Raw genomic sequence first — 72,089 nt, 5'->3', positions numbered from 1 at the left:
GCTGACACGTCTCTCTTTTTATATAGATGACATAAATGGAGAATATTTATTTTAGTTTTGAATCGGATCATTTAAAAGTACAAACTCAAATGATTTAAAAGATATATTGCTTATGGCTGGGTGAATAGTATTAGCTGAGTTGTGTTGAAGATTAGAGACGTGCTCCAGAAAAAAAGTTCACGGTTACTGAGAAGCAGATGGCACACCCTGTTTATTTTCTTTATTTTACAAAAGCACAATATTTTATTTCGATTGTATGTGGGCACATAAAAAAGTAGACATTTAACATATTATTTTCTCATATTTCTTAACTCTATATGAACAGAAATGATGGTAGTACTTTAAGTCTATTTTTCTGCTATGTGAAAAAAAACGTGCAAAACGCGCCGGCGCGTTTCTGCTCCCCAGAGGGTTAATTAACTTTATAAAGAAATGAAAATAAACTTACAGGTAACTACTTTGCCATTGAGGACAAAACATATCTGTTTTAATGACTGCAACATAGGGCAGGCTGTGTAATTATTATTATTATTTTTTTTTTTTTGGAATAAACGGGGGTTGGGTTGGACTCGGGCTGATCATTCTAATGAGCTGTCGGACACGGGCTGGGCTAGGGCCTGAGCGTCTCGGGCCAGGGCCAGGCTAGGGCCTAGATTTGAGGCCTGTGCAGGGTTCTACTCACAGGCCTTAAGCGAGGATCCCCCCAAAATGCAGTGGCCGCCGGACACAGGTGCACCTGTGTGGTGACAGTCCGCTCCCTTGTGAGAGGGATAGCCTCGCAACCCTTCACCGCTCCTCCATCAAGGGTAGTGAGGGGGAAAAGCTATTCAGGCAGTTTCTGGCAGAGAAAGGTGCCGTCCACAACCTGGTAAGCTCTCCATGCACTTCGGGAAAGAAAAGCACTGGGGCGGCGAGCTGAGAACCAGCGCGGCCCGCCCCGAGATACCAATCCTCCAACCGAGACGGTGGAGGGTTCCACTCGAGCCCGGCAGCCTGGGCGACCCGTTTCAGCATAGCTGACATTTCTGGATCTGGCTCGGGCAACGTTACACTCCTAGAGGGAGATAACACAGCCGAGTCGTCATCTCCAGAGGCCAGCTCACCCTAAGATGCTGCTATCGACCCCAATTGAAACGGCTGATCGGTCCATTACAGAGGGACCAGCACGTCTAACAGGAATTCCATTGGCTGCGGTGTGATGAAGGAGTGAGGAGCCCACAGGGAATGGTTACCGGGCGAGACATCCATCACTATCCTTCGATCACCCATCCCACACGGCACCCGGGGGTGGGGCATGGTAATGGGGACTCGTGCTTTGCGGACGAAGGCGAGTCTCAATCTCAACACTGCGACAGTCATATTCCCGCAACGGGAACATGAACCGTCCACAAAAGCTGCTTCAGCGTGCTGTAAGTCCAAACACGTGATGCAACAATTGTGACCGTCAGAGAGGAAAAGGGAACGACCGCATCCAGAAACGCACAGGTGGAATGACATCTTGAAAAAGACGCAAACGCACCTGTGTTGCTCTTTCAGGAAATAGGACCCATCACCAGTTCCGGAGCACACAGGGGAATGACCGCGGCAACACTGAACAGTGAACTGAAACAGTGAAGCACTCACTTTTCCGCCCTCTAACCAGCCGTCAACACACACAAACCTTTAGAAATTTGTTGCTGTTAAAACAGTAGTTGAAAGCTCAAAGCTCGCGATCACTGCTGCACTCGCGCTGTAGAAACCACCAGCACTGGGAGCGTCTTCCAGAAGAACACCGACACACTCGCTCGTTGAAAACAACAGCACTCTTCAGAGACATCAAACGATCGGCTCCGAAGCGAAAGGCAACTAGTGCGTGCATCCACTTCCGTATTTGGTCAATTCCCATTGGCTTGTTCAATAGTACTCGAAGATGATTGGCTCCCTGGCGTGATCCCCATTCAGACGACGTTGACTACGTCTGACGTTCTCGACTGAAAGGGAATTTAAATATTTCAAATGAAGAATGGGGGAGAAGCTGTAAAGCACAGTGGCAATCCACAAGTTCAGCCACATGGAGAGAATTTTGTTGGAAAAACGGTATTAGGTTTTTTACTAGACCATCACAGAAAAAAAATCAAGAGAAGGGTACTAGCTGCTGGACATCATGTGGGGAAATGGAAGTGAACCATTATCATATTTTTTGGGAGTGCCAGAAATTGAACCAATACTGGCAAGAGATTAACCCTCTGGGGACCAAGGTGTTTTTGGGGTCCTTGAGATGTTTTGACATGCTCTGACATTTGTGCTTTTTTCAGTTGCTTATAAACATATTAATGGCACAGGTGAAATTACACTCTATTTAGCACAAACAGGACTACCATAATGTGTGAGCAACATGTATGTACATGTTTGTATTTTTGAGAGAATATTGTTTATGCGTGGTTATTGAAAAAACTAAAAAATAAAGTTTTTGAAATAAGGACACAAAAAACATACTAAATATGAGCCCACAAGACTTTTGACTAATGTACGTTGTTGCCTAGAGTTTTTGCTTCAAAATGATCTGAAAATCATCCTTCCTAATCATTCACATAAAACAATAGATTGTTTTAAATTGTGAAAAACATTTTTTTGTTTGCCAAGGCAATATGCGGATGGGCGGAACGGCCCAACCCCTATCATGAATAATTAAGTGGTTCTCAGACAGTGACCCTGCATAATAATGAGCCTTTCATTCAGGGGTGTCACACAAGACACATATGTATATATATATATACAAACAATCAAAATATAAATGAAAGCCAAAAGCACATTTTTAGTCATACCTGGAAACAAATCCTGGTCAAATGCTATATGGGCCAGTCTACAGAATTGGTTCAAAGTTACAGTTGGAAACATCTTGAAAAGAAAATAGTCTTTTTCCCATAAATGTCTTATAAAGTATTATTTTTTAAAGCAGACCAATACAATAAAAATAAACCAGTCGCATTTCAAAGTCGCTCGAGAAATGACCGCCAGGTGGCGCAAAGGGACATTTATCAAAACGTAAGTGGGGCTAATGTCAATTAACAGTAAGGATGAAATTCTACAAGTTATGGTAATTTACAAATAAGCCTACAACAAACATTTATTTTTAAACAAATATTTTTAAATATGCAACATGCACGTTTAAACAACAAACAATACAATCTGAACCAGCGCTTCCTGTATTGAGACATGCAGCGCGTTTCAGTTACGATCCTGGTTCCAGTGGCCTTAATACATTCACGGCTTTTTAAAATGTCACAAAGCGTTTTGAGATGCTTTTGAATGAAATATTGAAGTTTATAATTAGGGTATTTTGGCACACCACGCCGAGTGGCTATGCATTATTCTAAAATCTGGCTTTATTCTGGCATGTTGAATTAGAGTTTGACAAACGCGGCGGCGCGTTCATTTGGATTTATTTTTAACAGCTAAAAGAACTTACTGCGTAATTGTTGGTCATACAGATAAGATATCATCTTTTAAAACTGTAAAAGGTCTACTTTTATTCATGTAGGCTAAAGTAGGCCTACACTCACAGGCTAACGACAAAACGTTTTCTCGCTCATGTGAGAAACAAACGTTTGGGCATTTCTCAGAGAGAAAATTCATAGCCGAGCGGTAGAACTTACGGTTCGATCATCAAGATGACACGGGTTCAAATCCCGATCAAACATGGTCTACTGCAAATTTTATATTTATTAATGCAGAGATTTGTCTAGCTCTAAAACTCTGTTACACCATACAGTTTTTTGCTTATATTTATAAAATAAAATTACCATGCATTTCCATTTTACACTAAGGAACAATAGTATCCAACAGAACGACGTTGCATCTGTACCAATCGTACGAGGCTACCAATCGTAATTTCAAAAGCAGTTCTGTAAAAAAAGTAATTTTACATATATAGCCTATATATATATATATATATTTTTTTTTTTATTAGGCCTATTATTATTATTATTTTGATTCCCTACAACCTAGAGTTTTTAAAAACATGGTTTTAAGTAAAGTGTGATTTGCCAGGGGGGACTGGGATTTCCTTCTGGTCTAAACATCCCTGCTTCTGCTGATTTATTTGAATCCCCACACCCCTCCCTCCACAGTAATCAATGCTATAGGCTACTTCACCAATAGACCATATCAAATATAAAATAGAGATATGCAACAAGCACGTTTAAACAACGACAAACAATAAAACCAGCGTTTCAGTTGTTCATTAGTTCAAGTGGCCTTAATGCATGCACGGCTTTTCAAAATTTCACAAAGCGTTTTGAGATTATTTTGAATGAAATATTGAGGTTTATAATTAAGTGTTTTGGCAGACCACGCCGAGTGGCCCTGTGCATTTTTCTAAAGTCAGGTTTTATTCGAACTTTTGCTAACGACAAAAGTTTATCTGTTGTCTCTGTCTCCGGGAACTGCGCGTCACAAAAATGAACCGAAAGCCACTTCAGCTCAGTCACTATAAGAAATCGGCTCTGTCTAAAGCCTTTAAATGTCTAAATATTCAGGCTAATAAATGTTATCTGATTATGTAATCCATATGAAAACGAGAGGTACAGAGGATGTACTCAAACATGTAGCCTGTAAGCGCTTCCCAATGAGAAAATGACAAGGGTGAAAATCTCGCTCTAATTAAATGTAGCAGGCTAAATCGCCCTGAATTAAAATGTAAAAACAGATCAAATAATGTATTTGTAGAAATGTTGCGATATTGTTTCATTTAAGTTCATAATTATTCTATACATGTTATTTAATTTAGCAGCATTACCACGAAGCACCGTGGTTCGATATTTATTTGAATAATAAAAAAAATAAAAAAAACTTAATTCACAAATTGCATGCCTGGTTGAAAGGATCCAAAGATCCCTGTAGACTTTAATATTGAGTTGAACATTTTGTTCATGACAACAAATTAACATGCGTTTTTTCAGATTAGATTTAGTTTTGCTTGGAAAAAGCTGGCCCAAACCAGTTTTATTTCATCAATTATTGAAATAATGAAATATTTAGTAATAAACTTTTATGACAGAAATATCACTAGGCTACATGTAACTTAAATCATTTAATTCCTTCATTATCAGCACTGTCTAGAATAGCGATTTAAGTGTGAATTGCGACTTCTCTTTGTGTTAAATCAGCCTCAGACTCCGATAGCCGGTGGGGGGTTGGAGGCAGTGGTTAATTTGTAAAGTGGGAGGTCCCGGAGCGTAGAGGGGGGGGGGGGTAGATCCGGCGACTCAAAACGGGGGTTGGAGGTAACGAAAAAAAAAAAACTACGTATGTCTCTCTTCGTTCTCTGACTAAAAAACCTTAACAACGATGTGTGTGTATCAGGGCAATGTTTATTTTAATTTCAGAACATGCACTACATGGGTGCAAAATGTAAAAATAAAAAAAACTTTTCACAAGCAGCAAGGGGGTCGCACAACGGACGAGAAGCGCCGCGTCGCGTCTGACAACTCGAGCAGGAGCGGCGCCAGATAATTTTAAAGCAGGTGCTGAGGGGCGCATCTTACTAATGCTGTTCAATTTTCATAATCAGCATGTAAAAAAATAACATTATAATATTTTTACAAAAATTAAACTAAATGCGCTTATTTAATGGCTACAACAACACATAGTGGGCCATATACAGACTCTCTAAATATTGACATTGACATTAACAATGCTGTAGAAGTGCAGTTTGTTACGAGCTAAATGTTAACTAATCTATAAGTGTTAGCCTACCGATTTTTTATTCACCGATTCAGAGGTCTCGAGAGTTCAGTCTTGGACAGGTCAGTTGTTTTAACTATTCAATAAAGTGAATAGTTAAAATGAGTCATTTTGCGTATCGGACGTGTCATTAGTGGACGTCCAGCCATGGCACGCTTGTGTGATTATCTCGGCAGTTTAGGACATCGCACAAGATTTGCGTCAATACAGAAAACATTTAATCACTGGATAGGTTTTTTCGGTTATTGAAATGTGGTTTATGTCAGCTGAATGGGCGGAACGCTTTTTAGAGAAAGGCAACGTGTTTTTCTGTTTTGTTTTTTTGCACAATTCACACACCGCGGTAATTCAGGAGAAAAAATCTCCAAATGCTCCACGTGAAACTACGATCTTCCGACCTTTTACTATCGTGTCAATTGATTTTGATTAATATGCGCGCGCGCGAGAGAGAGCGAAACAGCGCTCGTGTTGTTTGAAGACGTGAGAGTGCGCGCGCGCGCGCGGCCGGGGCGCTCTCTCTCTCTCTGCTCGTTATGCGCCCTGTCAAGCGCAGCAGTCATTCTATTCTACATCACTCACCGATCAAAAAAGGCTTTGGCGGGACAAAAAATTGCTTTGGTGACCGCCAAAAAAATTAAATGCTGGAAAACCCCTGTTATTATGTCGAAATAACGAGAATCTCACCTGAAAATCCGATAACATCAGCAATTTTAATTCAAGCAACTGATTTCTGTAAATGAATGTAAAACTAAATGTATATTGCATGCAGCACAGGGTGAAGTCAAACAGTATTTACATTAACAACGCCGAATGGCGCTGCCGGTGTGTGTAGAGAATAATGTGTTAGAATTTTAAAGACGTGGCGCTGCGCTTCTCGTCCGCTGTGCGACCCACTTTACCCTGAAAATTCACCTCAAAAACGCATCGAAACTGCAAACACAAGATTTTTGTGGAACTTCAATGGGGAATAAAGACTAACAAGACAGATAACAACATTGAACACTACACAAACAGTAATTATTAATTTGCCATAGTGACACAGGAGGTGCCGGATCCAATAAAAAAAGGTTCCGGATCCAACATCGGAGGTGCCGGAACATGTTCCGGCGTGTTCCGGCTCAAATTAAGCCCTGGTTGGAGGGACAGTTCAGTGTATCGTGCGCGCAGGACAATAGGCCTAGGTGTTAATGTTCCTCTTTCATATGGAGAGCGAGGGAGACTAAATAAACTTGTTAAAAAGAGATTCAGCGCGAGAGAGGCAAAGAAAAACGCATGTTTTAATTTAATTATGTTGCTTTGGACAATTTTCGTTTTGTAGGCCTACTGTTTTAATTGTTTAATATAGCTGTCATTTCTTTGGCAATACAAATTTAAAATGTTGCAAGAATAAGATTAGCCTAGTGTTTCTTATTTTGCATCGCAAAAGAAATAAACTCCAAACCCGATGCAACCCTGTTTTAAATAATAAAAAAAAACTGTCCCGACACTTTATTTAAACCTTGAAATGTTCGAACTTGGTTTCAAACTTAAGCAATTTTAGTGTTCTTTTACATTACACAATAATTTAGCAGACTAAAGACGAGCTTCTTCATTTTCATTTTCTGATGCAATCGGCTGACAATCTTCCTTCATCAGTTTTTGTTGTTTGTGCAGCGGCTGCGGTTCTGCAGGAATGTAGCAAATTTATGTTGTAATGATAATTAAACAAAACTCTTGACTTTAACCCTCTGGGGACCAGAAACGCGCCGGCGCGTTTTGCCGGGTTTTTTTTCACATAGCAGAAAAATAGACTTAAAATACTCTGTTGATTTTGATCGTACATATAAGTGTTATACATCAAGCGATCCTGTTAATTGTCTATTATTTTTCTGTATACTCACAATAAAAACAAAGTTTTGTGCTTTTTGTCAAATAAAGAAAAATAAACATGATGCGAGTTTTGCCTTCTCTCTGTCAGTGCAGTCCATTCTGAAACACGTCCGAAAAATTAACTCTAACTCTGCAAATGAAAAGTGTTCGTTTATTCTTTCTAATGCGTAATCTGCCGCCGCACCGCGGCTCATTCAGAGCGATTAAAAGCTGGTAGCAGATGAATTCAACAAGTGAAACGTAGTTAAAATAATTCATAATCACAATACTGAAATTAGGCGGTTCTACAGGAATGTAGCAAATTTATGTTATGATAATTAAAGAAAACTCTTGACTTTAAATAAGTAAACAGTTATAAACAGTTAGCTATTTAAGCATCAAGAAGGTAAAATATAAACGCTGTAGGCCAACATCGGTTAACAACATGTATGCTACATTGAGATTCGATCTCGGGTCGTTTGAAGCTCCTCGAAGCTCATGTTGTTGCGTTAACCACTGAGCTATCGTCTGTACGTCTGTGAATGTTTTTATTGCAATGTTTTATGTTTTCATTATTTATTCAATTTCATTTCAGTAGCCTAATTTCAGTATTGTGATTATGAATTATTTTAACTACGTTTCACTTGTTGAATTCATCTGCTACCAGCTTTTAATCGCTCTGAATGAGCCGCGGTGCGGCGGCAGATTACACATTAGAAAGAATTAACGAACACTTTTCAGAGTCTATGATTGTAGCGCCTGTTATGGCAGAATTATTCCCATCTCTTCCAAACCAATAAGTGCTGTTGCTGCTGATTGCTGTGAGCAGGTGACTCGGGCGGACGGAGATAGAGACGGATGGACTTTGACCCCAGAGGTCAAAGGACAGGCCGGTTTTAGAGCGAGCGAAAGAGCATTGCCAAACTCTGAAGCTCAAGTTTTCCTGACGATAGTGAACCGAGTTCTAGCCCATCTATGGGTAGAAGAACAGACCTTGAGATAAGCTGTATAAAAACCACTCTCTCCCTCCTCTCAGTGTGCCACTTGCTTCGCAGACTGTACATTGACTACCTCTGTGGGGCAACTGAACCTTTCTTGCAAGAAATAAATCATTTTTAATTCTCAAACTGTCTCTTACGCTTTGATGATTGTTTAATAGAAAATTTGCTATTACACGCCTCTTGGCGGTAAAAGGCAGCAAATACACCCCACATTTTACCGCCGCGGTGGAACGGCTGATGTGGGCATTGTCATGGCTTGCCTCAACATTTGCGTTTGAATAGCACGCGTCCTCCGTGGGGGTGTCAGATTAACGCGTAATGAAGTGTAATGAGCTGGGGGAAAAAATTCTGACAGCACTCTCTTTTCATACAGATTACATAAACTGAGAATATTTGTTTTTTATATAAATTACTTCATTGAAAAGAAGAGAATTCAAGCTTCATAAAGAAAAATCTCTCGTGCCTGTATGACAAGTATTTGCAGAGTTAGAGTTATTTTTTCGGACGTGTTTCAGAATGGACTGCACTGACAGAGAGAAGGCAAAACTCACATCATGTTTATTTTTCTTTATTTGACAAAAAGCACAAAACTTTGTTTTTATTGTGAGTATACAGAAAAATAATAGACAATTAACAGGATCGATTGATGTATAACACTTATATGTACGATCAAAATCAACAGAGTATTTTAAGTCTATTTTTCTGCTATGTGAAAAAAAAACGGCAAAACGCGCCGACGCGTTTCTGGTCCCCAGAGGGTTAAAAGAGCTCTAGAGGCTGTTTTTGGGGTAGAGATTGACTTTAACTATAAATTTATATACTTGGGTAATATCTCCTCAGAGAGCTGGAACAGAAAGGATAAGAAGTTATTGTTAATTCTCCTAGCAGCTAGTAAAAAAGTTATTACCAGAACTTGATTAAAACCAGAGTCACCCACAGTGAAGGAGTGGCTTGATATAATACATAATATACACTCACCTAAAGGATTATTAGGAAAACCATACTAATACTGTGTTTGACCCCCTTTCGCCTTCAGAACTGCCTTAATTCTACGTGGCATTGATTCAACAAGCTGCTGAAAGCATTCTTTAGAAATGTTGGCCCATATTGATAGGATAGCATCTTGCAGTTGATGGAGATTTGTGGGATGCACATCCAGGGCACGAAGCTCCCGTTCCACCACATCCCAAAGATGCTCTATTGGGTTGAGATCTGGTGACTGTGGGGGCCATTTTAGTACAGTGAACTCATTGTCATGTTCAAGAAACCAATTTAAAATGATTCGAGCTTTGTGACATGGTGCATTATCCTGCTGGAAGTAGCCATCAGAGGATGGGTACATGGTGGCCATAACCCTTTATGGCCCATTTAACCCATTACCCTTTGGACATGGTCAGAAACAATGCTCAGGTAGGCCGTGGCATTTAAACGATGCCCAATTGGCACTAAGGGGCCTAAAGTGTGCCAAGAAAACATCCCCCATACCATTACACCACCACCACCAGCCTGCACAGTGGTAACAAGGCATGATGGATCCATGTTCTCATTCTGTTTACGCCAAATTCTAACTCTACCATCTGAATGTTTTAACAGAAATCGAGACTCATCAGACCAGGCAACATTTTTCCAGTCTTCAACTCTCCAATTTTGGTGAGCTCTTGCAAATTGTAGCCTCTTTTTCCTATTTGTAGTGGAGATTAGTGGTACCCGGTGGGGTCTTCTGCTGTTGTAGCCCATCCGCCTCAAGGTTGTGCGTGTTGTGGCTTCACAAATGCTTTGCTGCATACCTCGGTTGTAATGAGTGGTTATTTCAGTCAAAGTTGCTCTTCTATCAGCTTGAATCAGTCGGCCCATTCTCCTCTGACCTCTAGCATCAACAAGGCATTTTCGCCCACAGGACTGCCGCATACTGGATGTTTTTCCCTTTTCACACCATTCTTTGTAAACCCTAGAAAGGGTTGTGCATGAAAATCCCAGTAATTGAGCAGATTGTGAAATACTCAGACCGGCCCGTCTGGCACCAACAACCATGCCACGCTCAAAATTGCTTAAATCACCTTTCTTTCCCATTCTGACATTCAGTTTGGAGTTCAGGAGATTGTCTTGACCAGGACCACACCCCTAAATGCATTGAAGCAACTGCCATGTGATTGGTTGATTAGATAATTGCATTAATGAGAAATTGAACAGATGTTCCTAATAATCCTTTAGGTGAGTGTATAGTTATAGTTATAACTGCCTAAAAACAAAAAAAGGGTTGAAAACCTTTAAAAAAATTTTCACCATGGTCAATTTATGTACATAACTGTCACGTTTCTATGTGTTTAAGTTCTGTTTTATGATCTTGTTCACCCCTGTCTTTGTGTTTTTGGTTTAGTCCTGTTGGTGTTTCCCGGTCTGTTTAATTAGTAATTCCCTTCACCTGTGTTCTGTTAATTATCCCATTAGTCCCTGTTCATTTAAGCCCTGTGTTTGTCCTCAGTGTTTGTTGGTCGTCGTCGGTGTATGGTTGTTTTCCTGAGTTCCTGTGTTTTCATGTATCCTGAGTTTGTGAATAAACCAGCTACATTGAAATTCTGTTCCCTCGTCTTCAGTATCCTGCAACAACCCTGACAATAATAAAGTCTAAAGAGTATTTATTAGCCTATGTAAAATCACATACTGGTAACATATAAGTCACCATTTGAACCTTCATTGTATTTTTTAAGTTGGCTTGGAAAAGCTAACTAATCAATCTTTCTTTCTTACTTACTAATTTATCTTCCTATCTTTCTAACTTATTTTTCTTTCTAACTAATCAATCTTTCTTTCTTTCTTTTTTTCCTACTAATTTGTCTTTCTAACTAATCTATATTCTTTTCTAACTAATCTATCTTTCTTTCTTTCTTACTAATCTTTCTTTCTTTCTAACTAATCCATCTTCCTTTCTTTCTAACTAATCTATCTATCTTTCTTTCTAACTAATCCATCTATCTTTCTTTCTAACTAATCCATCTTTCTTTCTTTCTTACTAATCTATCATTCTTTCTAACTAATCTATCTTCCTTTCTTTCTAACTAATCTATCTATCTTTCTTTCTAACTAATCCATCTTTCTTTCTTTCTAACTAATCTCCTTTCTTTCTAACTAATCTATCTATCTTTCTTTCTAACTAATCTATCTATCTTTCTTTCTAACTAATCCATCTTTCTTTCTTTCTTACTAATCTATCTTCCTTTCTTTCTTTCTAACTAATCTATCTATTTTTCTTTCTAACTAATCCATCTTTCTTTCTTTCTAACTAATCCATATTTCTTTCTTTCTTACTAATCTATCTCTTTCTTTCTAAGTAATCTATCTATCTTTCTTCCTAATCTTTCTTACTTTTTTCTTTCTGTTTTCTTTATTCTTTGCTTGAGTTCTTACTAGGTCAAGAAAATATGATCATATAACACCAATTTTATCATCTCTACACTGGTTACCTATTAAGTTCTGTATCAATTAGAGAAAAAAAAACTACTGACCTATAAAGCCCTAAATGGTTTAGCTCCTGTGTATTTAATGGACCTTCTATCGCCCTACTGTAATGGGGTAGAAGATGGACTACAAACTATATGGACTACAAATCCCATGATTTAAGACACTATAAATGGAAACCAAACTGTTTAGACTTCCTCTTTGTGGTACCATGTGTTAAGCAGGAAAAGCTGTTTGGTGTCTTTCAAGGCTGTGTAATAGCAGATGAAAAACTAAGTTGATTAACGAGCAGCATATAAATGAAAGCGTAGTGGAAGTTCTACCAGAAAGACTTCACTGCCACGTCATTAATTTATAATTCCACGCAACCAATCATAGCTTGACATCGAATACAAAAGATTGATCTTACCGTCCCATGTTGTTGCCCGCAGGTGTCCTAGCGCAAAGTTTTCCCCCATCCTCCCCACCACCACCGGAATGGCTCCCGTCCACTCGTCAGGGGGTAGGCTCCGCCCCTGCCTCTAACATCAGGCAGGACCCACAAGCTAACCTTCAGACCCGGACGGAGGACGGGGCCTACGCAAAAGAACTCTTGAGACAGAGCTTGTCGAGCATCTACTTTTATTTTTGTCTGTAAACTCCTTTCACAAATTAAATTCTATTTTATTCGAGAATCCTTCTGAGTCTCTATGGTAGAACTGAATTGGGAAGATGATGCATGATTGCCATTTACTTTATTGAAAGCATTGGTGGCTTAATGGGTGTCTGAAGAGATGACTTTAATGTTGAATTGAGTCATGTGTATGGAAGTGGCAAAGTGATTGATGTAATTTGTGAGATTGTTTTTGTTTTTTTTTGTTTTGTTTTGTTGTTTTGTTTGTTTTGGACCTACAACTGATGGTGGGGTTCCCATTTTCTTGTATATGGTTTACTCTGTTAAGGCTTGGGGAATAGATTGTAGTGGTTTGATTTACTTTACTTTTGAGTTCTCCTCATCTCTTGTGAGATGACGGGGTTACCCTACAATCCATCGCGTTCTTTAAGATCACTAAATTCGAGGCTTATGGTCATTCCTAGGATATCTAAGTCCACTAAAGGAGGGAGGGCGTTCTCACATTTAGCTCCTAAACTCTGGAATAGTCTTCCTGATCTCATTCGAGGCTCAGACTCGTTGTCCCAGTTTAAAACTAGATTAAAGACGCATCTCTTTAGTCAAGCATTTACATAATGCTTACCTTTTATAATACTGTTGAATCAGATCGAATGCATTAATATTATGAACAGCAGCTACGCTAATTATTTCCCATCTGCTTTTCTGCTGTTTAGCGTCCCGAGGTAAATAGCGTTCGTCAGCTCCAGTTTGTATCCAGCCTCTCACGGAGATTTCAGATGCCCCAAAACCTGCGATGAGACGACTAAACGCCTGTGAAGAGACGACTCAACGCCGGCGATATGTTATGCCCTAAATTAATACATGATTAACTAACTGTATTTTTCTATGTACATTTCTGAAATGCACTTTCTGTAAAGCTGCTTTGAAACAATATGTATTGTGAAAAGCGCTATACAAATAAATTTTATTTGAATTTAATACTAATCTTTCTTTCTTAATATCTTTCTTTCTAACTAACTAACTACCTTTCTTTCTTTCTTTCTTTCTACCTAATTTTTCTCTCTTTTTACCTATTTTTTCTGTCTGTCTTTCTATCTATCTATCTGACTGTATTGCCTTCACACTTTCTGGCTAGGCTTTTTCAAGCCAACTTAAAGTTAGCCAAGAAACTTTTTTATTTAGTTTATTATTATTATTCATTTTTATCATTATTAGATACATTAGATTACTCGATTCAATTGAAATCCAATCCAATTGAATCGAGTAATTTAATGTATCTAATAATGCCAGGCCATTAGATGGGGATGAAACACTATAAACTAAACACGTAATACGCATGTGCATGATGTCATCGCCTTCAGAGATTTATGTTTTTGTTGTTTACATGGAAATGGTTTTCAAAGCCTTGCACTTTGAAACTCGTTTTCAAAAGTTTGCTTTTTCAGGCACCCAAAACGCCGTTTTCGTGTAAACGAACGGCCAAAAACAAGTTTACGTTATTAGTTGAAAATGGTGTCATGTAAACAGCCCCTAAAAGTTGAGTTCATCTACCAGCAATATCCCCAGTGTTAAATTAATATTGAAGCAGTGTTGAATTATGTGATTTATTAAGTCAAGTCACCTTTATTTATACAGCACTTTTTACCATACAGATTGTTTCAAAGCAGCTTTACAGTGATAACAGGAAAATAATGTTGTAATAATATTGTGAAATATAAAATTAAATATGTCCCCAACTAAACAAGACAAAAGCCAATGGCGAGAAAGGTGAAGAAATGTGAAAAAGGCGACAGTGGAAAGGAACCAAAACTCTATCAGGTGACAGAATGGAGAAAAAAAGCTTGGGAGAACCCAGGCTCAGTCAGGGGGCCAGTTCTCCTCTGGCCAACGAACGGACAGTGTGTGATTATGATTTAGGCAGCATTATAGGTCTGGGGCCGTATTCACAAAGAATTTTATCTTACCACTAGGAGTACTCCTAAATCGCACTAAAATATTTTAGCTAGGAGTTTTCTCTTAAAAGTTATTCACAATGCCTTTCAGACCTACTCTTAGTAAGGAAAAATGACAACTCCTAAACTAAGAGTGAGTCATCGTTGCTATGGATGACGTCAATTCTCATGCACAAGCTTCCTCGCAATGATCACGGTGATTGGTTGTTAGATGACAGGGCCATCATGTTGTGGAGCATAACACAGACGCAACAAATCATGGAATTACGACATCTAAATATGTCTGTGTCTTACACAAAATAATAATAGTAATGTCATCGAAATGCATATATAATGACATGTTTGTGCAGGCCCCAGTGAAGTGTAATTCTAAAAAGGCAGAGAGAGAGAGAAAAGTCGTGAATTAAATTAAATTAAATCAAGGTAGCCTAATACCCCAATGAAAACCGCCACTTGCCTAATAATGAAAAAACGACACTTGCATTAACACTTCCTTGGTTAATTGACATCCTATTAGCCTAAATAGACTACTTCAAGCAAGGAAATGTTGCTCCTATTGAAGTAATGTATAGTTGAATGACGATGGATTATGAACTGGCCAAAACGGAAAAGAAAGCCCAACTGGACGCAGGATACAGTTAGGCCTACTGCCCAGTTGGTGCAAAAAAAAAAAAAAAAAAAATTAATAAAAGTGAAATTCGGCACTGGGATATCAGGCAAAACTAAGCGTGAGACATGGGAGAGGATTTGTTTGCAGATCAATGCAGCGTTCCCGCTTGTGTCGCGGACCCAGGGCGACTGCAAGAGGCGGTGGTATGCGCTACAATCCTTTGTGAATAGGTCTTAATGAGTTAGGAGTCCTCTCGACTTCTTTTAAGCTGTCCCAGACTTAGGTGCTACTTTTAGGGCTAAAATGCTTTGTGAATTACTCTTAGTGAAAAAAATTAGGAGTCCTAAAGTTAAGAGTGACACGCCCATTATTTCTAGGAGTTGCTCCTAAATTCGCCAGTTAGGAGCTACTTTTAGCCTTAAAATTCTTTGTGAATACGGCCCCAGATTGGATCAGAACTTTCACAATATTTATCCAGTTCCATCTGGTTGGAGGTCGGAGTCATCATGCCGGTATGGAGACGAGTTTGTTGAGGTGTCCATGAGGCCTTCACAGAGCTGATGATGCTGGCACTTCAGGGATGTGTTCTCGTTGTGTCCAGGTGCAGGTCCTTCATCAGATCTGGATAAGGCCTGGATCCAGCGGACTGCGGTAAACCTCGGGATAAATAGAGAGACTAATATTAGCATAGACGCCATCCTTCTTATGATGTACCAAGTACATCAGGATTTATGGTAAGTGTTCCCGGTTCCGGCTGATCCAAACTATGCAGCCTAACATTGAATTATAGAAGACTCTCTCTATCTCTCTGTCCTAGCGTGTATCCCATATTTATATAGGGTCCGCTTGCTTGCATGCTTTCCGCCACTTGGCTCGATCCAGGGCATCTTCAGTGGTGATATTTACTGCGCGCATATCCTCCGCCAGACGATCAAGCCACCGCTTCTTTGGCCGGCCACGCGGTCGTCGTCCGGGTGGTGATAGATTGTAGGCCATTTTCACCGTTGTCTCATCTCCACTTCTGATGACATGGCCATACCAGCGGAGTCGACCTTCACGCATCTTTTGGACTATGGGTACCACCCCAATGCGCCTTCTGACATCTTCATTCATGACGCGATCGAATCGTGTGAGGCCGAGGGACCAGCGGAGCATCTTCATCTCCATAACATGGAGGGACTGCTCATGTTTGATGGTGGCTGGCCAACACTCGGAACCGTACAACGTGACCGGGCGTACAACGGTTTTATAAATCTTGCCCTCGAGTGATATGGGCATTCGGCGATCACAGAGAATGCTTGTGACTTGTCTCCATTTAAGCCATGCTGTGTTGACTCGGGCTCGGGCATCAGGAAGAGAGTCACCAGCACTCCGGATTAGAGAACCAAGATATTTAAATTCGGTGACTTTATTTAATGGCTGCCCTCCAACTCTGATTGTCCCGTCGGTCTGGGGTCCGCACTCCATATACTCGGTCTTTTTGATGTTAAGGCGCAGTCCGTGCGCGTCTAACCGTTTATTCCAGTCTTGCACTTGACGTTCAAGCCCCCAACGGGTTTTGTCAGCTTGGAAGATGTCGTCGGCGAATAGAAGTGACCATGGCTGAGACACCTGGATATCCCCCGTGGCAGTATCCATGCAAAGGATAAAAAGAAGTGGGGTGAGGGAGGATCCCTGATGCACGCCCACGGTAGTCGGAAATGTTTCGGACAGACCTGCAGGGCATCGGACGACGCTGGTGGTATTGGTATAGAGAAGCTGGATCCATCGTACGTACTCTTCGGGGGCACCGTGAGAGTGGAGGGAATGCCAGATAAGATCTCGGGGCACACGGTCAAATGCCTTCTCGAGATCGAGGAAGGCCATGTGTACTTGCCGGTTCTTCTCCCGATGTCTCTCTAGCAGCAGCCTGACGCCGTGGATCGCATCAGTAGTGCCGCTTCCTCTAACAAATCCGCACTGATTTGGACTAATGGAAACGATCTTCCGGAGGCGGGTGTCGATTACGCGCTATTCGCTGATGTCGCCTTTGCCTTTCCAGATCGGGACCGTTACGCTGGCAGCCCATGTTGAGGGGATGGTACCCTCATCAATGATCTTATTAAACAGTCGGGTAAGGACTTCAGTGCCTTGGTGTCCGAGTATCTTCCACGCCTCAGCGGGAATGTTGTCAGGTCCTGGGGCCTTTCCTTTCTTCGTCTTTTTTACTGCAAACTCGACCTCGACATGGCTGATCTGCGGTACCGGCCCGGGGATGGGTGCGCTGCTTGCGAGTTTGTAGATTCGGTTGGCTCCTTCAGGCGTGTCGAGCTGTGCGTAAAGCACGGCATAGTGTCGGGCCTTTGCGGTAGCCACCGCCTTCTTCGCTATCGACTTCTGTCGTCTATACTCATGCTAATCGTCGGCCACCCGCGAGACACACCATAACTTGAATGCGGCCTTCTTTGCCTTCGTAGCTTCCTGTAGAAGACTTCATTATAGAAGACTATAATGTGTTATGTGTATGCTAAGCCAAAGATATGTGTTTTTAGTCTAGATTTGAACTAACAGACCCTGCGTCGAAAACATGTTGTGGTACAGCAGCGGAAGTGTTTGCATTGCTTTGAATAAAATGGCAACTTCTTTCTTTGTTGATGACAAACACAAACTTTCTTGTAAAAGCAACAGAGTCGCACGATAACTACGTCAATGCGATGGCATGTGTGTCATCACTACGACACACCCCTTCCTGGCTTTTGTTCACACAGGGCGCGTTCCGAGACTGATCCTGGCAATGTTACTAGGTCCCCATCCCGTCATCGATTCCGGGACATGTTTGCGTTCACACAGAAGGCACTCTAGCAATTTTTATGGCAATTTCCCGGGAAGCCACACTGACAGAGTTCCTGAGTTTATGGTGTTGACTGCCCCTCTTGTGGATTTTGGCACAGTTCTGATGAAGTCATCAGTGCCTGACACTATCATTCTTCTGAAATCAATACAAATAATTCTGAAAGTTTTGTCTGTTTTCATTATTGGTGCAAATGCCTCCATACTAATGCACTTGCAAAATGAGAAACATTTGCTAAAGGATGGACAGCGAGAGGAGATGGAGGGATATTCAGACACTTCAAAATGATGAAATGTGGGAAAACATGTGAGTCAATCCATTTTAGCAAGAAAAGCATTAACCCTAACATTGAAATTATTTAATATTTCATGATACACAAAGTAAAAGTAATTAGGAGTATTAGTGCACCTTTTAAGGCTGTTGATTTTCGTGATCTTTCTGAGACTTGTTTAGTGGATGTTTTATTTTCTGTGACCTTTAGATTTGCAGACTTTAGTCTTTTACACACAGGAAACAGGAATCGCTTGAGTTCAGAGTAATAGAAACCTGTTTTGCACACGTCAATCAAACACAGAACCAGGAAACAAGAAACGGTTTCAGTTCACGGAAAGAGAAAGAGAAACTGAACTCTAGTTGAGCTGTTGTGTGTTTGTGTCTCTGTATTTATGCAGTAAAATGGCAGAAGCAAGGTTTTCTCAGGATGAGTTTCTGTGTCCAGTGTGTCTGGATATTCTGAAGGATCCAGTGACCATTCCCTGTGGACACAGTTATTGTAAGATCTGTATTACAGGCTGCTGGGATCAGGAGAATCAGATGAGAGTCTACAGATGCCCTCAGTGCAGACAGACCTTCAGAAGAAGACCTGCTTTAGCTAAAAACACCATGCTGACTGAAGTGGTGGAGAAACTGAAGCGTAAACTTCCTGCTGACTGTTACGCTGGAGCTGGAGATGTTCAGTGTGACGTCTGCACTGGAAGAAAACACAAAGCCATCAAGTCCTGTCTGGGGTGTCTGAACTCTTACTGTCAGAGTCACCTTGAACAACATGAGAGTTTCTTTAAAAGAAAGAAACACAATCTGACTGACGCCACTGGACGACTGCAGGAGATGATCTGCCAGAAACACGACAAGCTCCTCGAGGTTTTCTGCCGCACCGATCAGAAGTGTATATGTGTGCTGTGTATGATGGATGAACATAAAAACCACAACACTGTATCAGCTGCAGCTCAGAGGACAGAGAAACAGGTATGAACTTTGTACTGGCCTCGTATTTTAGTAGAAGTGTTTATCTTGCTCGGAACAAGTCTTGATACCAGTGTAGCGCCCCCTATGCTTTGAGTGTAACCCTAGCGACGCTTCGGATTCTTTAAATGTGTCTCTCGACTTGCAACTATGCAATAATGTTATTCTTTCCCTTTCAAGTCTAAGAATATATCCCTCCTAATTGACTGTAAGCAACACAATTTGGTAAGTGTAACCAAAACAATAAGATTTATTCACAAACATAATAAAGGAAATATTAAATTAAAAGAAAACACTTGTATTAAATCTTAAAGGATCAACAAACTTCAAATGTAAATCGACACTTGTCACTTATTACTTATTCTATCTTTCAGAAAATAACTAAAACTCAATAAAATTTCACTCTGTAACTTTAAGTGAATTAAATCACTATATATTATCCCAATAGAATGCAAAAGATCAATAACAGAATAACCTTTTCAGTTATCTCACATAAATCAGCAATAACACTTCTTAATACTCATTTTATCTGTTTGTAAAAATGAAAATCTTTAAGGTACCTTTTGAGTGATCACTATATATATGTGTGTGCGCGCACACCCCCACACTGTAAAAGTCACTATCCAACCCCTTTGTTGCAGGCCCGTACCGTTGCTAGAGTTCGCTGTGGCCTAGAAACACAAATTACCTCTTCACTCTTTACTCTAGTCAACAAACCACAGTTCAGCAGATCTTCATTCTCCGCAAGCACATGCGAACACGCTCACCATCTTCTTCTCCGACAGCAGCAAACAAAATCCAGATCTCACCCGATCTAGAACGCTCTGATCAGAGTCCAGCGAATCGGTGTCCTCTTCACACGGATAAGATACCCAACGTGCACGTCCACAGCATCTAAATGTCCGTCAGTCCAACGTATTTACACATACTAAAGTATCTTTCATCACTAGGAAATAAACACCTGCACGAACTCCTGTCTGGAGTAAATAGTAAACTCTTATTTTTGAAAGTCCTAAATGAATGAATGCACAAATTGAACACTTATAGAGCACTTAGATTACATTTTTTCACTTCAGCGATCAGAACACTCTCTTCGCCTTTTTTCCTCGGGCCTCGTTTTTTTTGTGGATACGTCATCGGTTCGGTCTGAGTGTCGCTTCCGGATGAAGGGGGTTTGAAACTCGCGCCACCTTCTGGGTGTTGCAGGAGTAGAAGCAGCTGTAGTAGTTTGTTAGAGAGTCAGAGAATTAGAGAACTCTTATTGTCATTATTGTGTCATATGTGTTAGGGCTGTATAGGCTATTGTTACATTATATCAGGTTAGAATAGTTATTAATAATAATTAATAATTGTTATTATTAATTATAGTAGCTATATTATAGTCTTTGTACAGTAATTAGATAAGATTATTTGGATTTTTGGTAGCTTAGATTTTTGGATCTGGACTGGACTGCTTTTTAATTTGGATTGCCCTTTTGGATTTGTTTGCTTTTTATGACATCTTTCTTTTTCATGGTAATGGAGCCAGCAAGAAAGAGGAAATCCTCCCCTGTCTGGGTTTAACAGAAGCATCAGTATCTTCATTTATACCCGCTGGCACTGACATCCTCTGTTCCTTGTGAAAGGATATTTTTCCAAGGCTGGAGAGGTTTTGTTCAAGAAGAGGAATTGTCTAAACCCCAACACACTTCAAAAAATTCATTTTCTCAATAAAAATATATTGTAATCCTTCCTGTATCCACCCCAAACTGCAGTGTTTACTGCAGTTTACTTTATTACACTTCCTCGAGTCCCTCCACCATAAGCACTGCACTCAACACAGTCACTTTTGTTGTTCATACTGTCACTATCCAATTTTGTTTTGAATAATTAATTAACTGTGTGTGTGACAGTTGTCTCTGTACAAGTAAATGCAGACAGAGAAAGATACACGTTTTATTTCATTCCCAGGCAATGGACACATGTCTGCACAGATCTCTTTATTATTGCAAATGAAAGGTTACAGAGATATTAACAGTGAGAAGAAGATAAATAAATAAAACAGAGCGGGAGGTGGGCGGGTCATTGGTTCAGAATGAATTAATTTGCCTGCTTTTTCTTTGCACAGTAGCAAGGTGTCACTAGTGAGCAATGCTGAATGAAGCTTCGAGTAATGAACCTTTTGGGTGAAGCAATGGCCTGCGAGGTCTCAGTGGTTCAGGAAGCCTCATCTTGCCATCACTACTTAAGAGTTAAATGCTTAATAAGAGCTTAAGCAGTACAAATATATTATAATATAAAGAAGAACTATGAGGTTCACTATTTTTGTTTTATGAAAATTATTATTTCTACCTGTAATACGGATATTTGTTTCTCTAAATACTCGGCTATGTGTAAATGTGGCCAAAGACTGACTGAACAGAAGGGAACTTAATACAAACACAGACGAACATTGATTAACAGAACACAGGTGAAACATGATGATGAGTAACTAAACACAGGTGATGCAGATGAACGTCCCGGGTTACGTATGTAACCCTAGTTCCCCGAAGGGACGGACGCTGCGTGTAATCGCAGTGGGAACGCCCCAGCGTGACGCGTCTGAAGCATGAATGAAATCAGTCAATGGAGAGAATGAGCGTACGGCGAGTGACGTCATAGACCAGGAAGCTATAAATATCCCCTGAGCACACAACACGCCAGCTTAAAAGTCACTGAAGCAGCGACCCAAGGGGATGCCGAGAGTATGGCAGGACACGCAGCGTCCGTCCCTTCGGGGAACTAGGGTTACATACGTAACCCGGGACGTTCCCCTTCAGGGACTACCGCTGCGTGTAATCGCAGTGGGAACGCAATACCCACATCCCCATACGACCAAATCCCCGTCGTGTGTCATTAGGAGACACAAGCCGACGAGAGAACCTGAGCCCCGGGAGTGGAGCTAAGGTCAAGGGAATAAAATCTGACGAAAGTGTGCGGTGAGGACCAGCCTGCCGCATCACAAACGAACGTCCTGAAGAGAAGCTCCTGAAAGAAGAGCTGTAGAGGCAGCCATACTCCTGGTGGAATGCGCCCTTACAGCCAAAGGTGAAGGCTGATGGGCCGAACCGTAAGCAAGCGAGATGGCCTCGACCACCCACTTGCTCAACCTTTGCTTAGATGCAGGACACCCTCTCTTAGGTGACCCAAAACAGACAAACAGTTGTTCCGATCTCCTCCACAGAGCAGCTCTGTGGACATACGCATCTAAAGCCCTAACAGGGCACAGCAAATTAAGTTTCCTCTGGTCTGACGTCAGAAAAGGCGGAGGACAGAAAGCCTGCAGAACTATAGGTCTAACCAAAGTGGTCGGCACCTTAGGAACATAACCTGGTCTCGGACAGAGAAAGGCCTTAACCATACCAGGAGCAAATTCCAGGCACGAGGGAGCCACCGAAAGTGCTTGAATATCACCAATCCTTTTTAGAGATGAAATAGCAAGAAGAAGGATAGTCTTAAGAGTAAGAAACTTTTCCGAAACTTCCTCGATGGGCTCAAAAGGAGCAAGGGAGAGACCTTCTAAGACGATGGCCAGATCCCAAGCTGGTACCCTTGTGCGAACTGCAGGCCTCAGCCTCAGGGTGCCACGAAGGAAGCGAGATATAAGTGGGTGTTTCCCGAGGGAACCTCCACTTGAAGGGGCGTGGTAAGCAGCTAAGGCCGCCACATACACCTTCAGTGTGGAGTGGGATAACCCTGTGGAGAGACGGTCCTGCAGGAAATCCAGCACTGTACCAACCGGGCAGTTAACTGGGTCCTGCTGGCGCTCTCCACACCAAGAGGTGAAAAGTTTCCACCTCGCGGCATATAACTTCCTCGTGGAGGGAGCTCTGGATTGGAGGATGGTCTCAACGACCTCAGCCGAGAGACCAGAATCTATGAGCTGGGCCCCCTCAGAGGCCAAGCCCACAGCCTCCATAGCTCTGGACGGGGGTGAAGGATCGACCCACTCGCCTGAGAGAGCAGATCTCTCCTGATCGGTATCTCTAGGGGAGAACCGTCGAGGAGAGACACTAGGTCCGAAAACCATACTCGGGCCGGCCAGAACGGGGCTATAAGCAGGAGACTGAGCCCGTCCCGGCGAACCCTCTCCAGAACTCCTGGGAGCAGAGCGATCGGGGGAAAAGCGTACAGGCGTGACCTCGGCCACGGATGTACCATAGCATCCAACCCCAGTGGGGCTGGCTGGCTGAGAGAGAACCACAGTGGACAGTGTGATGTCTCTCGGGACGCAAATAGGTCTACCTCGGCACGACCGAAATGTCCCCATAGGAGCTCCACCACCTCGGGGTGAAGACTCCACTCCCCGGGCCTCGGCCCCTGCCTCGACAGGATGTCTGCCCCCTGATTCAAATACCCCGGGAGATAAATAGCTCTGAGAGAGAGAATTTTCCCCTGGGACCATAGAAGGATCTGACGTGCCAGTTTGTAAAGCGGGCGAGAACGCAGACCCCCCTGATGGTTGATGTAAGAGACCACCGATGTGTTGTCTGTCCGGACAAGAACATGGTGGCCTCTTAGGTCTGGGAGGAAATGTTTCAGGGCCTGAAACACTGCCAACATCTCTAGACAATTTATGTGCCATAGACGGTGATGGTCCCCCCACAGACCCTGAGCCGGGCGACCACTCATGATCGCCCCCCAACCCGTGAGAGAGGCATCTGTCGTTAGCATAACGCGACGACAAGGAGCTCCCAACACAGGGCCTTGGGACAGAAACCAAGGATCTTTCCACATAACCAGGGCGCGATGACACCGTCGCGAACTCATGATCATGCGAAGCGGATTTCCCCTCGGGGAGAATCCCTTGGTTCTGAGCCACCACTGTAACGGTCTCATGTGCAGGAGGCCAAAAGGTATCACGTTGGACGCAGCTGCCATGAGACCTAACAGTCTCTGGAACTGTTTTACAGTGGATGACCGGCCTAGCTTGACTTGATCTACTGTGGCAAGAATCGAAGCAACACGAGCAGGTGACAATTGTGCCTGCATCGTCATCGAATCCCACACTACACCGAGAAAAGTGGTTCTCTGTAATGGAGAAAGAACACTCTTCTTGGCGTTGAGTCTCAACCCCAACCTCTTGATGTGAGCCAGAACGACATCTCGATGCCGAACCGCCTGTTGTTCCGATTGAGCTAGGATTAACCAATCGTCTATATAGTTCAGAATACGGATGCCCTGCAGCCTGAGCGGAGCTATAGCTGCATCCATACACTTCGTGAACGTGCGGGGTGACAGTGCTAGGCCGAACGGAAGAACCCGATATTGGTACGCTTCGCCCCCGAAAGCGAACCTCAGGAACTTTCTGTGTTGAGGGAGGATAGATACATGGAAGTAAGCGTCCTTTAGATCTATCGTGACAAACCAGTCCTCGGATCTGATTTGTGACACGATCTGTTTGAGAGTGAGCATCTTGAATTTGAGCTTTCCTACAGTGCGATTTAAGACACGCAGATCTAGAATGGGACGCAGCCCTCCATCTTTTTTCGGAACGATGAAGTACCGGCTGTAGTATCCTAACTCCCTGCTGGGTGGAGGAACCCGTTCTATAGCCCCTTTTTGCAGCAGAGTTTTTACCTCCTGTTCTAATACCAGAGCCTGCTCGGGGCCCACCACCGTGGGCAGAACCCCTCTGAACTGAGGTGGACGCGTTCTGAACTGAATAGCGTACCCCTTCTTTATAATATTCAGGACCCACTGAGAAACATTGGGAAGCATTTCCCATTCCGCCAGGAACTCTACTAAGGGAACCAGCCTCTCGAGGCTGGCCTCTGGATGAACATCCCGAGTGACAGACACAGCGCCCTGTAACATACTGGCAGGAAACAGCTGGTCTGAACACTCCACAACCCTCCTCGGAGGGGGCGAGCGTCCCTCGGGAAATCGCTCGCCGAGTCTCTCTACGCCCTGTGTAGGCAGGGTTAGTAGAACAGACCCCTGAGGGCATCGGGAAAGACAGGGCACCGTGTTCTTGTGCGGTGAACTCAAGTCTCTCCCGATGGGGACCACCCTCAGAGTCCTGACGTTCAGCCCGTCAGGACTTTTTCGACGCGGCCTTCCTGGCGACAATGACTGTCCTCAGATCAGTCCTGCCCCTAGACGGCCGCGCCGGAGAGCGCCCCGCCTCGTCCCTCCAGTTTCCCTGCGGGGGGGCACGAGACGCGACACTCCGCTTCTGCTGTGCTCTTCTTGAAGAGGAAGAACTCGACGGCTGGGACTGCCCTTTTCGCTCAGCAGCCCCAGTGACACGTATCTTGAGAGGGATGAATTTAGAAAAAGCAGCCGCCTGTTTTTTCTCTTCCTGGAACCTCTCCGTGACCGAGTGAAGAGCGTCACCGAAGAGGCCCACAGGCGAAACAGGAGCATTTAAAAGGAGAGACTTATCTTTTTCCTTCATCGATGTCTGACTCAACCATAAGTGCCTTTCTGTGGCCACCATGGCTGCCATAGATCGACCAATAGATTTAGCGGACTCTCTGGTGGCACGCAGAGTGAGATCAGCAGTTTGCCTAAGTTCGCTAATCATATCAGCCGAAATTTCACCCCCCTCAGAAACATCTTTGAGCAGGTCGGCCTGATAAGCCTGCATAATAGCCATCGTATGCAAACACGCAGCCGCCTGCCCAGCCGCCGAGTAAGCCTTCCCCACCAGCACAGAGGTATTCTTTAGTGGTCTAGATGGAAGAGCCGGCGCTTTAAGTGAAACCGAAGAAGCAGGAGAGAGATAGCTCGCGAGCGTCTCCTCCGCCTTCGGCATCGCCACATAACCAGCAGATTTAGCACCAAAAATGTTACCATAAGCATTTGACTGATTCGTGTAAATTCTGCTAGAAACCGGTCTAACCCAGGTCTTTGAAACCTCAGCATGAAGGTCTGGGAAGAACGGTAAGCACCGGCGAGACGGTTGAGGACGTGCAGACAGAAATCTATCATCTAGTTTGCTTTTAATTTTAGAATCCTGTCTATCAGCTGGCCACTCGATACTGAGCCTTTCAACAGCCCGAGATAACACATCCATCAAACCTTCTTCATTTGCAGTATAATGTGTGACACTAGAACCCTCTGATGCAAAACTTTCGACATCCAGATCCTCAGAACTGGATAATCTTAATTCAACATCATCATATGCCTCCACCTGGGCAGAAGTAACCGCCGCAGCGCGTGCTTCCGAAGCCGGGTGAGAGGCACCGGATCCCGCCGGAGAAAGCTGAGATAGGGCGGGGCCCGTCTCAACATCGCCGGTGAGATCCATCTGCGAACCCCAAGTCAAGCGCCGCCGCTCTGCCTCAACAGAAGCGGGACCCGAGCCTTGGGGAGCTCGCAGCAAACCACTCTCCTCAAAGAGCGATCGCCGCGAGCGCAGAGTTCTAAGAGGAAAGCGTTCGCAATGCTGACAGTCGACTCCCTCGAGAGCCGACTGAGCATGCTGAACACCCAAACAAGCCACACATAACTCGTGTGAATCCCCACCCGTGATGTATCGAGTACAGGGGGGAACACACTTTCTATACTGCTCGCTCATATTGGTTTTTTTATATATATATATATATATAGTGATAAACTCCTGACAGAACAGACAAACACAATCGACAGATTCAGACACACGCACAGAGCTGCTGAAGTGACAAAAGCTGGCGTGTTGTGTGCTCAGGGGATATTTATAGCTTCCTGGTCTATGACGTCACTCGCCGTACGCTCATTCTCTCCATTGACTGATTTCATTCATGCTTCAGACGCGTCACGCTGGGGCGTTCCCACTGCGATTACACGCAGCGGTAGTCCCTGAAGGGGAACTAAATGGAAACCATGGAAACAGATGAGTAGTGGGAAAACAGAACAAAGGAAGACATGTGACTAGTGACAACAAGACAGAAACATAACTGTGACAGCATTGTTCTCCAAAACTTAACCCCAGAAACTGAATAAAATAAATTTAAGTGGTAGGATATAAAATGACCAGGGGTGCTTCTCAATATCCCTCCTCGTCTCCTCGCTCCTCCGTCCTCCATCCTATGACCTGGAAACCGATCGAGCTCAGCCATCTTGAAGGACATCTCAATTCTCTAATTGCACCGCGAGGGGGCGAGGATCGAGGAGTGAGGAGGCTTCCAGAGGAGCTATGAGCGAGGATACACAGGTGTACCCTTTGCGGAAGAGTTTTATCGACTAAACATGACGCACGTATCAATTCTCCTCCCCCTTCACATCAGTCACAATCATTTGAATTTATACTTTACTTTTGTAGTTTACATAAACCACACAACTCACATATTTCAACAAGGTATCTTGCTTTATTATTATTTATTATGAATGTCTTAAATAAACTAACTTTAACAACATAAGGGCAGATCCTTTGAGCACTGCCGATGACGCAGTGAAGTGACGCTCGAGTGATCAAGTATTCCAATGTATTAAAAAAGCTTTCATTCAATTCCTCCGTCCTCGTTTTTTTCCCTTGCAGCCTTCCCTCGCGTCCTACAGGGGGTGGAGCGAGACGCGAGGAAAGGAAGCGAGGAAAGGAAACGAGGATGCACAAATAAGAAATGAGAAGCACCCCAGAAATGCTAAAACAGGTAGAGCCACAACTAACTTAAAAGGTTAACCAATCACAACAGTGATGTGGGAGTCCCGCCTCTGAAAAACATACTGCTGCCAGTGGTCCCTACATCATTCTAAGTCAAGTCAAGTCAAGTCATCCTCATTTATATAGCGCTTTTAACAATGGATTGTTTCAAAGCAGCTTTACAGAGACAAACATATAATTTAAGGTAACATAGATTGTTTTGGCTTTATAGCGGTTCTCGAATAATGTTATTTCCAGCTAAAGTTAGTTTTTATTGATTCACCTCCGTCAAAATGATCATTTGTTATTAAATTAGGGGCCGCTAAGACGACGCCGTTCTCTCTAAATAGACTTTAAACGTGAACCTTTGATAAACGCTGGTGGCGTTCACATGCGCATTAAGAATTTATTCTATAGTTATGTGCTTTTGAATATATGTGCGCAGGTTTGTAATTCCCTACAAACCATGCCTAAACAAACTACTTCTCTTGCCTATAATTGATACAGAATTTTCTTTTCTTTTATCACTTCGGGGTGGGTACGCAAACCGGAATCACAACGCTTTATCTGTAGAGTGGGAAAGGGATCCTCCATAGGGAGAGGCTACTTGGCACTTCAGCACTGCATTGTCATTGGGTCCAGGCGAAGGTCCTAGTCCGATCTGGATACGACCTGGATCCGGCAGGCTGCGGGAAAACCTCTGGATAAACAAAGACACTAAAATTAGCGTAGATGCCATTCTTCCTATGATGTAACGAGTACATCAGGATGTCAGGGAAGTGTTCCCAGTTCCGGCTGACCTAATCTATGCAGCCTAACATTGAATTATAGAGGTCTATAATGTATATGTGTATGCTAGGTCAAAGAGATGTGTTTTTAGTCTAGCTTTGAACTGACAGAGTGTGTCTGCTTCCCGGACAATGGTAGGAAGACTATTCCAAAGTTTTGGTGCTAAATAGGAAAAGGATCTACCGCCAGCAGTCGATTTTGATATTCTAGGTATTATCAACTGATCTACCGCCAGCAGTCGATTTTGATATTCTAGGTATTATCAACTGGCCCGAATTTTACACAAGACACACAGAAACGTGATTGTCAAGAAGGGCTAGAGACGTGGATGCCAATAATACAAAAGCTTTATTTAACCCTCTGGGGTCTGAGGTATTTTTGGGGCCATTGGGATGTTCTGGCATGCTCTTACATTTGTGCTTTTTTCAGTTATTTATAAACATGTTAATGGCAAAGGTGTAAATTCAATCTATATAGCACAAACGGGGTTACCATAATATCTGAGCAACATGTATGTACAAGTTTGTATTTTTAAGAGAATAATGTTTATGCGTGGTTATTGAAAAAAAATAAAAATGAAAGCTGCTGAAATAAGACCACAAAACAAATACTAAATATGTGTCCACAAGACTTTTGACTAATGGATGTTGTCGCTTCGAGTTCTGGCTTCAAAATGATGTGAAAATCATCCCTCCTAATCGTTCACATAAAACAAAACATTAATTTATACTTTGTATGACAGTTTTTTTGTCAGAAGAGGTTTATGCGTGGGAGTGGTAATGGCCTATCAATATTAATGAGATTCAGACCAGGGGTGTGACAGACACTCCCCCAATGGCCCATTAGGGTGAGGCAGCCTGAACAAAGAATGAGAGGAGATTCAAAGGTTTTGTTTTTCAATCTGTTTTATTGTAATTCCTCTGTGTGGAGAAACTAAATGTTCTAAATTTGCTCTAAGCAAATCAAATGTGAGTAAAATAAATAAATAATCAGTCTGCTATAAACAAAGCAATTGTGAGCGATAAACAAACAAAAGTAAAGGCAGGTATCTCACAGTAAATGCTTATGCCCCGTTGATGCGGGCTCTAAGCAAATCAAATGTGAGTAAAATAAATAAATAATCAGTCTGCTATAAACAAAGCAATTGTGAGCGATAAACAAACAAAAGTAAAGGCAGGTATCTCACAGTAAATGCTTATGCCCCGTTGATGCGGGCTCTAAGCAAATCAAATGTGAGTAAAATAAATAAATAATCAGTCTGCGATAAACAAAGCAATTGTGAGCGATAAACAAACAAAAGTAAAGGCAGGTATCTCACAGTAAATGCTTATGCCCCGTTGATGCGGGCTCTAAGCAAATCAAATGTGAGTAAAATAAATAATCAGTCGGCTATAAACAAAGCAATTGTGAGCGATAAATAAACAATCAGAATGATTTCTGAAGGCTGATGGTTAGTGAAAGTTAGTTAGCAGCAGAGCACACAGTCACACATCGTTATGCCACTCTTGAAAACAGTTCCTGTTCAACTGAAGACATAAGTGAACATTGCATGCCTGGCATTTCCATGGTGTCAATTGCCTTTTACCACGCACTGTTGTGCAATGCACACAATTGCGGCGACCAACTGTGGCAACATCCCTGCCTTCTGATGTCAGCTCAGCTCCTGGAACCGGTACATGGTCACTATTGGTCCGTTTTGGTGCCATTGTCTGTGACACACCACAGAGCTCTGTGATAAGTTGCTCCATAAACTCTTTATGGGACAAGTTACCATGTAGCTCTTTGTGCACAATGAAAGAGTTGGTGGAAGCAATGTCCAAGAAGTGTAGAAAAATCTTTCTGTACCACTTCATTGTTTTGTGTTGTGCAGTGTAGTACTGTAACAGCTGATCAGACAGGTCAACACCACCCATGTGTTTGTTGTATTCAGTCACAGGTGTAGGACATGGAAATGTCTTTGTCCTCCATGTATCTTGTGTCTTCACTCTCCTCTGTGCAGTGTCTCCCGTATAAGCAGGATGGATGGTAGAACAGACAGATACCTCTCGTGTGTCCATCCACTTCACAAATACAAGAGGTCCATCCCGAATCCACCTGATGGATCCCCTGGCAGATTTTTTAGAGAGTGAATTAGCTGCATTCCGAGGACAGTCCTTCCTGTTGTCCCTGTAAGTCCCACATGCACCAAACCTCATTGCAAACAAGTCTTTTAGGAGCTTTGGACTTGTATAAAAATTGTCCATGTACACATGGTACCCAGAACCCAAAAATGTGTGGTCTAAAAGAGATGTTACAGCATCATATGACAGTCCATGGCCTGTGGGGAAATTGTTCTTTCCTGTGTACACAGAAAAGTCAGGGTTCCTGCACACTTTTGAAAGTCAAATTTAAGGCTTTTTAAGACCTTTTTAAGACCTTAAGAAATTAAAATTAATACCGTACATTAGGGCTGTGCAGTATTGACAAATATATCTTGATATTTTCAACGTTTTGTTGATAATAATTAGATGATATTTTACTGATTGTGTTTTTGTGCTGGTGCCTTGCTGACTCACGAAGATATTCATATTTTTCATATTCTATGCAGTGGTCGATTCACAGCAGTGACAGAAATTAATATTTTGATTAAGGGGCAATATTTGCCACCTTAAATTGATTTTTTCAGGGGCATTTTCACCTATATATGGACATTTTTTCTAAACTTATTTAGAGTTATGCATCACCTTTAATGTCAAATACTATCATTCAAATTAAATTATACAGTAATTATACAATAATACTTAATTATATAATAATCATACAGTACCACTGTTACCAGTCAAATTAAATCAAAATCCATCTTTGCAGTGCAGAGGTGACAGAAGCGGCATCAGAAGTGGCATTAATATATTTACACTCCATTTACAACTGCATAAATAAAGCTATGAGATATATATTTTTAAATCAATATTCAATATTTAAATATGAAATGATTTCTAATTTTAACATTTTATTTAAAGGGTACTTTAAATATGAAACCGCAGCGGCAAATCACTGTCTTAATAAATGAGTTGAGGGAGTCATTCATTCAACCGATTCGTTCAAACGGCTGATTCGGGAAAGAAGCAAGTGATTCGTTCAAAACGCGGATTTCAGTCAAGAAATCATCGCTGTCGGTTGCATTGAGACTCTGCTACGGTTTCATTTTGAAATTATAGTCGGCGAAATAAAGGGAAAACAAACAATATTAACAATATTGTGCCTAAAAAGTAGTTTCAATGTTAACTTATTGTTAATTTAACAGTTGTATAACATAAATATCACACTTGGAATCGTGCACGGGAAAGCGGCACTCTTTCTGATGAGATATTCTAATATAAGAACATAATATAAATATAAGACAAAAACTAATTTGGGGACATAACAGTTACACTGCACACATCACGCAGTGAAAGCACGAGAGAAATGCGATGTCAGCTCGCAGTGCCTCGTACATTATTAAAACAATGATTACAATATCATAATAGACAATACACATCGCACACCATACGCACATAAAGAATGAACTTACAACTGAACTGACATTTACGACCTTTCTTCTCCTTCTCTCCTCTCGCGTGCCTCTCGCGACTCGTGAGTGACGCGAAATGTCACGTGAACTAGCAAATCCACAAAGATAGAATAATAAATAAATAAAAATACGTACGCTAAATAGATAGTTTTAATTTGGAAAGCTTTTAGATATATCTAAGTCAAAGTGTCATCTAAAATTTAAGACCTTTCATAAGTAAAAATAAGACTTTATAAGACTTTTTATGGTCTTAAATTTTAAAAATCTAATTTAAGACTTTTTAAGGATCCGCGGGAACCCTGAAAGTCCACAGTGAATCCATTCGATGAGTCTGCAAGAACAAACAGCTTGAAACCCCACCTGGTTGGCTTGGCTTTCATGTACTGCGTCATACCGGTGTGTGCTTTGCATGCCACCATTCTTTCATCCACAGCTAAGTTTCTTTTAGGATGATAGATGGCTTTACAAGCATGACGGATAGTGTCCATGAGAGGTTTGACCCTGAAAAGACGGTCATGTTCAGGTGTGCCCCTCTTTCTGTCATTCTCCTTATCTGCATCTGGGTGACTCATGTGTACATTCCATGAAATGGTGCGGTATCTGTCCCTAGACATTACTGTAGCAGGAAAGGGTACGGAGAAAACACTGCTTTGCCGCCAGTAGTCTCTGATGGAACTGACCTTCACCATGGCCATGTAAAACAGCAGCCCAATGTAGCGGTACATCTCACTGATGCTGACATCTGTCCATTTGTATTTGCAGCCCTTTGCAGTTGCCTTGGCAGCCTGAGCATTGGTGTTGTGGCACAGAGTTGACACAGCACTTTCTGAAAAAAATTGTTTGAATAGACTCATGGGCGAATGCGAGTCTACAGAGCTCAGTTGCGGTCCAGTTTCCCGTGCAGGAAGGAATCGCAGTGTCTGTGGAACCATGTCAACATCGGTCTCTGTTTTCCATGACAGAGTGGTCTGCCTGTTGCTTGCCTGCTTGTTTGCCTTGGCTCTCTTTGGGACAGGTGCTTGGACATGTTCATTGTCACATCTGTTAAAAAAAAAAAAAAAAAAGGTGAGAATGCTGATAACACAATCAAAGAAACTGTATCATCTGTATGTATTTTATAATTTCTGCCAAAAATGGCATTCGACAATCAAGGAGCAAACGTCGAATATCGTTATAAAAACTAAATTTTTATTTTATTTTTATTAATCAACTGTTTTCTGTGTGTCAGTGTCTGCAAAGATGTCATGATTACATTGTAAATCTGTAAAATATTACATCAATGCACTTACTCAGTTTGATTCTCAATCGCACTGAGAACTGAACGACGCCTGCGTTCCCCTCTGCGAGCTGCTGGAGAAGGAGAGCGTGCATCACTACATTTCAAACATTTACACCTGTAGGCTATTCACATCTGTGCATAAGGCAGTAAGCGTGATACGTAGTGTCATAGGCTAACCAAAACTGAACATAATATAAATATATTGCATAGACAATAGGCCTATCACATATTTTACCGGAAATATATTTGCACTAAATCACATTATATAACCTAAGCCTAGAAACGCACTTTTATGAGATCGTGTTGCCTAAGCAGATATTCGCAAACAAGATACATTATGCATAAGGCAGTATTTTAGCATGATAATCAGTGTCATAAGCTAATCAAAACCGAGTGAAATATATTTAATATACAAATATGTTTAGAGTGTATAATATCACATTTTAAAAGTTTAGCTACACTTGAGCATACACGAATGTTAGGGATGTCATAAGCTAGCCAAAACTAGGCAAAATATAGTCTGAAAATTCATGAGTTCTATATATGATCAGAAAAGGAATTATATAACACTAAACAACTTACTCCGAACTTGTATCCTCGGCGGGATCAATTCGTTCTTCAAAATGCAGCCGTTCGTCGTCCGAGTTGCAATCTTCCTCTGAGGAAAAGGTGAATTCTTCCTCGCTGTCCAGAATCATCTGAAGGGCTTCATCACCGGAGTAGCGTGCCATCCTCAAAACGCGATGATCTATCAGTGAATCTCATAAAGAAACTTCGGGTTTTTATGGCATTGATCGGGGGGCGTGTCCGCGTGTGCGACGCATAGATCACCTATTTACCATGTGAACAGCGCCGGGGGTGTGCCGGCCTCAGCTCATTAAAAATAATGAGGGGGGAGAGAAAAAAACTGTACCTCTCCTTGGTTTCACGGATTACATAAACTGAGAATATTTGTTTTTTATATAAATTACTTCATTTAAAAGAAGAGAATTCAAGCTTCATAAAGAAAAATCTCTCGTGCCTGTGTGACAAGTATTCGCGGAGTTCCAGTTAATCTTAGGACGCGTTTCAGAATGGACTTCACAGACAGAGAGAACGCAGAACTCGCATCATGTTTGTTTTTCTTTATTTGGCGAAAAGCACAACACTTTGTTTTTATTGTGAGTATCCACAAAAAAAATACAAACTTAACAGGATCTAATGATGTACAACACTTATTTGTAAGATTAAAATCAACCGAGTATTTTGAGTCTCTTTTGCACTGATAAGAAAAAAAGCGAGACAATCGCGCCGGCGCGATAGCCGACCCCAGGGGGTTAAATACTAAATTTTAAAAGATATCAAAACTGGGTCATCAACATTCACAATACAAAAGAGACCATGAGACAAAGGAGGCCGAGGCAACTCAGTAAGCACAAGGCTTCTATATCACTCTCCGCACCCCGTGTATCAGCACACACACCGCAATAAAGTCAAGAAATAATCACACAGCACTCTATGACGAGCCCTCCACCACCGCGTAAGGGCCTACTAGTGGCCTGCCCTGAAGCCTCGGCTCCTGGAACAGATTACTACAGGTCTCAATATACAATAATGACACTCACTCCAATCATACACAAATAATAAACATTTAAATTAGTAAGCTAGAAAACAATAATACAAAAAAAATGAAAATATGAAAGTCAAGGTTTAGTGCCAACGCTGGGTATTACCCTCACTGACCTTCTAGCAGCACCTTGACGTAAATCACAAATCAACCAAATACAACACTGCAAACACTCAAAGTAGATCAGAACAGTCAGTAGCACCAACAATGATAAATGAAGATACTTAAAAAAATAAGAAAAATAAATACCAAAAACAAAACAAATACAAACACTTGGAAAGTATAGTGTGGAAGACACCCAGCGATCACGGTGGCACGTGCTGGAGAACGAGCAGGCGTCACACCAGACGCTTAGACTGTGCACACGCACGTGTGTTGGGAAGAGTTTGTTATCGAGATAATCTTTATGTATAAAACAGCAGCGTCAAATCAGCGTTGCCCACCAGTTGTCGCAACACATCTATTCCTCCTAAAAAAAAATACAAACATGAGCATACTTGCAATATATAAAAGAATGAGCGCTGTACAAAGTGGACATTTCACGTACCTTTAATTTATAAACCCGTCGCCCATCCACGCCACGCATACACAGGACACGGGATACAACATCTCCCGAAGCACGGAAATGCGAGAGGGCATACAAAGGGAGAGCTGCCGCTCAAAGCTCACTCCGCGAGCTATCTCCGCAGCTATAAGTCACACAGTCATTACGACAGATCACATACCTGTGTACTAACTAATCAGCCAACGCACACACATAAGGTTACCTCAAAGCATCATAAGACACGGGACTGCAAGAGAGGCATGTAACGTGAGCGCCGGAGCTGCCAACAGCGGCAAACCCTCCCGAAGCTATGAACAAAACAATTGTTTACACAAAATCCCACATCCGTGTTCACTACCCAGCTCAAACAGACCTACCTCAAAGTGGAAGCACTACAGGAACGAGGGGCGGTCCCACGGGCAATGACGCGACACTCGACCGGCAAGCACACTCCAGAAGTGACTACATGTTCTTTTTATACCGTCCCACCCTGTTCATGATTGGACCGCACTACCCCAAGCACATTAATTTAATTACAGGGCCACAATACGTCCCACTACATCAGCATATCTCTTTTCAGTGCAACTGGAAGTGCGGTAAGATACCTCGCTCATGTTATCAGAGAACCAAACATTCCCTTTCAAACATTTGCTCAGTATATCACTATGGGATATAGACAACTCCAGTATTTCTGGTTGGGTACCGAAACCCGGTGCTAATATAACCGGTCATATAAAAGGGCGCAGATTAGTAGTATTGCGCTGCCTTCTGTGCGTGGACAACGCTCTCTCACCACGCACAGAAGGCAGCGCAATACTGCTAATCTGTGCCCTTTTCTCTCATCCTCACACTCACCTCTCACTCTTTCTATGGGTCAATGGAATTGTCAATCAGCAGTCAATAAAGCTGACTTCATTCCAGCCTTTGCATCTCATTCTACTCTTAATATCTTGGGCTTGACTGAGACCTGGATCCGCCCAGAAGACTCAGCAACCCCTGCTGCTCTCTCTAACAACTTCTCTTTCTCTCACACCCCTCGCCAGTCGGGGAGGGGTGGGGGTACTGGTCTTCTCATTTCTAACAATTGGAAATATTCAACTCTCTCTTCTCTATGCAATAACAACTGGACTTCCATCATGTGCAACTAAACCTCTACAAATGATCCAGAATGCTGCAGCTCGTCTTGTCTTCAACGAGCCCAAAAGGGCCCACGTCACTCCTCTGTTCATCGCTCTGCACTGGGTACCACTCGCTGCTCGCATCAAGTTCAAGGCTTTGATGCTTGCTTACAGATTGACCACAGGTTCAGCTCCCTCCTACTTCCACTCACTACTACAAGTCTACATCCCTACCAGAAGCCTACAATCGGTCAATGAGCGACGGCTCGTGGTACCATCACAGCGGGGCACAAAATCACTCTCCAGAACATTCTCATTCACGGTTCCATGCTGGTGGAATGATCTCCCCACCAGCATCCGGAATGCAGAATCCCTGACAGCATTCAAAAGACAACTTAAAACGTATCTCTTCCGGGAGCACTTAACAAAAAAAAAAAAAAATCCTTTCCTCTAAATCCTCGCTTGCCTGGCTTATGCTACTCCGAGCTATGTCTGAACTTTGTATTTTGAGCACTTCTTGCGTTGTTTTTGCCTCTTCACGATGACTCGCTTGGTTTAACCCTCAGTTGTAAGTTGCTTTGGATAAAAGCGTCTGCTAAATGACTAAATGTAAATGTTACCGTTGTGTACCGGAGCCGAATCAGAATGCAGATTTCAGTGCCATTTAACCCTTTGACAGGTACAACAATACATACATAGTTTGTAAAAGTCAAACTGATGTCTATGGAAACTGCAATAATCCTCTCAATTATAAATTGATGACATGTTTTTCAGATATAATTAAGGAAAAAAATTAAATAAAAGCCATGATGCGTCGCCATAGAAATGATAAGGTGATACGTTATCAAGTAATGATAAATAGCTCACGCTAAACACAGAAAGTTAAAAAACATGGTGCCTCATCAACACCACCTGAAAGGAAAAATCTAATTGTTATTAAAACAGAAAATCTCGCTATTAGTGAACGAAAACATTTTCTCGCTATTAGTGAACGAAAACATTTTCTCGCTATTAGTGAACAAAAACAATTTCTAAAGCTAGGTCTTCTAAACATTAGATCGCTCACACCTAAGGCAGTTATTGTAAATGAAATAATCACAGATAATAGCATCGATGTACTTTGCCTTACTGAAACCTGGCTTAAACCAAATTATCATTTCGGTCTAAATGAGTCTACTCCACCAGGATACTGTTATAAGCATGAGCCTCATCTAATCGGCCGTGGCGGCGGTGTTGCAACAATCTATAGGGATATTCTTAATGTTACTCAGAAAACAGGCGACAAGTTTAATTCGTTTGAAGTACTTGTGCTAAATGTTACGCTCTCAGGTATAAGACAAAAATCCCTGTTATCTCTAGCCTTGGCTACTGTATATAGACCTCCAGGGCCTTACGCTGATTTCCTAAAAGAGTTTGCAGACTTTCTCTCAGATCTATTGGTTAACGTCAATAAAGCAATAATTGTTGGAGATTTTAACATACATGTAGATAATCCAAATGATGTGTTAGGGGCTGCGTTTACAGATTTATTAAACTCCTTTGGGGTTAAGCAAAACGTCACCGGACCAACTCATCGTCTTAATCATACACTCGATTTATTTATATCATATGGAACCGATCCAACCCATATAGATATTATACCGCAAAGTGATGGTATCAGTGACCACTACATGGTAACTTCTATATTACGCACTCCTGTAATATGTCATGCTGCGCCGCGTTACCGACCAGGCAGAACAATCCTTCCATCCACCATAGATAATTTCTCAAATTGCTTATCTGAACTGTCTCAGCTACTGCCTGAACCCAAACAAACAGATGAACTAGAGGAACTAACTAGCACTATGAGCTCCATTCTCTCTAAAAAATTGGATATTGTTCCACCCATTAGATTAAAAAAGGTCAGAGAGAAAAGTAAAGCACCATGGTACAACAATACTACGCATGTTCTAAAGAGAGAAACACGTAAATTAGAGCGTAAATGGAAACAAACTAATTTAGAGGTCTTTAGAATCGCGTGGAAAGACAGTATGTCACGTTATAAAAAGGCCCTAAAAGTAGCCAGGGCTGAGCACCTCCGCAAACTAACAGTGTTGGGGGTAACGAGTTACAAAGTAACGGATTACAGTAACGATATTACTTTTTTGGGTAACGAAGTAAAGTAACGCATTACACTAAAAATATCGGTAACTACACTACTTTACTATACTATAGGAACGCGCTTTCCTGCGTTACCCAAGCCGTGTTTGCTTGTGTGTAAAGTTCTGTCTAGTGGTGCGTGCGCACCGTTGCCATAGAGATCGATTTGAGTGACATAGCTGCCGGTGCGAAGGAGAGAGGGAAATGGAGACGGAGACGGAGACAGGGGGTCTCTGCAGCGCGAGTCTCCGCTGACTGCACGCGCACCTCCCCAAACGGACGAGGCGTTTATACTCGACGCGCTCGCCATTGTACTATTCTGTGAAACGACGGGGCGACTCGAGTAATTGTCCTCTTAACCATCAGGAATCAACGGTGAGAAGAAGAAAGGTCCACACGTGACGATGTTTATTTTAGTAGGCTACATCACCACCAATAACACTACAAAAAGAATCGTGTACGTAAAATCCAGTAAACCCTGAGATTATTACTTGTGACATTAGAACAAAATGTGGATATAAAAACATGTATGTAGACTATAGAACTAAATCAACGATCTCTTAAATGGTTTCTAATTTCACTAAACATTTCATTAAGTTTCGTGGACATTTGATAAAACATGGATCTTTCTATTAAAAATGCTTATTATGCTATTGTAGGCTCATTTTGTAAACATAAGCAACTGATTTAGACACGCAAACTGTGTGCCGATGCGGTCACGGTGAGACGTAGGCTACATGCTCGGGCAGATTCGGCTTCTTGAAGTCGTTCATCCTCGGATTCGGCGCCGCGCACGCTGTTACAAAAACTCTTCTCAAGTCTTGGAGCACAGCAGGTAACACAAAACAAAATGAACAGGCTTGTTGCAGGGTTCATTGTAGAGGAATGCTTCCCCTGCCGACTATTGAATCGCCAAGAAAAATGCATTTTAAATTAAGATCAAAAATGTAAAAGTGACCTTTATTTTATTATTTTTCATTGACCACTTCATTTTTTATTTTTATTGCCATGAGTCGAATAAAAAGCTTGTTTTGTTCTCAGGAGAAGAGTTTATTCTCATGTTTCCCAAAGCCTGTGTTTTAAAACTTGTGTGTTGACCCCATTTTAAAATGACCGCACCATAGCCTCCTTTATCCTGTTGTTTGTGGATTTTACAGTGAGATATATTTCCTTGTGCAAACAGGGATATTGTTCTTTCATATGGTTTTACATGCCATTTTGTATATATTTATACAATAAACACTATGTAGACAGGCAAAGTGATGATAGGGCTATGATATTTGTCCATAAATTAAGAAACGGGAAAGTAAAGTAATAAGTAGTGAAGTTACTTTTCAAACGCAGTAACTAGTAAAGTAATCTCATTACAATTTACAGAAGTAACTAGTAACTAGTAACTAATTACCTTTTTTGAGTAACTACCCCAACACTGCAAACTAATAGAAAACAACCAAAACATTCCAAGGTTTTTATTTAACACCGTGGCTAGATTAACGAATAAACAGACGTCACCTGAACAAAATATCCCGTTACAGTTTAGCAGTAATGATTTCATGAACTTCTTCACTAAGAAAATAGAAAGCATCAGAACCACAATTGAAAACGTTTAATCTTCAATGGCGCCTTATAACTCAGCCTCAATTATCACCCCGCAAGAACAATTACAGTGCTTTACAACCATAGAACAAAAGAGTTAAATAAACTTATCACTTCATCTAAAACAACAACATGTTTATTAGATCCTATACCAACTAAACTATTGAAAGAAGTGTTACCTGTAGTGGAAGAGCCTCTCCTCAATATCATTAACTCGTCTTTATCCTTAGGTCATGTTCCAAGAACATTTAAACTGGCAGTTATAAAACCTCTCATTAAGAAACCACAACTTGACCCACATAATTTAGCAAATTATAGACCCATTTCAAATCTTCCATTTATGTCGAAAATATTCGAAAAATTTGTGTCCGCTCAACTGGGCTCTTTTTTGCAAGAAAACGACATCTATGAAAAGTTTCAGTCTGGATTCAGGCCGCACCATAGCACTGAAACTGCGCTCGTTAAAATCACAAATGATTTACTTTTAGCTTCGGACCAAGGCTGTATCTCGGTACTAGTTTTACTTGATCTTAGTGCTGCGTTCGATACTATAGATCACACAATACTCTTAGATCGACTACAAAACTACACTGGTGTTCAAGGACAAGCATTAAGCTGGTTCAGGTCATACTTATCTGACCGCTACCATTTTGTCTATTTAAATGGAGAAAAATCGATCATGACTTCAGTAAACTATGGAGTGCCACAGGGATCTGTGTTAGGCCCTCTATTATTCTCAATATATATGCTGCCACTTGGAAATATTATAAGGAAACATGGAATTAGTTTCCATTGTTATGCTGATGACACTCAAATATATATTTCATCACGGCCAGATGAATACGCTAAATTATCCAAATTGACAGAGTGTGTTAAAAACATAAAAGATTGGATAACGCGTAATTTTCTTTTATTAAATCCAGACAAGACAGAGGTAATACTTATCGGTTCAAAAAAACGCCCACAAAACCTCTCACAATACAACTTTGACATAGTAGGATGTCCTGCTACTTTATCCTCTACAGTAAAAGACCTGATGTCATACTAGACTGCAACCTGTCTTTTGAAAATCATATTTCTTATGTTACAAAAACAGCCTTTTTCCACCTTAGAAACATTGCTAAGCTACGTAATATGCTATCAGTTTCTGATGCAGAAAAGTTAGTTCATGCATTCATGACCTCGAGACTACATTACTGTAATGCGTTATTAGCTGGTTGTCCTGCATCCTCAATAAACAAGCTAAAGTTAGTGCAAAATGCAGCCGCTAGAGTTCTTACTAGATCAAGAAAATATGGTCATATAACACCGATTTTATCATCACTACATTGGTTACCTATAAAGTTCCGTATTAATTATAAGGTATTGCTACTGACCTATAAAGCCCTAAATGGTTTAGCTCCAGTCTATTTAACGGATCTTCTATCGCCCTATAATCCATCGCGTTCTTTAAGATCACTAAATTCAAGGCTTTTGGTTATACCTAGGATATCCAGATCCACCAAAGGAGGGAGAGCATTTTCACATTTAGCTCCTAAACTCTGGAATAGCCTTCCTGATACTGTCCGTTGCTCAGACTCGCTCTCCCAGTTCAAAACTAGATTAAAGACGCATCCCTTTAGCCAGGCATTCATATAATATTTTTAATCTTACAGTTAAATCCGGCCTCTAGTTCATAATCGCCAGAGGAGAACTGGCCCCCGACTGAGCCTGGGTTCTCCCAAGGTTTTTTTTTCTCCATTAGGTCATCTGATGGAGTTTTTCGGTTCCTTGCCACTGTTGCCATTGGCTTGCTCAGTTGGGGATATTCAATTTAATTTAATCAATTAATAATACTATTGATTGTTTATTATTATTTTAACTTAATACTGTGAAGCTGCTTTGATACAATCTGTATTGTGAAAAGCGCTATACAAATATACTTGACTTGACTTAGGTGGCTTAGGTTTTATAGTGAATTTGTTATGTAAATTTGTTGTTTTGCATTTACTTATATTTATATATTGAAGTATAAAAAAAAATCTATTAAAAAAGCTGTTCTTAATGTTATCCACCGTCTCTTTTTTTAAAGTATCAGTTCAGGCACTGTTTAGACACCGGTACCGTTTTAAAAGTATCCATTTGGCAACTGATCATCAGATAACTTTTTTCTGAGGGGTCTGTTTTGTCTCCTCCACGAGCGGCAGAGAAAGGCAGGGGTCTCCTTTGTTAGTAGCCGTGACCCGCACTCTTCTCTCTAGCATTCTTGATGTGTCTCACCCCCAGGCATGAGAGATGCACAAAGGATGAGGATCCTTGTCGGGGAAAGTGTTGGGGAAGTTACTTTTAAAAAGTAGTGTAACTCGTTACTTCTTTAAAAAAGTAATCCGTTACTTTACTTAGTTACCCCATATGGAAAGTAACTTTTTACGTTACTCGTTGCTTTTACGTTACTTTTATGTTGCTTGACTTTGGGCAGAACCCAATATCTGTTCCTAAATGTGTAGGCCTACATAAAGTTCTACAATGCATAATGCCATAGGCCTATATAATGCCATAACTGCATAATGCATTTATCAAAATGTTGAATATTTATGAAGAAATGCCCGTTAATGGATAGGCATATGCATGGGCGGCGCTAGGGAGGGGCTAGAAAGAAAGACCAAAGCACCCCGTTAGCACCCCCAAAAATAATTTCTGGAAGTAATTATATTCAAGCTGTATTCTATGGAAGTCCTGAACCGCATGGTGAAGAAAAAAAAAGAAAACTTATCTTGTTATTTCGACATAATCTGCATTAAGCCAAATTAAGCGTTCTTATAGTGGTTTTCTATGGGAGGAAAATGCTTAACGTGTAAGTAAACACGTTGCGTTCATATTCTGGGCTCATCTGATTTTTTGTACATAGTACAGCCTACTTTATTATGATTTTAGTATCATAATGATTAATAAATGCACGCACAATTATCCGTGAACTTGATAAATGTTGCAGATATGTTTTGCACGTAAACAAATGCCTTTCAACTTATGTGTGCAAAATTCAGAATTAAATGAATGTGCAGCAATATACAAATAGAGAGTCTGTAGGCCTACTATAGCCTACGTGTTGTAGCCATTAAATAAGCGCATTTAGTTTCATATTTGTTAAAATATTATAATGCTATTTTTTTTTCCATCTATGCTGATTATGAAAAGTGAACAGCGCGAGTAAGATGGATGCGCAATATATCGGGAGACATTGAGTCAATCAGACATGATTTTGACCACTTCATTAAGTTTTGTTTTGAAGAAAGCCTTTCTTTAAAGCGAATTTCGTTTTGTATAAATTGTATCTTAATTTTAATCAATTTTTTATCAACCAATTGCCTGGATTTAATAAATAAGAAGCAAATATTGCAGACAATATAATCATGGAAGCGCCGGCGCGGTCACTTGCGTTGCACGTGAACTGGAGCATCTCATCATAAATTAACCGAAACTCAGCGTATTGAATTTAAGCTTGAAATGTCTTTAAACGAAACAATTCAAAACGAAAAGAAATAGGCTACTCTCTGATTATGTAATCCAGTGCATTTCTCTCTGGGGCGTTCACTACGGAGATGGCGATCGCGGTCAAATCTGTCAAATGACGGAGATCGCTGTCAAATCCCAGGGACAGATAATCTGTCCCTGGGAAAAGTAACGTTGCGCCGAATTGAAAAAGGAACTACGTTTCGTTACCAAATTATCAGTAGTAGCGCGTTACACTACTTTTTACCCGAAAAAAGTAGTTACGTTACTGTAACGCGTTACAAAGTACACAACACTGGTCGGGGATCAATGACCCGCACACACACGGATGCAAAGTTTCTGCTTTCGGTCCACCGCTTGCAGAACTAGCAGTTGCCATCATAAAGATAATATATAAGCTCACCACTTCGGAAGGACTATCTAAGAGAATTAGCTGTAAAATGTTAATTCTCTTAGTATACACAAAGCAAATAAATCACAGTTAAAGTGAAAAGTCCCGCTAGCAAAACAGCTGCGTTCAGTGACATACCTTGACGGCTCGTCTCAGAACAGTTAAACAACTATTTCAGAAACGGGCCCTGCTGAAGGATAGCTTCGATTTGATCTTCACAGGAAAGATATCGTGAATGAAGGTAGGGACCACCGTCCGCAGTATGCAGTATGAAAGATGTGGAGTTATTGGTCCTTCCAGGATCTGTCACACCAGAGGAGTTCCCATAGTGAGATACCGAGCAAATGTTTGAAAGAGACCAGAACACAATCAATATATTTAGGTTTTTTTTATTAATTTGGTGCACTGCAGAGTAAATGACACTTGGGTTTACTGTATGTGTGTCGCATGAAGGAGGCTTTCTGCCATTGCAAACGGAATCTTTTGAGGAGATTTATTTGTTTGCATTTATTTGCATTCGCTGTGTGCGTTTACACTGTAGGCTCTCGCTCATATCCAAGAAAAAATCATCAGCACTATCATTTCTTACATATTTTATTGAGCTAAATAGATAGTTATAGTTAGATACCGATATTGGATTCATATCTGTTTACCTGATGATTTATGTGAATTTTCTCCTGTCATTGGTTTGTCCTTTAGCACCAGCTGAAGGAGACGCAGAGGTCGTTCCAGCAGAGGATCCAGCAGAGAGAGAAAGATCTTCAGCAGCTGAGAGAGGCTGTGGCGTCTCATAAGGCGAGTCTGGAGAAGAAGAGAAGTTTGAGACGTCTCAGTCAGGACTCACTGAAGCTCACTGTGTGATTGTGATGTGTGTGTAACAGCGCTCTGCACAGACAGCAGTGGGGGACAGTGAGAGGATCTTCACTGAGCTCATCCGCTCCATTGAGAGAAGCCGCTCTGAGGCGACACAGCGGATCAGAGATCAGGAAAAGACTGCAGTGAGTCGAGCTGAAGGACGACTGAAGGAACTGGAGCAGGAGATCAATGATCTGAGGAGGAGAGACGCTGAGCTGGAGCAGCTTTCACACACACAGGATCACATCCATTTCCTGCAGGTAACAGAGATCTAGAAGAACAGGATCATAGTGGACTTGAGCAAGATACTCACAGAGAAACATTTCATGAGAGCAGAATGAGCCGTTGACTGAAGTGTTGTCGGGAATTCTGTGTGTTGTGTTATATAATTATAAGATGGATTTTCATCTGATCATCTTGCTTTAAAAATAGATGACTCTTATAAATGCATTTAAGTCAAGTCAAGTCACCTTTATTTATATTGCGCTTTTAGCAATGTAGATTGTTTCAAAGCAGCTTTACAGTGATAATAGGAAATGACAGTAACAGAGATTGTTTTGGCTTTAGAGCAGCTCTAGAATAAAGTTATTGTCCAGCTAAAGTTAGTTTTGATTGATTGATTCACTTCCGTTGCAAAGACCATTAGTTATTAACTTAGGGGCCGCTAACAAGACACCGTTCTAACAGAAAACCCTCAACACAATCTGGCCCGCTCATCTGCACAAAACAGTGCCTGGTTGCTCGAGAACGCAAACTCTGAAATGGGTTCAAGGTGCAAGCCTTGAAAAAAAAAGAAAAAGGTTATCTTTGTGCAGACCTCAAAAACACAAACCCCCGAAAATGTTCACATTTTCGTGCATCACGTGTTTATTCCATAGGTATGCGCATTTGAATATATATGTGCACAGGCGTGTAGTCCTTCTTTACAAACCAACCCTCAACAAACTACTTCTCTGGCCTTAAAAATGTATAATACAGAATTATTTATCGCTTCCGCATAACCACATGAACCGGAATTATCCCGACAACGTTTTATCTGTTTTATCGTTGTATCTACAAAGAGAAGGAGGCCTTCACAGAGCAGAGAGACTAGTTGACACTTCAGGACTGCGTTGTCGTCGTGTCCAGTTGCAGGTCCTTCATCAGATCCGGATACTGCCTGGATCCGGCGGACCTAGGGATAAACAGAGAGACTAATATTAGCGTAGACGCCATCCTTTTTATGATGTAACAAGTACATCAGGATTTATGATAAGTGTTCACGGTTCCGGCTGACCTAATCTATGCAGCCTAACATTGAATTATAGAAGTCTGTAATGTGTTATGTGTATGCTAGGCCAAAGAGATGTGTTTTTAGTGTAGATTTAAACTGACAGAGTGTGTCTGCTTCCTGGACAATGGTAGGAAGACTGTTCCAAAGTTTTGGTGCTAAATAGGAAAAGGATCTACCGCCAGCAGTCGATTTTGATATTCTAGGTATTATCATCTGGCCGGAATTGTGAGATGGCAATAGACGTGAAGGACTATAATGCGTTAAGAGCTCGCTCAAGTACTGGGGAGCTAAACCATTTAGTGCTTTGTAAGTAATCAGCAATATTTAAAAATGTATGCGCTGTTTAATAGAGAGCCAATGCAGTGTTGACAGAACCGGGTTTATATGGTCATACTTCCTGGTTCTGGTAAGAACTCGAGCTGCTGCGTTTTGGACCAGCTGTAGTTTGTTTATTAAGCGTGCAGGGCAACCACCCAGTAGAGCATTACAATAATCTAGTCTTGATGTCATGAACGCATGAACTAATTGTTCCGCATTTGTCACTGAGAGCATATGACGTAATTTAGATGAATTTTTAAGATGGAAAAATGCCGTTTTACAGATACTAGACAAGTGACTTTCAAATGAAAGATTGGTATCAAAAAGCACACCCAGGTTCCTAACCGATGACGAAGATTTGACAGAGCAGCCATCAAGTGTTAGACAGTATTCTAGGTTATTACATGATTAAGTTTTTTTTATTTAAAAGAATGTTGTGGTCAATGGTATCAAATGCAGCACTTAAGATCGAGTAACACTAATAGAGAGATACAACCACGATCTGATGATAAGAGCAAATCATTTGTGACTCTAATGAGAGCTGTCTCAGTACTATCGTACGGTCTAAATCCTGACTTAAAATCCTCGCAGATACCATTTCTTTCTAAAAAGAAAACGCAATTGTGCTCTCTCTCCATGAAATGCGAAAAACGTATAGTTTTGTTTTCTTCCAGTTGTGCTCCATTTTTCTGGCTGCTCTCTTAAGGGCCTGAATGTGCTCATTGTACCATGGCGTTGGACTATTTTCTTTAATCTTCTTTAAGCGCAAAGGAGCAACTGTGTCTAAAGTGCTGGAAAAGAGAGAGTCAAAAGTTTCTGTCGCAATATCGAGTTCTTCTAAGCTATCTCGGATGCTGAAGAGATTAAACTGATCAGGAATATTATTAATAAAGCAATCTTTAGTGGCAGAAGTAATAGGTCTAACATATTTGTAACACGGAGTCGACTTCGCAGACTTGGCTAAATTAAGTATACACATTGATTAGGTCGTGACATGTGTTCTCTAACTCCAATAGAGTTCAGAATGTATTTTAATGCCAATCCCAATACATCTTTTTCGTTATCTACATGTAAATTAAAATCACCAACAATTAGGACTTTATCTGCAGTCAGTAGATACTCTAATAGAAAATCAGCAAATTCTTTGATAACGTCTTTATGGTGCCCTGGTGGCCTGTATACAGTAGCCAGTACAAATGTCAGGTGGGATGTATCATTTACATTAGATAGTGTTACATTAAGCACTAACACTTCAAAATAATTATATTTAAAACAAATAAAAAATTTCAGCTCTGGAAATCTCTTAGGAAACATGTTCTTAGCTCTTTCCTCTGGGAGATACAGTATATTTAGCTGCCAAACTCCACTAGGTGCAAGAACAGTTCAAAACGTCCAGAAAATATTAACTTTTTATTAACCAAATGTCCTTCTGATTTCTTACATCATGGTGTAATTGATTATACCGATTTTGAGTAATGTTCACCAAAGTTGCTTCATGTGATCTTCAAACATGATAAAATGGATTTGCATTTTCATTATTGTTTGATTGTTCACCTGAGGATAACACCCATGAGTATCTCCGTCTAGATCGCATGGTGCACTGCCCAGATGAGTCCCTGTGTGCCTTATATCACCCTGGCCTCAAAGAGCAGACAGAGGCGTGCCTGGGGATGGCCCTCAAGAGATATTCTGTGAATATGTGGAGTTGGTACTCTCCAGCTGTTGTTCCCTGTAATGGAAATTGTTTTTTATTCATTATTTTATTCATTTTTATGATCTTTCCCTATAATAAATCATGTACTTTCCTAATAAGGCAGAGAGAGGTTCAATTGGCTAAGAGCCTGAGCTATGGCCCTATGTTATCTATGAGACTCACAGAGAAACATTTCATGAGAGCAGAATGAGCTGTTGACTGAAGTGTTGATCTGTGTGTTCGGTTATTATATAATCATTAAACAGACTCTCTTCTGATCATCGTCTTTTGAAAGAGACGCACTTACAAATGCAGTTCAGCTCAGGAAATCTAATCTCTTAGGAAACATTTTTCTAAAAGATATATTGGATTCCAGACAGCAACAGATCAAAACTTCACTAATATTTAAACTTTGTTTTACAACAATGTGAAATCAATTAACTTGACGGTGCCAGTTTCACCCAGCTAGATTTCCCATCATCTCTTTACTTATCGTTTTACAATCTTTTACTTACAAAAAATGTAGTAATGTTTACCAAAATCAAATAATCTTCAAGCTGAAAACCTTTTATAATAATTTTCATTAACATATTCATGAATTTGACAGTGAATCAAACAGGAAGTAAGTCTGTATATTAGCGATGCTTCAGTGTATTTAAACCTGAAAGGCCCAAACCTGACCTTGGGATCATGTCCTTGTGAATTTTAGAGCCACCAACTGCTCAAATATTATAAATAATTTGATCTGTTTTTCCTGATCAAATCCTAGTCCTAGTTATTAAACCCTCATGTTTGCCCTGTGTCTTTGTTGAGTATTGAATGTTTCTTGTCAAGCTTTCCTGTCGTTGTTCTTGTTTCGGTTTCATGGCTTGCCATGCCATGCCTTTGTTTTATGTTTGATTAAGTGTTTATAATTAAAGATTGCGTTTGGGTTCTCAACCAGCTTGTTCCAGTGCAGGGGTTTTCAAAGTGTGGGGCGCGCCTCCCCAGGGGGGCGCCAGAGCATACCAGGGAAGGCATAAAAATGGTAAAAATTATAGCCTAATAATTAGTTTAAATTAATACATTTAAAAAGTTAAATTGTTCTGAAAATAAGGCACACTGCAGGTCTTGATGCCCAATTCTGATTTGTTACCTGATTTTTTGACCCTCCGTTTACACGTTCTTTCAACTGTATCTGATTCATGCGTTTACACTTGCCATATATCTGAAACATTGCGCATACTTAAAGGGTTAAATTCTCTTGCACAGATGGACGAACGCGAAATATGCTTGACGCTAGCTCTCCGATATATGCAAAGTTCGCCAAACATCACCATGATTTTGAGGCGGAGGAGGACGAAAAGTGCCATCATTGCAGGCTGCGCATAGGCTATGCTTATGCTTCAGTTATTGTGTGTGAGAAAGATCTCAGGACTGGTGGGAGCATATTGTGTTTAAAGGGGTCATATAATGGTACATGCACTTTTACAAGTTGATTGTACTGAAATGTGTGTTGGCAGTGCCTGTGATGTGATTTAAATGATTATTGCAGTAAGCTCCACTAGGAGGCGCTACTGGCTTTTGTATTGTTTAGCTCTGCTTGTTTTACGGCAGTTGTAAAATTGTTGATAAACGCTTGATGCCACCGTTCTCTGCTCTTGACAAATCCTGTTAATAAATCGTTGTAAGACTACTTTAAGCAATCCGTGAATTCATGACAGTGCCTGTACACAACCATCATATAATGATAAAAATCCATCCAGTGTTTTTGTTTTAATCTCTTTATATGTTTTCCCCTGCCTCAAATTGAGCCGTTCGATCTTGTGACGTCAATAAATCGAACGCCCCTCCCACGATTGATAATTGACAGCAGCGTTTCCACACATCCCCGCCCTGAGCGAGCTGTCATCATAGTCCGTCATTGTTGATACGCTGGAGCAGAATGGCGTCTAAGCGATTGTGGTGTTCTGTTCTTGGGTGTAATAACGAACACAGCAGTCATTTTAATGTTCCTAAATTCGAACCTGGAAGGGAATATTCCCAATGATCAACATCAATGCTTTCATGTTTGCGCGAATCACTTCTCACAGACTGCTTTATAAAAGAGGGTCAGTGTAAATCTGGTTTTGCTAAGAAGCTGCTCCTGTAAAAAGAATCGGTACCAACTATTCGTGTTCCTGCTGCACCTCCTCCAGACGAAGTGAGTGTTAAGTTTTATTAACCTTTAAATATTAATCTTTGCAAATTGCTTAACGATGAATGCGGCTAATGTTTACACTCAGGGAATATTACGGCATGTTTTCTATGTAACGTTACAACGTTCTCAATATAATTTATAATCCCACGTTTATAATGAACAACGCGTTATGGTTAATGTGTTATTAAAAACTGTGTACGCAGGAGTTAAAATTAACATGGTACTTGTCTGTTACTGATTAAGAAGTAATGTTATAACTGCATGAAGATGAATGGTAACACAATACCGGCAAAATACTGTTTACATCCTGCAAATGCATGATTCAAGACTATTAATACTCTAATTGATGTTTTTCAATATTACGCCGGAATAAGTTATGTTATCTATGTGCGTTGTGTTTAAACACCCCAAAGAACAGAGGGGCGGGGTGAGCAAAGCTCATGATCATTTAAAGTCATATGCACTGAAACGGCGTGCTGAAAACAGAGCTGTTTTTGACCAGGTAAAATAAGTGTTTTCTTACAATACTAATGAGAATTTTTAATTAAAGTATATTACAAAGTTTTCATTTAGACCCTAAAGATTCATATTAACTTGTACAAAAATGCCATTATATGACCCCTTTAAATATTGGCTTTATCGAGGAGCAGTGGGTCTGAAATTTTAGGATGAGCAAGCCAACCTTTGATATGTTGTGTCAACGTTTGTCCACATTCCTCTCCTACGACGACACGTTTCGTCCCTTTGCAGATGCGCATCAGGGTTGCTCTCGTCATTAAACCGCGGAGATAGCCTAATGCCTCAGTATATCCGATCTGCCTGTTTACATGACAGTCGCATTGGCACATATCTGATTTATATCTGATTTATTTCCACATATGAATGAGGCCTGAAACCGATCTCGAAATATCCGAATGCATGCGTTTTTATTCCTGTTTACACGGTCATAGAACACATCCGATCTGTGTCACATATGAGCAAAAAATCGGCATTGGGTCACATTTTACTGACAGTGTAAACGAGACCTTGCACTTTTCATGTTAACACAAACAATTATAAAAGTGAGAAGTTAAGAGTCTGACATTGCTATGTGTGTGTGGTTTTTTGGGGGGGGGGGGGGGGGGGCGCATTGGGTAAGTTGTGTCAAAAGGGAGGCCCACTGTCTTAGACTTTGAAAACTCCTGCTCCAGTGGATTCATTCATACCATGTGACGCCATTGATGAACTTGATCTGTTACATTTGTTTTTGCCAGATATTGATCATCTAAGTGTTTTCCTAGAAAGTTTACATATAGTGTTAGTGTCAAACGCTCGAACTTATTGCACTAGCATGATATAATGAATATGAGAAGAATGAAGCTGATGCTGTGAAAGTGCTGGATTGAGGAGAGTTATTAATGATCAACAAGAGCCACAAATCTGACAGTAGTGCAGGTTATTGATGAAGTGTGGAGGTGATGAGCTTTGATTTCTGTTTTCTGTAGAGTTTCCAGTCTCTCTCAGCTCCTCCTGAATCTACAGACGTAAATGACAATCCCTTCAGTTCTCTCTCCTCTTTTGATGGCGTGAGAGAATCTGTCCTTCGGCTGAGAGACAAACTGGAGGATTTCTGCAAAGAGGAGCTCAAGAAGATCATCTCTGACAGAGGTAAAGTCCTGGAGATTCTGCTCTCAGAAATCATCCTCCATCATATCATATAATTTAGAAGATCATCTCTGACAGAGGTAAAGTCCTGGGGCCTCATTTATAAAACTTTGCGTAGGATTTGTGTCAGAAGTGGCGTACGGATGAAACATAGGACGTGCGTACGCACAGAAATATTCGGATTTATAAAACCGTGCGCACGCACATCCTACGCATTTTTCCCTTAATAAATCACAATCAATTCTTAAAGTAGCGCAGCTTTTGCGCTTCATGTCACGCCCATAGTTGCCCATAAATAGTCCGTGAAACGCCCACAAGTTAATATTCATTGATTGCGAAATCATGGCAAACATAGAGAGGAAATCAATAAAACGTAACTTCACTCAATGTGAAGTAGAAGTTATCGTTGGCGAGGTGGAAAAGAGGAGAAAATGTTGTTTGGAGGGCACAGTGTGGGCATTAGCTACTAATGCCAAAAAGGCACTTGAGTGGCAAAAGGTTGCAGACGCCGTATGCTGTAGCCTCACAACCTCGGACTGTGGCCGAAATAAAAAAGAAATGACAAGCTACAGATCTCGGCTATAATCTACTTGGAAATGGGAAATAGTTCAGCGCAAATGTCATTTCTTGCAGCTTTCTGAATGATTGAGACATAGGTCTACGTCATACGTTATTTTATCAAAAATAAAACAAACTAAAGGCATATGCATGAATACCATGATTCCGTAGCTAATGAAGACATTTTTACTATGAAAACTATCTATCTATCTATCTATCTATCTATCTATCTATCTATCTAATTGCATAAAATAAAACAAACTAAAGGCATATGCATGAATACCATGATTCCGTAGCTAATGAAGACATTTTTACTATGAAAACTATCTATCTATCTATCTATCTATCTATCTATCTATCTATCTATCTATCTATCTATCTATCTATCTATCTATCTAATTGCATCTATATCTGCTCCACCTGACGGACACATTGGCGAGAATATCAGTTTTGTACATTATTTCGTTCTGTTTACCATCTTATTTATGAGGATGAATTGTATAACATGCCAATATTATTGCAGAACATATTTCACTTTTCTTTTTGCAAATATGTGTTAATTTTGCATTTCTGTTGCAGGTCGATCAAACGGGTGTTCGTGTAGGCTGTTAATCGTAAGACTTGCTTTGTGAAGTCTTCGTGTTATTTATGAGAGGCAGAATTGCCATTTATTTTACACAACGGTCTACAGTTTCACACACTTTCACGTGTTTCTTCCATCTGCCGACGGTGTCGCCATTTCTCATTGCACCCGTTTTTGTGCGTACGCCTGGGTCAGAGCTTCCGTGAAGGACCCCACATTTTACCGTCAAGTTTGCTTTTTATAAATACCAATTATTGCGTAGAGAGCGGCGTACGCCTTCTTTTGTCCGTACGCAACGTTTATAAATAAGGCCCCTGGAGATTCTGCTCTCAGAAATGATCCTCCATCATCTCATATCATGTAGAAGATCATATTAGAAATGTCTTAGGAACGGATGCAGGGATCATTTTCTCTTGACATGATAATCACACTCTTCATGTCTGTTGATTTCCACAGTCAATGTCATCAACATTGTTCCCAGAACCAGGAACGACTTCATACAATGTAAGTCACTAATAAAACAAGCAGAAAAAATCATTGAGTGTGTTCATGTTCTTCCTGGAAAAGGAGAAAGAAAACATGACAGAAGAGTTTTAGAGTGAAAACAGGTTTAGAGTTGATCATGTAATAATTATTTGCACAGTATATCTGCTAAACTGTACTGAGACACTGACTGCTGATATATTGAACATGAAGAGTTCAGATAATTCCTGATTCTGATGTGTTTTCTCTCCATCAGATTCCCATCGGCTCACTCTAGATCTGAACACAGTGAATAAACGCCTCCTTCTGTCTGAGAGGAACAGAGTGATTACTAACACTGACACAGAGGTTCAGTCGTATCCTGATCATCCAGACAGATTTGATGATGATCCTCAGGTGTTGTGTAGAGAGAGTGTGTGTGGACGCTGTTACTGGGAGATTGAGTGGAGTGGGAGAAGTGTGTTTATATCAGTGTCATATAAGAGCATCAGCAGGAAGGGAGTGGGTTATGAGTGTGTGTTTGGATATAATGATCAGTCCTGGAGTTTGTTCTGCTCTCCCTCCAGTTACTCAATCATACACAATAACATAAAGACTGAACTCCCTGTAAAGCCCATCAGCAGGAGAATAGGAGTGTATGTGGATCACAGTGCAGGAACTCTGTCCTTCTACAGCGTCTCTGACACAACGAGCCTCATACACACAGTCCAGACCACATTCACACACACACTCTATCCTGGGTTTAGGCTTTATTATCCTGGATCATCAGTGAAACTGTGTTGATGAGTGAGAACAGACTGTAGAGAGATTCTACTCATAATGATTTGAGCTGCATGATAAATCAGTAACAGTGAGATGTTATATCTCTTATTTTCTCTTTATTAATTCAATTCACATTTATTTGTGTAGTGCTTTTCACAATAAACATCGTTTCAAAGCAGCTTTACAGAAAATCAATGAGTCCACATTACAATTTAGAGTCTTTTATCAGAGATAACAAAGTTATGAATTTCAGAAATGTACATTATACAAAATCACAGTAACGTAGCTAAAGATGTATTCAATTAAACAATGTAATAATTTAAGGAAGAAAAATCATTACATTAATACTTTAGCTGAACTTCTGTCAGTGAAATAACGTCAGAATAAATTAGCACAATTATTCTAATCTAATCCATTTCACTTTGAATTAATACTTAATCACATTGTAGGAGCCAAATGTAACTTGTTCAACCACTAGATGGTGGTGTACACCTGTTCAAACACATGGTTTTTAACTTCTAAACTGGGTTGAATCAGGAAGGGACAGGTGGCGGAAATATATGGTTCTTACCATAGTGCGAAATACGGGGGGGTCCCCCCCCCCCGATTAACCCATGAGACCCCCTGAAAGCCTCAAAAGCAAAATTTGAAGGGGGTCTCAAATTTTGTCAAATAAATAAATAAATAAATAATTTGTCACTAATGGTCACTAAAATGTTTTTAAGCTCCCCACATGTCCAATATTCAGAATTAAAAACATTTATTCACAATCACAATCACAAATATGTTTCTTTTTTGCCAAGCGGAGCCAGCCAGTCCTGTGCACGTATGCAAATTAGCCATATGCGCCCCCCAAGAAACTAGCAAGCGAAAATTAAACCAGAGTGTATCACTCACACACTTTGGGTTCACATCCAAAAAGATGGCACTCAGAGATGAAGAGGCACCGAAAGACGATACTGGTGCAGGACTCACTACCAGAACAGAGGATCCTCTCCCACTCAGCGACTCCCCAGAAGAACAACGATTAGTTGAGGCCGAGTGCTCCGAAGACGCAGCAGGTGCTGAGGTAACGATAGCTGCTAGTGCAACAAGTACAAGTAGGGTTGTGTACCGACTTTCCCATATAAGCCGGGACGTCCCGTATATTGGGCCTATCTATTATTTGTCCCGTTTATTGACTGCATGCCGATCTAACCACTGACTAATACAACAGCAACACGACACTTGAGCATTATCACGACACCGGTCATCATCCAATCACAGCCCATACTCACGCGCATCAGACCGATACGAATAACAAACTCTAAATTGAGAATGAATCATTCTTTTGGGACAAATCATGGTTTGATTTGCGAACAGAATACTCTGCTGTCTGGTCGATCCGGACTCGGGCTAACGGCTATCCCTTTCACTGTCCGGGTTTTGATTTCAAACAACGTGAATATTGTTCATGATTCCAACAACATCCATCCAGCCACGCAAGAAAACATGAAATCTACCTGAGGGAATAATATGCTCATGTGAATTTACTGCTCAAAAACATTTCTGATTTTATTAATATTAAAAATAAATGTCAGGATTCTTTGATGAATAGAAAGTTCAAGGAGATTTATCTGAAATAAAAAAGCTTTTGTAACACTATACATGTCTACTGTCACTTTTGATTATTTTAATGTGTCTTTGCTGAATAAAAGTATTACAAGGCTCGAAATTCCGACCATTTTGGTCACATGATATGCTTCTGAAATTGAATCTGTGCGACCTAAAAATATATTTGGGAGCATTTGTGCGAGTGCAAATAATGGTTGTTGTGGTGCGACCTGTTTTCATTTCTCTAAAAAACGTTTGCAAATTACTGCACAGAGAGAGAGAGAGAGAGGGAGAGGGGTAGGGGGGCGCACAGAGAGAGAGAGAGAGAGAGCCCCGGCCGCGCGCGCGCACTCTCACCGTCTTCAAACAACACGAGCGCTGTCTTGCTCTCTCCCTCGCACATATTAATAAAATTCAATTTACACTACAGTAAATCAATTGTAAAGTAAATCTCCTGAATTACCGCGGGTTGTGAACACATTCAGCTGACATAAACCACAATTTCAATAAACGAAAAAACTATCCAGTGATGGAATGTTTTCTGTGTTGACACAAATCTTGTGTGATGTTGTCACGGATGGGTGTGTAGATAGGAAGCACAAGGAGACGAGGAAATAACTATGAACAGGAATTTAATGAACAAGGCACTCAGGAGATGCACACATACCATAAGAACGTAACATATACAATAACCGACCAGGAGTGAGGGAGAACACTGGGTTTACATACACAGGGAATGGGTCATGGCAACAAGACACAGCTGGGGCAAATTAACTAGACACAGGTGGAGGAACTGAACACAAACGAGGAGCGGGAAAACTGAGACACAGGACTAAACCAAAACACAGAGACGGGGAAAACTAAGAAACACAGGTCATACTTGTGACATTACCCCCCCCTCCAAAAAAGGCGCGTCCTCGCGCTGTACAAAATCCAAAGGGGTGGGAGGGTGGGCGCCCTGGAGGCTGACGAGGGTATAGTTCCACGGGAATAGAAAGCCTCCAGGGCGGACTAGGCTGTGGATCTTGCCAAGGGGGAGCTGGACATGGACGTGGGCGTGGCCAAGGCGGAGCTGGATGTGGGCGTGGCCAAGGCGGAGCTCTCGGGTAACCGGGAGTCCAAGGTGGAGATGGACGAGGGCGTGACCACGGCGGAGCTTTCGGAACCTCTGGAGTCCAAGGCGGAGCTGGACGAGGGCGTGACCACGGCGGAGCTTTCGGAACCTCTGGAGTCCAAGGCGGAGCTGGACGAGGGCGTGACCACGGGGAAGCTTTCGGAACCTCTGGAATGCAAGGCGGAGCTTGACGTGGCCAAGGTGGAGCTTGATGTGGCTGTGACCACGGCGGAGCTTTTGGGACCTCGGGAGTCCAGGGTGGATCTATCCCTTCAGGTGACCATGGCAGTGCTGCCCCTTCGGGTGGCCATGGTGAAGGCGTATAGCCCCCCCCCAAAATTTTCTTGGGGAGAAGAACGGGTTTCAGCTCAGGCTCAGGAACAGTCTCTGGCTGGATGGCGGTCTCTGGCTGGACGGCGGTCTCTGGCTGGACGGCGGTCTCTGGCTGGACGGCGGTCTCTGGCTGGACGGCGGTCTCTGGCTGGACGGCGGTCTCTGGCTGGACATCGACGGGACGAGGTTTACTTGACTCGGCGGGACGAGACTCTGGAGGGCTGGTCTCGGCGGGACGAGACTCTGGAGGGCTGGTCTCGGCGGGACGAGACTCTGGAGGGCTGGTCTCGGCGGGACGAGACTCTGGAGGGCTGGTCTCGGCGGGACGAGACTCTGGAGGGCTGGTCTCGGCGGGACGAGACTCTGGAGGGCTGGTCTCGGCGGGACGAGACTCTGGAGGGCTGGTCTCGGCGGGACGAGACTCTGGAGGGCTGGTCTCGGCGGGACGAGACTCTGGAGGGCTGGTCTCGGCGGGACGAGACTCTGGAGGGCTGGTCTCGGCGGGACGAGACTCTGGAGGGCTGGTCTCGGCGGGATGAGACTCTGGTTGTACAGTCACGGCGGGGCGTGACTCTGGGATGATGGCCCACTTGGCAGCACGTATAGACATCAGCGGGGGTTCGGACACGCTGGAAATCATCCCTGGATGGCCATAAACGGATCCGGTGTCTGACCTGACAGTTGACACAAGTGCGGCGTTCAGATTCTCAGGCTGGGCGGGCGAGATGTGCACTGGCTCTGGATGGGTGGTTTCCTCTCCGTGAGTGTCGCAGGGCCCGACGGTAAATGGCGACCCATTATGGAGAAGCACCCACTCGACGAAAGTCTCAAAGTTCTCTCGAGGTCCCAAACCGGGTAGGTGTGCCTTAGTCTCTGCATTGAGGCCAGTGTGGAAGAAAACACTCAATGAGCGATCGGGGAAAGAGCTAAGGCATGCCAGGTCGAGATAAGCCGTGGTGTGAGCCTCGAGAGATTGCTGGCCTTGTTCCAGCAACATCAGCTGCATCGAAGCATTCATCGTTGATTTTGGGTCGGTTATTCTGTCACGGATGGGTGTGTAGATAGGAAGCACAAGGAGACGAGGAAATAACTATGAACAGGAATTTAATGAACAAGGCACTCAGGAGATGCACACATACCATAAGAACGTAACATATACAATAACCGACCAGGAGTGAGGGAGAACACTGGGTTTACATACACAGGGAATGGGTCATGGCAACAAGACACAGCTGGGGCAAATTAACTAGACACAGGTGGAGGAACTGAACACAAACGAGGAGCGGGAAAACTGAGACACAGGACTAAACCAAAACACAGAGACGGGGAAAACTAAGAAACACAGGTCATACTTGTGACAGATGTCCTATGATCATATGGTTTGTGTGTAATGTGACTTTTTTTGTATGACCTTAAAATTTGTTTTAGAATTAAATTATACATAAATAGGTTAAGCAAAACAAATGTGTTTATGTCTGAGAACCTTTTAAACACATACAAACCTGAAATGACACATAGCCTACTGTGTGATACAGTACAGATATGTTGAGTGTCCCTTATTTTCCTGTAAAGAACCACGATTGTCCCGCATTTTTTTTTCTAAGTTGGCAACCCTAAGCAGAGACTTGCCGGCTGGTTGGACAGCAAAGCAGGTGGGCGAATGGAAAGACCGCAACCCTTGGCTTGACATTAAGGCAGGAAAATTGGGGTGTTTAGTGTGTAGAAAAGCAAAAACGTTGCTACTCTCAGAAAAGGGACCAGGTTTACACCTCGCAGAAGAATGGATCAACGGTGATGTTACTAGCTCTGAAGCAAAGAGGCTGCGAAAGAAGATATACAAACACAGGGACAGCCAGGCCCACGCAAGGTCAGTGGACATAGCCCAGATGAAAGAGAAAGACACCCTCCCGCACTTTTTTATTGATATACAGTCTGATTTACTCAAGAAAACCACAGTTTCGTTCAGAACAGCATACACCGTCGCAAAGGAAAGGCTATCGTACAAAAAGCTCAACCCACTCATGACGATGCAGGAGCTTAATGGAGCTGAAGTTGGTAATATCCACAAATCTGACCATGCATGCGCAGAAATAATCAGTCACATTGCCAAGGAAATGCGCCGCAAATTTGTCTGCAATGTGAAAGAAAAGGATTCACGGGTGTCAATCACAATTGATGAAAGCACCATTCATGGCAGTCCCTATCTAATAATCTACGTAAGATGTGATGTCAGCGGTAAGGGGGATGTAGACAATGTTTTCCTGGATCTAGTGGAACTTACAAATGGGGTCGATGCTGAATCCATTTATAACTCAATGATGGCGAGTCTACATAAAGCTAGAATGGATGATGACTTTTTGAAGACGCACCTGATCAGCATTGCCACCGATGGAGCTGCGGTGCTCACAGGAAAAGCCAGTGGGCTTGTAGTTAGACTAAAAGAAAGGTTTCCGAACGTGCAGTCTGTTCACTGCCTGGCGCATAGATTAGAACTGGCTGTCAAAGATGCTCTTAAAGAAGTGGCTGGCACTAATCAGTTTGAGTTCTTTATTTCAAAATTATACTCACTCTACAATCAGTCAACCAGGAACGCCAGATTGCTTAGAGAAGCAGCGGCCGAGCTCAACGTGGAAATACTGAAAATAGGTCAAATCTTCACCATCAGATGGGTTGCCAGCAGCTTTAAAACCGTAAAAGCAGTATGGAAAGATTTCCCCGCACTAGCACTCCATTTCAAAACAGCCAGTGAGGACACATCACGCAATGATCTTGAGAGGCAAAAATACAAGGGACTTCTGAAGCACCTTGTTAACTCAGGATTTGTGGAAGATTTGGCTGTCATGAAAGACATCCTGCGTGAACTCCAGAGCCTGTCTCTCAAGCTGCAGAAAAGAGAAATGTCACTCGTGGATTCAAGTCTCGCCATCCAACAAACGATCAATGTTTTGGCGGCCATGAAGACGACTGGTGGGGGGAAATCAACCAAGAAGGCTGAAAAGTCCGTCTCATCTGGCCTTTTTAAGGGTGTAGAGCTGAATGAAGGCAGGGCGAAAATAAACAGGTCTCGGTTTCATGAATCAGTGATTGCGTCTCTAACTAAGCGATTACCGGAGTCAAATTTGGTCCTGATGCTCAAAGCTCTTGACAAGCGTTTTTGGCCAGGAGAGCAGGAGGACCTGATTTTGCATGGCGAACCAGAAGTACACAGCCTTGCAAAAGCACTTGGAGAACCAACCAGGGAGGCTGTGGAGCAGTTTCGAGACTGGAAACTACAGGGCACTGCACCGGGGAAAACATTGGAAAGACTGTGCATAGCAAGTCGCACGTATCTCCCCACATCAGCTGAGTGCGAACGAGGCTTTTCCGCAGTTAACAACACGAGCAACCAGACGCGCAACAGGTTGCGCGAAGACAGCCTCTCTTCACTCCTGTTTGTTGACCTCAACGGATCTCCGCTGGACAAATTCGACCCAGTTCCATTCGTCAGAAGCTGGATTAAAGCAGGACATCGCCTCTCTTCTTCCTGGAAACCAGGACGACAACCACAAGAAGTCGAGCCAAGGCATCTTTGGTCTATTTTAACTTAACCCTTGAGCATTCTCAATATGCAATATAACTGTTCATATCTGTTCTGTTACAGTTAGTAACTGAAGTGTAGATTACTTGTACAATTATGTAAAAAAAGAAGAAGACTGAAATAAATGATAAACTCTAAAAACTCAACTTTTCTCTTTGTAAACATCTTTTTCTGGTTTGATTGACAAAAAATGCTAAACTTTGACAGTCATTTTTATTGTTATAATTGTGATTTCATAATATTTAGATATGAATCCAACTAAAACTTGTGAAAAGGTACAGTTTCTTTCAGTTAGTCAAATAGCATAGTGGAGCTCTATAGCCATCTATTAAAACTGCATTTTCCAAAAGATGGGCAAATATTTGACACCAAACCATGTCAAATTATCCATGTTATCCCCATAAATTAAATTTAGAAATTTGGGTTAAATAAAAATTTTACATAAAAAAAGCTGTTTTTGTATAATTATTTTTTTACTTTATTTATATAAATTTAAAATATATCATAAATCCTCCAAAAATTTCACAAATGTAGAGTAAAAACATTAATAAACAGTAACATTACATTTGTTTAAATAAAAACTTATTTTGTTACACAATTACATTTTGTTATCAAAAATTGTTAAGCGTGTGTGTGTTGTCATGTAGGCTATAGACTGATTGTCTTGGCTTGCATCCATGAAATATTGAAATGTTATAGGTACTGCATAGAGAAAATTTAGATCGGTATTGCACAACAATCGGGAGATGGGGACCCCCCCGAATTTTGACGGGTATTTCGCACTACCATAGAACCAATGCCTTTTAAACTGTAACATACATCCCATTAAATGGACAACAAACTGTTCAAATGCATACAGCTGTGTGGACATTGTTTTAACTATGCGTGAAGAACACCCTACCACATTCCCTGGGCTTATAGGAAAGCCAATACACACATCATTACTGTAAATGTCCAGAATTGGAGTTTCTTTGATCAGTGTTTTATGCTAATTGTCCTGATCTATCAAGTAGGGTTTTGTAAGAGTGTTGTGGTTAATGATGTCAGTGTTTTCTTTCTATATCTGTCATCTGTCTCGATGCTGCTTGTTGTAATGAACACAAATAGTTTAATATACTTCACTTTCATCAGAGCAAAGAGAGTAAATGATGAACTGTAATGTTTCAACAGAGGATGTCAAACACTCTTATTAGCTTCTTCTGCATCTGGCAGCACGTTCACAGATGAGCGACCCATGTGATCTATACGATGACCTTTGACCTTTCTGAAAGATGAGCCAATCCAGCTGGATTATGATCTCTGACAGTATTTCTACATGTTAAGAAACCATAGATACACTAGATGTCGCCTTGGCTACGGCAGTTCATTGGAACGAATGCGTCAATAGAGACGCCATCTTGGAACAGAGGAGCCCCTCCTCTATAATGCATAAGCGTCAATGTAGGCAAAGGTCTAACGGAAATAAAATCACCATAAATCGTCATGAATGCGATTTTCTAGTTTTTTGGTTCATTCCAATGGTCAGACATGTATTTATCATTGAGTCCAGAGAAAATGTAAAACATTTATTTTTTATTTTTACATTCTTCCTAGTTCAGATTTTGTTCGTGTACGCAGGACCATCCATACGCAGCACAAAAGTCCGAAAATCCATGAATTCGAAGTACAGGCAGAGATAGCAGCGTTACCTAGCTACTTCCTATGACAAGACCCCTGTTCCAAGATGGCGGCGGTTTTGAAGCATGCTTAGAACCCCAAGGTGACATCCAGTGGCGGCTCCAGACAATTTTGATTGGGGGGGCAATGGGGGGTCCTGGTCATTTCAAGGGGGGGCTCATGAAAACCAACAAAAAATACAGTGGACACGGCTAATAACTGCATATTACTGCTACTTAACAAAAACAACAAAGCATATCAACTACTTTGTTCTTATTTAATTAATCAATTGCAGTTTGCAAACAATATGCTCAAACTTTAATTGCCATATATAGCCATACTCATGACAGAAAACATATTTACAAAATAGTATCTATTCTCATACTCTCATACCCTATTGATTGCCCTACTTCTGTCCAGTTTCCCCTTGGCATCTTCTCTCCTCTCTTCAGTCTCCACAGGTGTGATTTACTGCAACATATGAGTTTATAGTACACATGAATAGGTTAGTATTTATGCTAAATACAGTAATACAATAGCAATAGGCTCACTTCACTCACCAATATTGACAGCTCTTTTGTCCAGTCTCCTCCTGTCTTCTTCTCTGCTCCTCTTACTCTCCAGTCTCCTCCTGTCTTCTTCTCTGCTCCTCTTACTCTCCAGTCTCCTCCTGTCTTCTTCTCTGCTCCTCTTACTCTCCAGTCTCCTCCTGTCTTCTTCTCTGCTCCTCTTACTCTCCAGTCTCCTCCTGTCTTCTTCTCTGCTCCTCTTACTCTCCAGTCTCCTCCTTTCTTCTTCTCTGCTCCTCCTACTCTCCAGTCTCCTCCTGTCTTCTTCTCTGCTCCTCTTACTCTCCAGTCTCCTCCTTTCTTCTTCTCTGCTCCTCTTACTCTCCAGTCTCCTCCTTTCTTCTTCTCTGCTCCTCTTAACTCTCCAGTCTCCTCCTGTCTTCTTCTCTGCTCCTCTTACTCTCCAGTCTCCTCCTGTCTTCTTCTCTGCTCCTCTTACTCTCCAGTCTCCTCCTGTCTTCTTCTCTGCTCCTCTTACTCTCCAGTCTCCTCCTTTCTTCTTCTCTGCTCCTCTTACTCTCCAGTCTCCTCCTGTCTTCTTCTCTGCTCCTCTTACTCTCCAGTCTCCTCCTGTCTTCTTCTCTGCTCCTCTTACTCTCCAGTCTCCTCCTGTCTTCTTCTCTGCTCCTCTTACTCTCCAGTCTCCTCCTTTCTTCTTCTCTGCTCCTCTTACTCTCCAGTCTCCTCCTTTCTTCTTCTCTGCTCCTCTTAACTCTCCAGTCTCCTCCTGTCTTCTTCTCTGCTCCTCTTACTCTCCAGTCTCCTCCTTTCTTCTTCTCTGCTCCTCTTACTCTCCAGTCTCCTCCTTTCTTCTTCTCTGCTCTTCTTACTCTCCAGTCTCCTCCTGTCTTCTTCTCTGCTCCTCTTACTCTCCAGTCTCCTCCTGTCTTCTTCTCTGCTCCTCTTACTCTCCAGTCTCCTCCTGTCTTCTTCTCTGCTCCTCTCACTCTCCAGTCTCCTCCTTTCTTCTTCTCTGCTCCTCTTACTCTCCAGTCTCCTCCTTTCTTCTTCTCTGCTCCTCTTAACTCTCCAGTCTCCTCCTGTCTTCTTCTCTGCTCCTCTTACTCTCCAGTCTCCTCCTGTCTTCTTCTCTGCTCCTCTTACTCTCCAGTCTCCTCCTTTCTTCTTCTCTGCTCCTCTTACTCTCCAGTCTCCTCCTGTCTTCTTCTCTGCTCCTCTTACTCTCCAGTCTCCTCCTGTCTTCTTCTCTGCTCCTCTTACTCTCCAGTCTCCTCCTGTCTTCTTCTCTGCTCCTCTTACTCTCCAGTCTCCTCCTTTCTTCTTCTCTGCTCCTCTTACTCTCCAGTCTCCTCCTTTCTTCTTCTCTGCTCCTCTTAACTCTCCAGTCTCCTCCTGTCTTCTTCTCTGCTCCTCTTACTCTCCAGTCTCCTCCTTTCTTCTTCTCCGCTCCTCTTACTCTCCAGTCTCCTCCTTTCTTCTTCTCTGCTCTTCTTACTCTCCAGTCTCCTCCTGTCTTCTTCTCTGCTCCTCTTACTCTCCAGTCTCCTCCTGTCTTCTTCTCTGCTCCTCTTACTCTCCAGTCTCCTCCTGTCTTCTTCTCTGCTCCTCTTACTCTCCAGTCTCCTCCTTTCTTCTTCTCTGCTCCTCTTACTCTCCAGTCTCCTCCTTTCTTCTTCTCTGCTCCTCTTACTCTCCAGTCTCCTCCTTTCTTCTTCTCTGCTCCTCTTAACTCTCCAGTCTCCTCCTGTCTTCTTCTCTGCTCCTCTTACTCTCCAGTCTCCTCCTTTCTTCTTCTCCGCTCCTCTTACTCTCCAGTCTCCTCCTTTCTTCTTCTCTGCTCTTCTTACTCTCCAGTCTCCTCCTGTCTTCTTCTCTGCTCCTCTTACTCTCCAGTCTCCTCCTGTCTTCTTCTCTGCTCCTCTTACTCTCCAGTCTCCTCCTGTCTTCTTCTCTGCTCCTCTTACTCTCCAGTCTCCTCCTTTCTTCTTCTCTGCTCCTCTTACTCTCCAGTCTCCTCCTTTCTTCTTCTCTGCTCCTCTTAACTCTCCAGTCTCCTCCTGTCTTCTTCTCTGCTCCTCTTACTCTCCAGTCTCCTCCTGTCTTCTTCTCTGCTCCTCTTACTCTCCAGTCTCCTCCTTTCTTCTTCTCTGCTCCTCTTACTCTCCAGTCTCCTCCTTTCTTCTTCTCTGCTCCTCTTACTCTCCAGTCTCCTCCTGTCTTCTTCTCTGCTCCTCTTACTCTCCAGTCTCCTCCTGTCTTCTCCCCTCTCTCCACAGGTGTGATTTCCTGCAACAATTGTGTTTATAGCACATTAAATACAGTACAATTTAAACCTTTTAAAATGTAATGTAAGGAGTGTACTCACCACTTAAAAGAGAACAATTCGCCTGTTGTTATGATTGGCTGCAAAGCGATCAATAACAACATCTACATCCATCTCTTTAGTTCTTCTTGAGCTGATTGCCAGCACAGCAAGATTGCTGGTTCGGACATCGCCACTTTTGTTTCTGAGGTAGGTTTTTAAATGCCGTAAGCAGGAAAAGCTCCTCTCACAAGCAGCTGTTGATACAGGCAGTGTCATGGAGATGCACACAAGTTTGTATAAATCAATGAAAGCCTCCTTGTATGGCCTCAATAGAATCAGCAAGTCATGGGTGCTGTTGAGAGAGACCCCATTTTGTTTTTTTCTGTCAATGAGGCGTTTCAGTTGATGTAGTTCTGCTGAAAGGTTGTCATCTAATATGCCATAGTGCCTAGCCATGGGTTGAAGGGCATCTTGGTGCAGGAAGGTCTTGTGTTTGGGATTAATAGCTGCAACTCCTTTCATAACGCGGCAACTGTCAGCAGAGAAGCGCCTATTCAATTCACTGATTAAACGGTCAAGTACTGGGAAAAAACAGTGGATTTTGTAGTCTTCTGGTGTTTGCAGTATCTTTTTTCTTGTGAGGCTATTGCTGACATGAAACTGCTGCAGGTGGGAGGGCTGTATTATTTTTCTTTTCGCCTGTTGGCGCTGCATGTCAATGCCCACTCTCTCACACATGTCACTTGCGCCCTGCCACAGATGGGTCCAAGTTTCACCATTGCGTTCTTCTTTGAGTGTGTCAACCAGTGCAAAGACCAGATCAATGGCGGATGCCAAATCTAAATCTGTGGCCTGTAATTGGTCAGATAAAGTTTTTGTGAGCCCAAATATGTTCTCCAGCATGTAGATTTGCAAAACAAACTGTGCATCAATCAAGCCATTTAGTGATCTAGCCTCAATAGCTCTATGGCTATTTGTTTGGTTGCTGATTTCCTCAAGTGTGGCTAAGATGCTAGGGAGGGTTTGCTTTATTGCCCAAAGACTATAGTACTGACATGCCCATCTGGTATCTGACAGACGTTTTAATTCCACAGCTCTTTTAGTGGGCTCAAGTTCTGTTTGTTTCTCCATGAACACTTTGTGAGTTACTGAACCAGAAAAAAAGTTGTAAAGTAGCTGAACTGTGGTAAAGCAGTCAGCAACTGGTTTTACATTATGGACACAGTCAACTAAAACCAGGTTTAATCTGTGTGCATGGCAGTGAATGTACACTGCATGTGGGACTTCTCTGCGAAATTTTTCCTGAACACCGTTGTTGCAGCCAGACATTACAGATGCCCCGTCGTAACATTGTCCAACGCATGCATTTTTGTCTATATTGAATTTAGCCAATGCCCCTTTCACTGTCACAAGTAAAGACTCTGCATCCAAACCATCAGCTGGAACAAAATCAAGAAACTCTTCATGAATGTCATCATTGTGTATGTAGCGCAGAACAATAGATATCTGCTCTTTTTTGCTCACATCTTTTGTTTCATCAACCATTAAAGTAAAGTGCTCTCCTAGTTTAACTTCGTTACTAACCTGTTCTCTCAAAATGCAGGCCATTATATCAATTAACTCGTTCTGAATGTCATGATGGACATATTTTGCATTACCTGGCCCACTAGATAATTTTTTGGATACAGTGCTATCAAACTTCCCCAGCAGATGTAACATTTCAAGGAAATTACCTCTGTTGGTGGACTGTTCATTCTCTAGGTGGCCTCTCTGACTAATGGTTTGACAAGCTGTAAAGCGCAGTGACTCAACAACTGCCCGCATGTAGATCCTGTTTTCTTTAACAATTTTCTTATGTCCATCGTCATGGAGGTGCGTCAAAATCCTCGATCCATTTTTCTCTCTCTCCTTAAATTCACACCACCCTTCCATTGCCACTTTGTGAGAAGCGCTGGCGTTATGTTGCGCCAGTTTCTCTCCTCCTTTTCTCCAGTTTTTAAACCCTTCCTGGGTGAAGCACTTTTCTGAGTGACCACCAGATCCATGCACACTGTGAAAAAAATGACGACAGGCAAAACAAAAAGCCGCGTCTTTTGACACGGAATATTCAAGCCACTGGTACTGTTTGAACCACGAGCAACTAAAACCCCTGGATGCTAGCTGCCCATGCGATCCAAAAGAACGACGCGGGTATGTTTTTAGTTGAGGCTGTCTTGGTTTCTCGGCTGGGCCATGACTTAAATCCCCCGTTAAATCCACTCCGCCGTCAGGATTCCCACCATCCGTGCCCGCTGTAGCGCTCGATGAGGCGCGAAAGAAATCCATCTGCTCACCTGTCTCCTCCTCCGCCTCGGGGACTGCGAGTTGATCCGGTCGCACCTCCTCATCCTCCAATTCCTCGGTGTCCTCTGTTTCTAAGATCAAGCAGGGCTCGCCCTCCACTGCAACGGGTATATTTTCACTCCTATTGTTATTTCCATCTGCTCTCACTTTTTTTTTAGGTATGACAAAGCGATCCATTTTTAGCTTCAAGCTATAGCTGTAGCGTAGCAGCTCTTGCGGGCTCGCGACAGCGCCTTGAACGCAATGACGCAATGCGCAGTGACGTTCATGGGGCGTCGCAGTGATTATGTTTATATTTTTTTATATGTTGAATAAATTATTAATTATTATTGTTCTGCGTAGTTTGAAAAGAAACATTTTTAAATCTTTATCCCGGATATATTTTTTAATTAGGAAGGGCGGGGGTGGGGGGTCAAATGGGGGGTCGAAGCGTTTTTTGGGAGGGTCTTGAGACCCCCCAAGACCCCCCCTGGCGCCGCCACTGGTGACATCTAGTGTATATATCTATGTTAAGAAACTTGCTGTACCTGAAAAAAAGGTACAGCAAGTTTTCTTTGTTTCTTTGGGTTTCAAAGGTTTCTTTGTTCTGTTGTATCTGTCCTATTGTGTGTAATTTGCAAAAATTAAATAACCGAAATATCTATATTGTGCTTTATTGTTATTGTTATCCAGGGCTGCCAAATTCCTATCTTGATTCAGTTATGATTCAATTAACTAAATATCAGGTATAGTAGCTACATGTTAATTTTTCTCCAGGAAACAAATCTCTCTCAACTAATGCTGTAAACATACAGGGAAACGCCTTGGTTACGACTGTTACCACGGTTCCCTGAAAAGGGAACGAGACGCTGCGTCAAAATTGACGCTATGGTAAGGCTCTGAATGATTGCGTCGTGAAGCCCCTTGTGAAATCAGTCCAATGGCGTATAGGCAGGTGACGTCATGGCAGGAAGCTATAAAGCGCACCCAGAACAAACATTATCAACTTCTGATAGGCCAAAGAAAGTTGATCACAGGCATGCTGGAAGTATGGCAGGGCGACGCAGCGTCTCGATCCCTTTTCAAGGAAGGGTACACACAGCGAGCGACTCACTTTCCTCACACAGCGTTCGACTCACTTTCCTCACACAGCGAGCAACTCACTCTCATTACACAGCGAGCAACTCACTCAGCGAGCGACCCACTCTCCTCACTCAGCGAGCGACTCACACAGCGAACGACTCACTTTCCTCACACAGCGAGCGACTCACTTTCCTCACACAGCGAGCAACTCACTTTCCTCACACAGCGAGCGACTCACTTTCTTCACACAGCAAGCGACTCACTTTCCTCACACAGCGAGCAACTCACTCTCATCACACAGCGAGCGACTCACTTTCCTCACTCAGCGAGCGACTCACTTTCCTCACTCAGCGAGCGACTCACTTTCCTCACACAGCGAGCAACTCACTTTCCTCACACAGCGAGCGACTCACTTTCCTCACTCAGCGAGCGACTCACTTTCCTCACACAGCGAGCGACTCACTTTCCTCACACACCGAGCAACTCACTCTCATCACACAGCGAGCAACTCACTCAGCGAGCGACCCACTCTCCTCACTCAGCGAGCGACTCACACAGCGAACGACTCACTTTCCTCACACAGCGAGCGACTCATTCTCATCACACAGCGAGCAACTCACTCAGCGAGCGACTCACTCTCCTCACGCATCGAGCGACTCACTCAGCGAGCGACTCACTCTCCTCACACAGCGAGCGACTCATTCTCCTCACACAGCGAGCGACTCACTTTCCTCACACAGCGAGCGACTCACTTTCCTCACACAGCGAGCGACTCACTCTCATCACACAGCGAGCAACTCACTCAGCGAGCGACTCACACAGCGATCGACTCACTTTCCTCACACAGCGAGTGACTCATTCTCATCACACAGCGAGCGACTCACTCAGCGAGCGACTCACTTTCCTCACACAGCGAGTGACTCATTCTCCTCACACAGCGAGCGACTCACTCAGCGAGCGACTCACTTTCCTCACACAGCGAGCGACTCACTTTTCTCAAACAGCGAGCGACTCACTTTCCTCACACAGCGAGCAACTCACTCAGCGAGTGACTCACTCTCCTCACACAGCGATTGACTCACTCAGCGAGCGACTCACTTTCCTCACACAGCGAGCGACTCACTTTCCTCACACAGCGAGCGACTCACTTTCCTCACACAGCGAGCAACTCACTCAGCGAGCGACTCACTTTCCTCACACAGCGAGCGACTCACTTTCCTCACACAGCGAGCGACTGACTCAGCGAGCGACTCACTTTCCTCACACAGCGAGCGACTTACAATCCTCACACAGCGAGCAACTCACTCAGCGAGCGACTCACTCTCCTCACACAGCGAGCGACTCACTCTCCTCACACAGCGAGCGACTCACTTTCCTCACACAGCGAGCGACTCACTTTCCTCACACAGCGAGCGACTCACTCTCATCACACAGCGAGCAACTCACTCAGCGAGCGACTCACTCTCCTCACACAGCGAGCGACTCACTCAGCGAGCGACTCACTCTCCTCACACAGCGAGCAACTCATTTTTCTCACACAGCGAGCGACTCACTTTCCTTACACAGCAAGCGACTCACTTTCCTCACACAGCGAGTGACTTACTCAGCGAGCGACTCACTTACCTCACACAGCGAGCGACTCACTTTCCTCACACAGCGAGCGACTCACTTTCCTCACACAGCGAGCGACTCACTTTCCTCACACAGCGAGCGACTCACTTTCCTCACACAGCGAGCGACTCACTCTCATCACACAGCGAGCGACTCACTCTCATCACACAGCGAGCAACTCACTCAGCGAGCGACTCACACAGCGAGCGACTCACTTTCCTCACACAGCGAGTGACTCATTCTCATCACACAGCGAGCGACCCACTCTCCTCACACAGCGAGCGACTCACTCAGCGAGCGACTCACTTTCCTCACACAGCAAGCGACTCACTTTTCTCAAACAGCGAGCGACTCACTTTCCTCACACAGCGAGCGACTCACTTTCCTCACACAGCGAGCGACTCACTCTCATCACACAGCGAGCAACTCACTCAGCGAGTGACTCACTCTCCTCACACAGCGATTGACTTACTCAGCGAGCGACTCACTTTCCTCACACAGCGAACGACTCACTTTTCTCACACAGCGAGCGACTTACTTTCCTCACACGGCGAGCGACTCACTTTTCTCACACAGCGAGCGACTTACTTTCCTCACACAGTGAGCGACTCACTCTCCTCACGCAGCGAGCAACTCACTCAGCGAGTGACTCACTTTCCTCACACAGCGAGCGACTCACTTTCCTCACACAGCGAGCAACTCACTCAGCGAGCGACTCACTTTCCTCACACAGCGAGCGACTCACTCTCCTCACACAGCGAGCGACTCACTTTCCTCACACAGCGAGCAACTCACTCAGCGAGCGACTCACTTTCCTCACACAGCGAGCGACTCACTTTCCTCACACAGCGAGCAACTCACTCAGCGAGCGACTCACTTTCCTCACACAGCGAGCAACTCACTCAGCGAGCGACTCACTTTCCTCACACAGCGAGCGACTCACTTTCCTCACACAGCGAGCAACTCACTCAGCGAGCGACTCACTTTCCTCACACAGCGAGCAACTCACTCAGCGAGCGACTCACTTTCCTCACTCAGCGAGCGACTCATTCTCCTCACACAGCGAGCGACTCACTTTCCTCACACAGCGAGCGACTCACTCAGCGAGCGACTCACTTTCCTCACACAGCGAGCGACTCACAATCCTCACACAGCGAGTGACTCACTTTCCTCACACAGCGAGCGACTCACTTTCCTCACACAGCGAGCGACTCACAATCCTCACACAGCGAGTGACTCACTTTCCTCACACAGCG

The 72,089-nt window shown here is 42.4% G+C and overlaps 2 protein-coding genes across 2 annotated transcripts; both read left to right on the top strand.

The window, feature by feature from the left end:
* The first annotated feature begins 18,691 nt into the window (after window positions 1-18,691).
* LOC130070680 (tripartite motif-containing protein 16-like) lies at window positions 18,692-54,804 on the top strand. Its single transcript, XM_056235167.1, has 6 exons — window positions 18,692-19,279; window positions 45,061-45,156; window positions 45,243-45,476; window positions 52,164-52,355; window positions 53,941-53,968; window positions 54,204-54,804. The coding sequence occupies exons 1-6, from the start codon at window positions 18,710-18,712 to the stop codon at window positions 54,728-54,730; spliced, it is 1,647 nt and encodes a 548-aa protein (XP_056091142.1). The 5' UTR covers window positions 18,692-18,709; the 3' UTR covers window positions 54,731-54,804.
* Window positions 54,805-57,347: 2,543 nt separating this feature from the next.
* LOC130070845 (E3 SUMO-protein ligase KIAA1586-like) lies at window positions 57,348-61,336 on the top strand. Its single transcript, XM_056235401.1, has 2 exons — window positions 57,348-57,728; window positions 59,354-61,336. The coding sequence occupies exons 1-2, from the start codon at window positions 57,348-57,350 to the stop codon at window positions 61,334-61,336; spliced, it is 2,364 nt and encodes a 787-aa protein (XP_056091376.1).
* Window positions 61,337-72,089: the final 10,753 nt, after the last annotated feature.

This window comes from Rhinichthys klamathensis, unplaced genomic scaffold, assembly GCF_029890125.1.
Source record: "Rhinichthys klamathensis goyatoka isolate OS25496 unplaced genomic scaffold, OSU_Roscu_1.1 h1tg000018l_1, whole genome shotgun sequence".
In the NCBI taxonomy this organism is placed as follows: Eukaryota; Metazoa; Chordata; class Actinopteri; order Cypriniformes; family Leuciscidae; genus Rhinichthys; species Rhinichthys klamathensis.
The sequence above is the reverse complement of the archived record's forward strand: the minus strand, read 5'-3'. Positions and strand labels throughout refer to the sequence as shown.

What these genes read in the sequence shown, in the direction of transcription:
- LOC130070680 (XM_056235167.1), top strand. Translation starts at nt 18,710, where the DNA reads ATGGCAGAAGCAAGGTTTTCTCAGGATGAGTTTCTGTGTCCAGTGTGT. An exon ending in CTCAGAGGACAGAGAAACAG is followed by an intron (nt 19,280 to 45,060) that starts GTATGAACTTTG and finishes TTTGTCCTTTAG; the next exon opens with CACCAGCTGAAGGAGACGCA. An exon ending in TGGAGATTCTGCTCTCAGAA is followed by an intron (nt 52,356 to 53,940) that starts ATCATCCTCCAT and finishes ATCAACATTGTT; the next exon opens with CCCAGAACCAGGAACGACTT.
- LOC130070845 (XM_056235401.1), top strand. Translation starts at nt 57,348, where the DNA reads ATGGACGTGGGCGTGGCCAAGGCGGAGCTGGATGTGGGCGTGGCCAAG. An exon ending in TGCCCCTTCGGGTGGCCATG is followed by an intron (nt 57,729 to 59,353) that starts GTGAAGGCGTAT and finishes TTTTTTTCTAAG; the next exon opens with TTGGCAACCCTAAGCAGAGA.